Here is a 72,089-nt window from a genome sequence, read left to right as displayed (position 1 = left end):
AAGAGATGGATGATCCATATAATGTTAGTCTTTTCTTTTGTTTAATTATTTAATTGTTTTATGATTCAATTTATTTAATTTAATTTTTCTCTTATATTGTCATAGAAATATATCAATTATGTGAGCCAAAATGTTAATGTCAATGGCAAGTTTGAATTAGATCTCTATTTGGCTAAGACACCGCTTGAGTCAAAGTTTTTTCCTAAGTTGGATATTTTGAGTTATTGGAAGGACCGCCAAGAACATTATCCAAATCTTTGTAGATTGGCATGTGAGGTGTTAAGCATTCCTATAATAACTGTTGCTAGTGAATCGGCATCTAGCATTGGTGCTCGTGTGCTAAACAAGTATCACGCTAGTCTTCTTCCTTCCAATGTTCAAGCACTAATTTTAACCCAAAATTGGATAAATGGTTTTGAAGATATTGGTAATTTACATTTCTTTTTCCATAATTTTTAGTTTGTTATTGCTTTGTTGTTTTATTTATTTGACTTATTAATGATATTGTTTATTTATTTTTTTTGTCTTTGTAGATGAAATTAATGGTGATGTTGAGAAAGAAGAGGAAGTTGTTCTGGATTTCGCATTCCATGACTCTAATGTTTAATTTCAATAGTTTAGAAGTTTATTTTTATGACATTTAAATTTCAATTATCTTAATGTTGAATGCTTATTTTGAAGACTTCAATCACTTTAATATTGAATGTTTGGATTTGATTTAGTTTGGTTTTTATATTGGATTTTATTTTAAGTTGTTTGGAATATTTTTTTTTTTACAAAAAAAGGCAGAAAAGTGGGCCAGCCCGCATAACCCACCAACCCGTGGTGGGCCGGGCCAGGCTGGCATTTTGTTAGCCCAATCAAAAGTGGACCGAGCTGGGCTAGCCCACTTTTAGCTCAACCCATTGCGGGTCAGCCCACATGGGCCAGACTGGCCCGTTTTGACAGCTCTATTTGTAGGCATGACAATAATATATGAACCCATGGGTATCCATTTGACTCTCATCCGATTTTGATGGAAAAAATTCACATTAATCCGGTGGAGATAGTCATACCCACTTCGACTCTTTTTCGTTTTTGTTCTCTTTGTTTAATTTAATTATGTCATTCTTCTTAATATTAGAGGTATTAGTGGTGAATGTAGAAATTTCAAGTTATAGCATATGTTTTGTGGACTAGGTCTTGGTCCAACTAAGGTCTAAAAGCCTATAATATAATGTAGGTTGATCCAATGTCCAAACACACAGAGGACAACAATTGAAGTATCAAACATGTAATTAATAATTAATGTTCAACCATTAAAATTATGTAATAAGTGAATTATTAATAAGTGATTGATCTGAATGATGTTGTATGTAAGTCTTAAGTATGTGGTCAAGAATTTAAATCCCAATTATTGCGTATAAAGAAATTCTTGTTGGATAAAAGCAGCCCACCAATGAGTTGTAGCAAATCTTTTAGAGGAGATTAAAAATTCCTAGTGACTAAGCAAGGATACTCCTTTTTAATTATAAGTGTCACCAAAATAATGTATTTACAACCAAATAATTCGTTGATTGAGCTGTATAAACCTTGAATATAGTATTATAGGGTAGGTGTTCTTTACTATTACCCACCACTTGACTTTGCACTTTAACTATGTATTAACTTTCAAGAAATGTCGGCCATTGATAAATAAAAAGAGAAGCAGCAAAATGAAAACAGAGAAAAAGGTAGTAACACATCATAATTAAAACCAAGGTTTGCGGGATAGATAATAATGTATTTTGCAAGCAAGGCTCGATGACTAATGGAGGAAGGAAGACCGACGTGAACCTAGAGGAAACATCCTTTTAGGGTTATATTGTAGATGCTATTTTGCTGAAGAGTTAACCATAAGAAATTCTCCAAAGTAGCAAAGTTCTACTTGAGCTTTTCTCCATCCAAATGAGAAAACAACGTTTGATTGCAGATCCTCTCAAACTCTACCTATTTCAGTCCATTTTTTACATGTTAAGATTATAAGCTTAGGAAGCTTGTATTCCTTCTTCTTCTTTTCCCTTATGAAGATTTTGGGGAGCATATTCATGCTTTTTTTGCAAACCAAGCTTGAACGTCTTCCAACAGTTTTAGTAGACAACTGACTTCTTCACCTAACATCTTAGGAAAAAGGAAGCTTCTTTTGATCACAACAAACTTCCATGCATCTTCCCAAGAGTCCATCTTCTTCTTGTCTTTCTTCTCTATATAGATATGCAGGCATAACTCTATCTAGCTCAAAGTCGAAGCAGCCAGTCTTAACCTATTCTTAAAACTCTCAAGTTAGGTTTTCTTCTAGTTGGATGTTGAGGTCTACCAAATAAACCTTTCATCTGTAATGTGGTCCCCACCACATAAGATCTACATTATGCTTACAATAGAAGGTTATGTATTCAAGATTATTTCATTTCTAGTCAAAAGGATAGCAATGATTGAAATTAAATAATCTTTCAACGTCATCAAGGTTATCAGACTCGTAATTCTACGTAGAATCATGGAGGTTCCATAAATTCGACTCGTAGAATTGAATTGTAAACTCGTAAGAGTTTTCTTAAATAAAAAAATATTAATATTCCTTTATATAAAATCATAAGTAAATATTTCAACCCTAAAATAAATAAAAATAATAAACTTTAATAATAATTCAATAAACTAACAAAATCCACAATCCACACTCAATCTAACATAAATTCATACGATACAAAACATAAGCAAACGAAACTCAAGTTATCGATGTTCAATTAAAATCTCTCCGTTAAAATTAGAATCAAGTTATTGATTTGATGCACTTGATTTGATGTAGATTTGTTTCTCAACTAAGCAAACAAAACTCAATACTCTCACTCACCCTTGATGAGTTCTATAGCAAGAATGGAAAGAGCTTAGGATCCATGAACATGGATGAATTCCTTTCTAGCATTTGGAACTCTGATGATAACAACCAAGTTAACCCACCATAACCCACCCTGTGAATGTATGTATACATGATTTTGATGATGTCAAAAGAAGAATCAAACAAGGCTCATTTTGCTTCAAGATTAATACAAGATTGGTTCAACAAACAAAGCATTGATTCAAGATTTCTTCAAGATCAAGCCTTGCCTCACAATGAAAGGTTTCAAGTCACTCAAGGCACATGTAATCGATTACCAATACATGTAATCGATTACCAATGGTTTGAAAGTGTGTAATCGATTACACATCATATGTAATTGATTACCAGAGACTCTGAACGTTGGGAATTCAAATTTTAAATGAAGGGTCACAACTGTTCAAGAAAAACAATTGTGTAATCGATTACACTAATTCTGTAATCGATTACCAAAGAGGATTTTCAAGGAATATCGCCAACAGTCATATCTTTTCATTAGATTTGTGAATGGCCATCAAAGGCCTATAAATAGGTGACTTGGGCACGAATTTTATGCAAAGAGTTTTGCTTGGCAAAAATGTCTTATCCTTTCAAAAGACGATGAGAGAGATTCCAAAAGAACTTCATTGTCAAATGCTCTCTCAAAAGAAATCCTTGGCCAAACACTTGCAAAATCTATAAGGATTCCTACATGATCTTTATTGTAATATTCTTCTCTTGAAGAGAAAATTCTTCTTCCATTCTTCTTATTCAATGAGATTGGTTAAGGGATTGTGAGTCTCTTGTTGTAAAGGAATTCTAAACACAAAGGAAGGATTGTCCTTGTGTGTTTAGAACTTGTAAAAGGAATTTACAAGATAGTGGAAATCTCAAGTGGGTTGCTTGAGTACTGGACGTAGGCACGGGTTGTCGCCGAACCAGTATAAAACTGTATTTGCATTCTCTCTTCCCTTATCTTATTTAATTTTTTGCAATCAATTTTGCCTTGCATGTTTATAGAACATTGTTAAATTGATTGTTGTTGCTTCTTCTGCATTCTAAGCCTATCCCTCTTAAGATTATTGAGGCCACAAGGTCCAACAAGTGGTATCAGAGCGGGATTCTTGTATAAAGTTTAAAAACTTCAAGAATAGATATGGCCTCATCCAAATTTCCATTTTTTGAGGAAAATTTTATCAATAGGCTCTTATGTTCAATGGTGAGGGTTATCATTATTGGAAAACCCAAATGCAGATCATTATAGAAGCCATAGATCTAAAGATATGGGAAGCCATTGAATTTGATTCATTTATTCCTACAATGGTAGAGAGAAATGCAACTACATAAAAAAAAAACTAGAGAAGAAAGAAGATGATGATGAAAGAAGAAAGAAGAAGCCCAAAATGCTGAGTGCGATCAACTTGGGCACATGAGATTCAATTGTCCTGTGTTTAAAAGAAGAATGGAAAAATCCGACAAGATGAATTTCAAAAAGAAGAAAGAAAAGAAAGGATATATCACTTGGGAAGATAATTTCATAAATTATTCAAGTGATTCATAGAAGAAAATCATAAGTTTGGGTATCATGATGAAAGACTATGAAAATGGAGAAGAGCAAAGTCGATACATTGATAACAATTTCTCCAAACACATGGCATGCATCAAAGTTTATTCATATTTCTCTCCAAGATAAATGAATATGTGATTTATGGAGACAACAAACGAAGGCCACATTTCTCCCCAAGAAAAGTGAATATGCGATGTATGGAGACAACAAACAAAGGCCACTTGATCAACAACCCCAACAAGTAATATCAAATGATTCCAACATGTCACTTGTCTTTGATTGATTACTTTTGATGCTTGTTTTCTACTTGAGTTTAGATTGTCTTTGATGTTTGTTCCTGATTGAGTTTTTGATTGTTTTTAAAGAATCTATTAAACTTTTCAAATTAGTTTCATGTTTTAAGAAAACTATTTCAAATTTAGAAAAGGAAATTTTGAAATTGAAATTTGAAATTGAAAATTGAAAATTGAAAATTGAAAATTTAAATTTGAAAATTAAAATTTGAAATTTGAAATTAAAGTTACTGGAAGTTGGAAGTTGGAAATGAAAGTTATTGGAAGTTGAAAGTTGAAAATGGAGGTTGGAAGTTGGAATGGGAAGTTACTAAAAGTTGAATTTGGAAGTTGGAATTTGAAATTTAAAATTTAAAATTTTAAAATTTGAATTTTGAAATTTTGAATTTTGAATTTTTTTTAATAATCGAAATTATTGTGTATAGTTAGTTGATTGTTAATTTAATTAATTTGATTTGAAATATTTGATGATTGATTGTATTTGATTGTGTTTGATTGATGTGTTATTGTACTTGTTTTTGCTTGATTAATATTGAATGATTGTTTTAATGTCTTTTGGTATCACTTGATTCTCATACATTGCAACAAGTGGTAACATCTTTCTCCTCTATATTCATGATTTGTTTTTGATGTTGACAAAGGGGGAGAGAAAGATAAAAGATAAAATAGTAAGAAAAATTATCTATTATTTTATGAGACAACTTTTTATATATGAAAAATATGAAATCTTCAATTGTCTCATATAAGCAATCAATGTAAAACCAAGGGGGAGTAAACTATATGCAAATAGATATTTTCTTTGTTGTTGCTCCTAACCTACAGGTGGTTGTCATCATCAAAAAGGGGGAGAATGAAAATCATGAAGATTTTGATGATATCAAGAAGAATTTGCTTGAGAAAGGGGGAGATGTAAATCATGCAAGCTTTGATGGTGTCGAGAAGAAATCACATGTTTGTCATCATCAAAAAGGGGGAGAATGTGAATGTATGTATACATGATTTTGATGATGTCAAAAGAAGAATCAAACAAGGCTCATTTTGCTTCAAGATTAATACAAGATTGGTTCAACAAACAAAGCCTTGATTCAAGATTTCTTCAAGATCAAGTCTTGCCTCACAATGAAAGGTTTCAAGTCATTCAAGGCACATGTAATCGATTACCAATACATGTAATCGATTACCAATGGTTTGAAAGTGTGTAATCGATTACACATCATATGTAATCGATTACCAGAGACTCTGAACGTTGGGAATTCAAATTTTAAATGAAGGGTCACAACTGTTCAAGAAAAACAATTGCTTGAGTACTGGACGTAGGCACGGGTTGTCGCCGAACCAGTATAAAACTATGTTTGCATTCTCTCTTCCCTTATCTTATTTAATTTTTTGCAATCAATTTTGCCTTGCATGTTTATAGAACATTGTTAAATTGATTGTTGTTGCTTCTTCTGCATTCTAAGCCTATCCCTCTTAAGATTATTGAGGCCACAAGGTCCAACACACCCTTGATAAAGTTGCAAAGGGCAAAAGTGTAGTAGCAACAGAACCCACCACCATTTCCCAGCCATTATTTGTCCCTCCCCCAATTTGCAAGAAAATTATGGATGAAATTTGGTCTCAGATCCACAAAAGCCAACCACACTACAATGAAGCTAACAATAGTCTTGCCAGGAATGAGCCACTACTCAAAAGGCAGCAAACACTTGGGGAAATGACTTTGGAGGATTTCCTAGTAAAAGCTAGGGTGGTACAAGAATCATCATCACTATTCAAGTCTTCATTATTATATCAAAATCAGATTGGTAACATTGCAAGTAATGGACCATTGAGTGCAAGTTATAGGTTCAGGCATGTAATAGGGACAGGATCTAGTATGTCTTGTAATGGGCTTGAAACACAAACATGTTGGCACATAATAACAACTTAGTTATAAAGGATGTCACTACAAATGGCGCTGTGGAGAAATGTCCAAGCTTAGGAGAATCAAGTGGGAAAGGTAATAGGAAAGGATCATTGATGACCCTCGTGAAGTGGTAGTAGAGAGAAGGCAGCACTGAATGTTGAAGAATTGAGAATCGGCGGCATGTTATATAGTGTTTAAAGGTTCGTCAAAAAGACAATTATGACAGATAGGATTATGCTTCTCAACAGAGAAAAAAGTGTACATAAGAAACAATTCTGCTAAAGTTATGCAACAATGGAAGAATCATTCAAGAATCTGTAAAGGAATATTAATTGTTTTTCAAAAAAAAAATTAAGAAGACTCTAACATGCATAAAATTCACTTCATTCAGTAGGTTCTTCTGATATACAGGGTTGTTTGCCACATGCTATTCAATTACTCCCTTAATAAGCATTGTTTCAATTAACAGAGATAAATTAACAAAGAAGCTTTGAGAAAGAAAACACCTTAGCGTCGTGGAGTAAAGCTTGGAGCTAGGTCATGAAATGAGGGCTTTCGACGAGTGAGGACTTTCAAGTTTCAATCTTTTGCGATGACGAGGACTAGCAGTACAGCACGGCAGCACAACAGCGATGACAAAGACCACCACGACGCGAGTAGCTCAGCACCCAAACCAAACTTGAACAAGGCAGAGTGAGTGAGTAGACAGAGTCGTGAGAGTCATTTTCGGGGGGGTTTTGTACGACGCCGTTTCGGGTTTTCGTAAACCCGTCGACTCGGAGCAAACTCGCAAGTCTACCCAACACCTGAATTTGCGCTAAATTGAACGAGTCTACTCCGTTTTCGATTTTGCTTCCAATTTAACTCGTCGAACCTTAGTGAAATCATAAAATCATACGATTTTATGATTTAAATCGCGAGTTTAACAACCATGAACGTCATACTTCAACTCCTAGTGGAAACTCGCTTATGTTGGTAAGACAATAGATCCATTAGAGTTAGTAATGTATCCTGGTTCAGGTCCATAACAATTGCACTGTTTTCCTTAGGCTATTACTTCATGCACCTTCAGGTTGCTTCCTACACCCTATAATGTTTTTCTTACCTTCCTGATTGATTATTCCGAAAGCCAAAAAAAATAAAATACATTCCAAAATGTAATTTTACATTCTAAATTAATCATTCTATAAGCCTTAAAAAAGGTTCAGAAAGCAACTTGGGAGGTGTAGGAATCAACAACCTTTTCCTTACCTATCGACACCCCATGTATAATAGGCTAACATCAAACTTCATTAACTTAAATTATTTTGCTAATAATAATAAGAAAATGTAGTAGGATAATTACCGAGTTACTTTTTAAATAACTTAATATTTGTAAAATTATAAGTATAGGCAAGTCATAAAATTTTATAAATATAAAACAAAAATAATAATAATAATAATATTTTTAAAAGCAAAATATATGTATATAAAATTAAAAATTATTAGATAATATAAAAATATATATTAATTGGACTAAAAATGCATTATATTTATTAGTGATTTAGAATGATTGGATCATAGCATTTACTCTGGAGAACAGATACTCTGGAGAACAGAAACCAAGTGTTCGATCAATTTCTTGTTTTTTTTTTTTTTTTGTCTGCAAAAAGTGAATTATATTAATGTTAGGAGGCACCAAGAGTACCCATTAATTACAGATAGTAGTACAAACTGCACTTCCTATATCTCTATGTATTGTAAACCCGTAATTTTAGGATCGGTTAAAAGGCCATTTATGATATTAATGACTCATAAATGGAGTATAATTAACCAACCACGCCACAGATCAATATTCCACAGATCAATTTCTAGGTATTCTCAGCTTTTTCATTGAACAAATGATAAACATATGACCTTCATCTTTTTCTTCAAAGAGTTCGAATTTCCCTTGCCACCTATTTTTTCTTCATAGATTCATAATATAAATTAAAGTTCCTCTCCTTAAGATCATCCTTACCAGCAACACAAAGAATCATTAAATATATATAAAAATATATTAATTATAGTATAAATGTATTTATTATTGATTTAGGATAATTGGAGAAAAGAAACCAAGCGCTTAATAAATTTCTTGGTATTCTCACCTTCTACATTGAACAATTGATAAACATGACCTTCATCTTTTTCTTCAAAAAATTCCAATTTTCCTTGCCACCCACTTTTCTTCACAGATTCATAATACGAAACTCCTCTCTCCCTAAGACTATCCTTACCAGCAACACAAGCAATCATTCTAGAGCACCCAAGTCCAGTCAACCCTACCTGGGACATTTGGCCATACCAAGTCCCAAACATTATTTTTCCTCACATTTTGTTTAGGATCTTTATTATCAGGTTCTGACCCAACTGGGTTTGATCTACGAAAGGAAGGATGAATAAAATAGCTCCCAATATTTTAATATCACCGGGTAAAGCCTCAGTTCCAGCACGCATGAGTATGTTATGTGCAATATTACCCCCAGCACTATCACCCCCTATGAAAACTCTATTGAAATCACCATGGCTCAGCATTATTGGTGGGATGATTCTTTGTAGAATAATTATGGGAGGAGACCCACTTGAGTGCAGTCCAACAATCATTGTAACATGTTGGAAGAAGATGCTCTGGAGCAAGCCTTTACTCCACAGAAACAACTATAATGTTTACTTGAGGAACAAAGGTTTTGAAAAAGTTATGGTAACGCTGGGAGAAAGCGGATTCAATAACAAAACCACCACCATGAAAGTAGACCAAGATTGGAACTTTGTCAGCTTCATTGGTGAGTTTTGGAAGATAAACAAGAGCGGAAACCGGGAGATTATGTGAAATGACAACGTCTTTGGATGAAAGTCCAGTGTGTGGCTCATCAAGCTTTAGTGGCACAAATGGTGTTTGTAAAGGTCGTTCTATGGTGCCATCACTGAAGATTCGAATAAGTGTTCCCATTTCATTGATAAGAGCAATGAGAGAAGAATTGCAAGGCTTTTTTGTTCTTGATATATAGAAAATGGAAACACAATACTTTCGTTTGTGATTATACGAGACTGGTTTATGTGGAAAACTTTAAATATATAGTTTTGTTCCTCAAAATATGACATCCACAATGATGTCATTTAATTGGATATCATAATAATATATTCTAAAATCTTCATTACGTAACACCATGGCAATATAATTCATGATATCAATTGTATAATATTAATTAAATCATAGCGTATCATGATAAATTATTATTATTATTATTATTATTATTATTATTATTATTATTATTATTATATATATATATATATATATATATATATATATATATATTACTATAAAAACTATATGCGATAAGATTGCCTAGAATTGATATTCATTATTGAAAATTATATGCACTTAACGATTTTACTTATTTTCAATTCAACAGTGTATTTATATTCTACAATTTTCAAATTTGTCAATGTAACATGGAAATTTATGATTGAATGAAAATATAAATCTTTTCACTGCATTTTAATTAATTAAGTTTAATAAATAATTAAAGGCATGGATTTTTTTCTTTTATCGTTGATGCATTGTATATGTTTCATGGAAAACAAGTAATGTAAGGAACACTCTTTCAAACACTATCTTTTTCATTGGTTGAATTTGATTTTAAAATGATTAAATTTTAGGTTCTCCACATTATATTTAATAATTCTTTATTCTGATTTTATAATTTTTAATAAATTTTAACTAAATAAGATTAGAATGATTAAAGAAGAGTGTTCCTAGCACTCTCCTTCATTAAATTCAAATGATTAAATATTAGGTTCAAAATTCTTAAGAAAAGTCTTAAGTACAAATATTATGCATATTATTCCTTTTCATAATAATTTATTTTACACCTATAATATGTCAAATAAATGCAAATGAAATCTAAATTGTCTATTACACATTAAAATAATAATTTATTTTAAGAAATATTCAATTCAATACTTTGCATCTAATTTAATTAATCTTGATATTTTAAATTTTAACAATGTTGTTTATAAACTCTAACATTTTAAAAATAATTAATATTCTAATATCAATTATAGTTATAAAATACAAAATTTTAAATTTAACACAAGCTCACCCCGTATGTACTTAAAAAAAAAAAGTTTAATTGCAAAATTGATTTCCTTATTTTGCCTTAGGATTCAACTAAGGGGGGGCAAAAGTCAAATGTTAAACCTTATACAAACAATAAATTATAATAAATAAAAGACGTCGCACCTTTTATCTAAGTCGTGCACGACATTCTTTCATATTATAAAGTTCATCAATGATAAAATCTGTATTAAACTTTTCAGCAATTTTTCTCTCAATGTAGGTAACCAAACAATCAACTAGAAATTCATCCTCCATCTTGTTTCTGAGTTTGTTTTCACAATCTTCATAGCAGAAAATGATCTTAGTCGTGACAGTTGAAACATGAAGAGTCAACACCAAACAAATTAACTGATCGATCAAAGGATAAATCAAATATTTTCTTGTTTTCACCAATCATTTACATAGTTCAAAAATTGTTGATAGATTTCTGAATTCAGAATGAAAAGGAACATCAAGTTCATAATGTTAAGCTTGTATCATAAGATGCAACTTCTCTTGTTCAGCAAAATCATCAGGATAAAACTTTGTTGCCAAATCAAAAAAAATCTCCACATCAAGTGATTTGTAAAGATCTTTAGGATCTAAAGTTGAGCTCAAAGAAAGCAATTCCACCATATTGTCACAAAATCTATTATTAAGCTCATGTAACTGGGTGTCAAGGGTAGCAATGAACAAATTTATACTATAATAATGTTCAACTTTAATGTGATCAACATTGTGGTGAGCTCGACCTCTTCTAGGAATATACAAAGTAGTCATGTTAGGAACAATAATTTCATGCTTCTCACATAACGATGTGACTTCCTTGAAAAATCTATCCCAACCTGGTTCTCTCATTTCTTGGAACAAACTTTTAGTAGGGAAACCAAAGACATTGCATGGAAAATATCTTGATTCTTGCATTGCAAAGCATGACAAAGATCATTTGTAACTACCAATATATCTCTCATAAGATGTAACAAAAAAATAAACTCAAAAGATGTGAGAATATCATAAGCACTGTTAGCATCACCACGAAGGGAATAATTACCATCTTCAGTAGCATTTTGAAGAACTTCACAAGTAGCATCAAACATGAATAATAGGCTTCAAACAGAATTTAAGTGAGATCCCCATCAAGTATCTATGACTCTTTCTAATGTTCCAATTTGATTTAATCCACTACTTGTTTCAATATCATCACTAGCAATCAAATTTGTTATTATTGTCACATGTGCAACTTGCAATTGGTCATGCCGGTTAAGAGAAATAGTCACAACATTCACAATCAATGATAAATTAACTTCAAAAAAATTGATGAACATGACTAACTTCTCTAGCAGCTGCAACTAGAGCAAGTTGTAGGCGATGAGCAAGATAATGGGTATAATATGCATAAGGACAATCCTTCAAGATAAAGCATGTAACCCATTCCATTCACCATGCATGTTGCTAGCTCCATCATACCCTTGGCCACGAAGATTTTGAATATCAAGACAATGGCGAGAAAGAACACTTGAAATTTCTTTCTTCAATGTTAAATAAGTGTCAACAACATGAATAGGATCAAAAAATCTTTCTTGAACATGTCCATATTTATCCACAAATCTCAACATTATTGTCATTTGTTCTCTTTTTGATTCATCTCTAGCTTCATCAATAATAAGACAAAAACTAAAAATACCAATCTCTTCACGTATTGCAGCACGTACCTTTTTAGCAAAAATATACAATATCTCTTTTTGAATACTTGGTGAGATATATTGAGCATTTCTTGGAGCATTTTCAAGAACAACATTAGCAACATTAGAACTATAAGATGCCATAAGCTTTACTAGCTCAATAAAATTTCCTCTATTTAGTGATTAAAGACTTTCATCATAGCCTCTAAAAGCACATGCTTGAAATGTGAGCCATCGAATTGCATCAATAGAAGTCTTTAGTCGTAAGCGATTGTTTGCTATAATTTCAACACTTTGTTTGTCAAATACTTTCTCAATATGTTGAGATTGATCAGGTAAATCATCACAAAATTTTAGACATCTTTTATGCATTGAGTAAGGGCCAACTCCTTCATGACATAGAAATGCACAATTCTTTCCATCATTGACTTTCTTCCAATTTCTAAATCCTACTTCAGCAAAATTATGCCTTTCATCATTTTGATCACCATGATTGCTATTGAAAAAGTAGCAAGGTAAGCAAAAGACAACATCCTTGTGAGGTGAATACTCCAACCAACTTGGAAACTTATTATACCAAAAAGGTTGAAATTGTCGACAATGTTTCCCAATGGTAAAAGTTGGAAACACTATATTTTTAGGTTGATACAGTCCATCATTGATGTAAGCTCTAAGAATCTTGTCATGTTGGTCAACCGGATATTTCCAAATAGAAAGACATTTTCCTGGATCTTTCTCAAGTGAGGAGATATCTACTTCTATTCTAGGAACTTTAAATTGTTGTTCTTGTGAAGGTGATGGAAGAGTTGATGGATTACTTGTTACTTGGGGAGCTTCATTACGTTGTCATTTATAATATGCATCAAGAGTAATTGTTTTTTCCCATAGCAATCTCTACGAAAAATAATTGATCAAAAAATAAAAATTGGAAAACAAAGATATGTAAATTAATGATAACAATTCAAATTAAAGATATGTAAATTACTTGTCAGGCCCTGAAAGAAAAAAAGGTATATGCGCAAATGAAAAATGGGTATAAATATAAGTTTTTATTTTATTTCAGACAAGGGGTGTAAATGTAAGAGGGGAGTTGTGAATAGATTCTTCTTATTTTGTATGTTTTCTCTTTTTCGGCCAGGGTTGGAACCGGGTTAGGAAAACTCAGCTCAACCTGTAATTAAGCAACAAGGTTGGAAAAATCCTAATTGTCTAACCCCTAAACAACATGAGAAAGGAGGCCACTACCACTAAGGGTGGTACGCCTCCGCAGCACCACCAATGCAAGGCCTGGCGACGCGAGGTCAGTAAGACGGTGATGGCGGCTTCACGACAGGTGGTGGCACGACGGCGGAGCTAAAGAAAATGAAAATGCCAAGAGAAAGGTGATGAGGAATGTGTGAATAACCAAAATAAAACTCAATAACAAACTAAGTCCAATATACATCAACCTCGTCGGCGGCCAAGGTGCCCCCGGTGAAATAGAATGGAATGGCAGCAGATCACAAAAAAAAAGGAGAAAGGAAAAGAGGAAAGGAAAACGTTACAAAGTGAAGGAACGAGGGGGGTTAACTAGTGACCCCTCTCTTCTCTAACGACATTGCCAAATGACGCGACGTAATTGGCCTGATTTCTTGAGGATACTATATTTTGCACCCTCTTTGTGCATTAATGCTAGTGACTAATGTTGACTAACTATAAAGTTGACCAATATTTTCTTAAAAATAAGAACTTAAATTTATAAAAATGCATAAAGGAAGGACTAGAATCATGGTCCTTAAAGTAAAAAGTAAACTTTTTTACCACTACATCCAAGTGTTCATTTAAATATTTGATACAAAATATAGTATTAATATAAGTTTTATGCGAAAATAGTTCAAAATTTAAATTTTATTCTTTTTTAATTTATTATATTTTTGTAATATTATATATTATATTTTAAAGTATAATATATAAAATATAATATATAAGATTAAATTTTATTTTCACACAAATTAGAATATGTATATTTATATAAGTTTTATTTTAATTTTATATATTATATTTATCTTTTAAATAATGTTTGTGATTTAGCGACAATATTTTTTTATCTATAATAAGATATTCATTTTATTTATTATAATATAGATAAAAAAAATAATGTCAATAAATTACATACATAAATATTTAAAAAATAAAAAAAATATCATTTTATTTATTTATGTATCTTTACTATATAATTTAATTCTTTAAAAAAAATTTGTACCTGATTAAATAAAGTTAAATATAAATAAAAAAATATTATTATAATAAATAACAAGAATATCTTAATATAAATAATAAATATTGTCATTAAATTGCATATATAAATATTAAAAAGATAATAAAATATTATAATTATATGAAATTATAATTTATGTAAAAAAAATATACATTAAAGATAAAATAAAAGTAAAACTTATATAAGTAGACGTATTCTAATTTATGTAAAAATAGAATTTAATCTTATATATTATATTTTTAAAAATAATATATAAGATTATAAAAATATAATAAATTAAAAAAGAATAAAATTTGAATTTTAAACATTTTTGCATAAAACTTATATTAATACTATATTTTGCATAAAATAAGCACTTGGTGTACTAGTAAAAGAGTGTCCTTCTTTTTTAAGGACCATGGTTTTAGTCCTTTCTTAAATATTTTTTAAGTTCTTATGTTTTAAAGAAAATATTGATCAATTTTTTAATCTAATTAATATTTAAAATTGAATAATCAATTGTTAAAATTAGTTATGGAAACTAAAATAATGTATTTTAAAATATAGGAGAACTCAAATAATGAATTAAAAAATAAAAAGATCGACCTAATAGGCAAAATAAATGAGCAGATTTTACAATTAAGCCTAAAAAAATAACTATAAATACATAATTGCTTACCTTCATATTTATTTAAAAACATCATTATAAAAATTTTCAATTGAATAGGTATTTACTTTAAAAATTTCTTAAGGGGTTTCCTAGACTATCAATTATAGGAAACAACAGGATCTTGAAACCTATGATTCTCACAAACAATCAATAAACAATAGATAATGTTTTGTGTACCTTTCTCCGTAGGAACTTCTGTTGTACTTTGATTTCCTTGGAAAAGGAGAGAAATAAGATTTCACTTCCTTTGGCCTTTCTTTTCTGCCTCTCTCTGTTCGTGATGGCTATGGGTGAGAGAGAACACTTTTCTGGTCAGGAAGGGGACCTTATTTCACGTTAGTGGGTATTAACCCCCTTTTATAACCACTACTCCCATCAAGTAGCAGTTAGCTCTAGAAACTTCTCCTATTAAGCCCAATTACAATTTAGCCCTTAATCGTTAATTATTTACTTATTAGTCCCTACATGAGTCACATGCCTCTCACATGAGACAATAATTCTTACATTCTCCCACTTGGCTCATGTGACATTAATAAACATTATGGACTAAATAAATAAATAGATTAACTAACATAATGCGCATTAAAATTGACTAAATTGTTCTATACATTGGGTACATCATAATTTCATGATTAAGAATAGGAACCAATTCAAGTCATGGCGGTTGTACATCATCTAATCGACATAGTCCCTTCCATGTACTACAAATTAGTCTTCTCCTTAATATGACCATTAGTTAGGAGTACATAATTGGTCCAACATAATGTCTTCATTCAAGACAAAACCTGTTAACATTACTCTAACACAAACATGCATGCAAACATAGAGAACAGGTAATCAGAAACATATCATAATTGAGCTCAGAGTGTCACTAAAAATACATAAGATAAATTACACTTAATGATCATCAATAACAATAATGCCCATACTTTCAACATGTTCTATAATGTTTTGGGCGGTAATCCCTTATTCAAAGGGTCAACTATCATAAGGTTTGTGCTAGTATGTTCTATTGACACTCTTTGTTTCTGAACTTCTTCCTTCACGACAAAGTACCTCAATTTCATATGCTTAGCACCCTTAGAGTACTTGTCGTTTTTACAAAAAAAAAAATTGTTGCGGAGTTATCACAATACATTTTCAGCGGCCTAGCAATACTGTCGACAATTCCAAGCCCTGAAATAAAGTTCCGCAGCCAATTAGTCTGAATTGTAGCCTCAAAACATACTACAAATTCAGCTCTCAAATGCAACAACAACTGATGCATACAAAATAGCTTTCATTTGTTTTCGTTCCATATCATTTCTAGGACATTGTGCGAAACTAACTTTGTCTCATTTCTAAATTAGAATAGGTGATGTTAAACACCTTTCCATCTTGAATCTCTCTAGTACTTTATCGATATATACTTTATGAGATAAGCCAAACAATCCTTGTGATCTATTATGGAATATTTCTATCCCTATCACATAGCTTACCTCACCCATATCTTTCACTTTAAAGTTTCTAGAGAGAAATTTTTTAGTCTTATGAAGAAGACCAAGATCGTTAGCTGCAAGCAAGATATCATCAATATACAGAATTAGAAAATAACCTTACTCCCACTGACCTTCAGATACATATATCGATAAACAGTATTTTCCTTAAATCTAAAGGAAATAATGGTATCATTAAACCTCAAATACCATTGGTGGGAAACTTGCTTTAAGACTGTATATTGATTTCTTTAGTATGCACACCACATGTTCATTTCCTTCAACTGAGAACCTCATTGGTTGGTCCATACAAACATTCTCCTCTAAATCTCCTTTCAGAAAGGCGGTTTTCACATCTATTTGATGTAGCTCCAAGTCATAATGAGCTACTAATGTCATGATAATCCTGAAAGAATCCTTTCGAGACCAGTAAAATATCTCTTTATAATCAATGTCATCTTTCTGAGTAAATTCCTTAGCAACAAGTCTAGCCTTGTAACGTTCAAGGTTGTCATGAGAGTCATGTTTAGTTTTGAAGACCCACTTACAACCAACTCTCTTACAACCCTTTGGTAATTATACAAGATCCTAAACACCATTATGTTCCATGAAATCTATCTTTTCTTTCATGGCATTTAACCACTTCTCAGAACTATCACAACTTACAACTTGTGAAAACAAAATTGGATCATTATCATTAATGCTTAAGTTTGTTTTTGTTTCATGTAGGTATACCACACAATCATTCGAAATAGCTGGTCTTCTTTCTCTTTGAGACCTCCTTAATGCTACTTCTTGTGGTTCTTCCATAATAGGTTCATTATGCATCATGGGTTCATTATTGTGTTGCTCCTCTTCATTAATTTTGTAACAACAATTTAAAAAGAGCAATCACCTTATTGCTAGAGGCCCAAGTTAAAATGACTTGCACTCTAACTTCTTTAATTTCCACTTCTTGTAGAACTGTACTCCCACTGATTTCACCGTTTTCAATGAATCTTGCATTTCCAGTTTCGACAATTCTCATACTATGATTAGGACAATAAAACATATACCCCTTTGACTTTTCTGGATAACCAATGAAATATCCACTGATTGTTCTTGCATCCAATTTTCTTTCTTGCGGATTATAAATCCTTATTTCTGCCTGGCAACCCTAAACATGCAGGTGCCTTATACTAGGTATCCTATTTGTCCACAGTTCAAAAGGTGTCTTTGGAACTGCCTTACTAGGAACCTTGTTCAACAAATACATGACAGTTTTCAAGGCATACATTCACAAAGATACGGGTAAAGTCTAATTGATTAACATACTCCTAACCATATCCATTAAAGTTCTATTACGCCTTTCTGATACACCATTTTGTTGTGGTGTACCGGGAATTGTGTATTGCACACAAATGCACGTTTCTGAACAAGCTTAGCAAATGGATCTGGGTGTTGCCCTGTTTCATCATATCTTCTGTAATACTCATCACCTCTATCATATCTAATAATTTTCACATTTATGTCTAATTGCCCTTTTACTTCATTGTAGTAAATTTCTAAGGCATCCATTGCCTAAGAAATCTCGGGCAGTAAGTAGACATAACCGTAACGTGAATAATCATCAATAATAGTGATAAAGTATCATTCCTTTCAAAAATAACTAACATCAAAAGGTCCACAAATATCAGTATGCACAATTTCAAGAAGCTGAGTGCTTCTTGTAGCTCTTTTCTTTGTATGTCTTGCTTGTTTTCCCTTAATACAACCCACACAAATATTTAGATCCATAAAATCTAGATAAGGAAGAATTTCATTATTTATTAATCTTTTCATCCTTTCTCTAGAAATATGACCTAAACGTTTATGCCACAAGAAAGCAGATCGTTCATTCACTAAACTATATTTAGTGTCAACATTATGATGCAGAGTCAAAACAATTTCAGCATACAAACTGTCTAATTTCAATTTATATAAACCATCACAAGAATACCAGTACCAATGAGATGATTATGCTTAAATAAATTGAAACATCCATTACCAAAATTAAAAGAGTATGCAGTAACATCAAGTTTAGATAATGAAACTAAATTCCTAGATAAACTAGGTACATAAGGAGTTTCCAGTAAATCTAAACAATGCCCAGTGTTGCGTTTTAAACAATAAGTTTCAACTATTTCCACTGGAGCTTTCACTTCATTCCCTATGAAGATGAACTTCTCATTTGGGCTTATGGTTTGGATTGTAAGGAATCTCTGCATAATGTTAGAAACATGAGTCATACATCCAGAATTAATCCAGCATGTATTATGGGAAACTACAATTAAGTTTGATTCAAAACATACATGAGTATTAAGCTCACCATTCTTTTCGAACCAAGACTTACATTTTAGGCAATCCTTTTGGAAATGTCTTAATTTCACAAAATTGACAATTATTGCCCTTTGATACCTTTCTTCTGGATTTGCAAAGAGTCGTCATTATTCTTTAATGATCCTTTGCCTTTATCATGCTTCTTCATAAATTTCTTTTCAAGCTCCCTGATTCCCTTGGTGGCTAACATAATGGACTAAGTGACTTCCTTGATTCTTAAGCCTCGTTTCTTCCTGAACTAACATACTGTGCAATTCATGCACATTCCATTTATCTTTCATGGTATTATAGTTCATTTAGAACATGCCAAACTCAGACGATAATGAGTTTAGAATAAATTGAACAAGAAAGTTCTCATTCACAGCCATTATATTCCCAAGGTCTTAAGTCTTGTTGTAATGTTTGTCATCTCAATGACATGTTCATACATAGTACGTGAACCATCAAACTTCATGGTGGTCAATGTACTCATTAATGTCCCAGCAATAGACTTATCAGCTGTTTGAGAGCGCTCTCCCACTAATCACATAAACTTTTTAGCACTTTCGATTTTAGGGAGAGTTGTCTTAATACTGTCTGCAACAGTCATTCTCATCAACATTAGGCTGAGTCTGTTAGATCTTTCCCAAGTTTTATAATGAACTTTCTCTTCATTGCTACTAACATCAATAATAGTAACAAACTTCTCTTTCAACATAGCAAGATCATAATCCAAAACACTAAGGTGAAATTGGACTTGCTCATTTCTGTCAGAGAAGTTAAGCCCATTAAAATTGGTACAGATGATGCATAAGAATCTAATGAATTCAAAACATGTATTACATAATAAAATTCACATAAGTGTTTTGAGACATAAAATATATGTCATACATATGATTCATTCAGATAACGGTCAATGTATATTGATGTTCTCCTTTGGGTGATACATCAACACACAACATACAAACATAATGATGCTAATAAAATTTTAACATTATTTGGCAATTAAATATGCACCAATTAGTAGTATCTATTTCCTTTGGGCATATAAATAAAACTAATGATACACACAAATCGCCTACAATTATATTCATTAATTATAAGAACAACTAATCAACCTTTGGGCGATCCATAAATGCCTTATAACAATGAATTTCAATTACCCATAAACCAATAATCATATAATTTAGCATCCATTATTCTATGAGTAATCAAAATAATCATTAATTTTGGAATTAAATAACCTTACAAATTTGGCCACTTTGGTGACTAACAAATTCAACATACATTTAATTCCAATCAATTATATATGGCCTGCACATACTTATTATTATTAACAATTCATAGTCATTCTATTAATTTCATTCCAGGCCATAAAATAATATTTACATTTATTTGTGTTTTTTGCATTCAAACACGTTCAAGCAAATATGTAACATATATATATATATTTCCTGTTACCAATAATTACAAAACATTCACGTTAATTTAATTAAAGAATATAAACTTTCAATCCTTTAATTACGTTTAATAATCATTTTTTTAAAAAAATCACAAGTGGGATTGGAAATAACAAAAAGGGGTTTGCAAATAGCAATTTCCAAAATATTTCCTTTCTTCTTCCCCGTCAGGAACGTCGTGCAGGAGCCTTTTCCATGATATGGAATTTAAAGGAACCTACTTTACGGTCACGCAGCTTTCTCCAAAACATTTGAATTAGCCTTTTTCCATTAGAAATAAATTAATGGCTTTCTCTACTCTCATTCTAGTTAAATGCTTAACGTCCATTAATGGCACGACAGAAGCTTTCTCATGATATACATAATTTCATACTTTGCAGCAGAAAATATAATTAACGCGAAAGACACGTTATTAAAACATTAATTAAAAATACATGTAACAAAAATTAAAATCCTTAAATTTCATAATTAGGTTTGATGCATAATTTGAATAAATTAAATTATCCCTAAATTTCATAATTAGGGTTCATGCATAATTGGGAAAAATTAAATCATTCTTGGAGAATCATAAATTTCATCCTGGCTCTGATACCACATGTAAAAATTTCTTAAGGGGTTTCCTAGACTATTAATTATAGGAAACAACAGGATCTTGAAAACCTATGATTCTCACAAACAATCAATAAACAATAGATAATGTTTTGTGTACCTTTCTCCGTAGAAACTTCTGTTGTACTTTGATTTCTTTGAAAAATGAGAGAAATAAGATTTCACTTCCTTTGGCCTTTCTTTTCTATCTCTCTCTGTTCGTGATGGTTATGGGTGAGAGAGAACACTTTTCTGGTCAGGAAGGGGACCTTATTTGTTAGTGGGTATTAACCCCCTTTTATAACCACTACTCCCCATCAAATAGCAGTTAGCTCTAGAAATTTCTCCTATTAAGCCCAATTACAATTTAGCCCTTAATCGTTAATTATTTACTTATTAGTCCTTATGAGTCAGATGTCTCTCCCATGAGACATTAATTCTTACATTTACAACACATTATATGATTTATATTTATATCTGACTACATAATGGATATGATATTATGTAGCCAAAATATTAAAAATTCAAATTAATTCACAATTAAAAATTGCCCACTTTCAGTCTCAAATGAAATACCAGTCACCTCCAACTGTCAATTTCGTCCCATAACTAGATCATCAACTCACGCAAACAACAAAAGGGGTTGCGTTTGCATCGTGAAAGCATAAGTTACCATTCCCTTAATATAAATTAATCTCAACCATTCAATCTAACAACACCAGATCTAACGGTTGATGTAGGTTCAAAAGTTATGATGTAAACCAGAAATCGGTTGTGCTAATAACTAATGCGTGGTACGGTTGTAGGCAAATTTTACTTGTAAAATTGAAATGATTGGAATTTAGATAATTTTAGGTTGGTAAATTAAACAGGGATTCTAAATAATATTTTCTTGTCAACAAATGACATGTTAGGATTGATGGATTCCGAATTAAATAATTTCTACAAAGGATTTCCACCCTTATATCACTTTAACCTTTTCCAAAAACAAAATATATTATATACTTAATTTGCAAACTTTATAATTTGTGGATTTGAAATGCAAGTACAGGGGGGTACATTTCATTTCAAAAGACAGAGCATTAATCAAAGTATTTGCGATTTGATTCGGATTAATTTTAAAGGAAAAAAAATCTGTTTCATTTATAAAACAAATTATGATTCAATAAAATAATATCAAATTCAAACCAAGCTAATATGAACTTTTATGATTAGAATTAAGACCAGCTGATTCTGTTTTTTCTTGTTTTTTTAAATTACTTTTAATCAACAAAACAAATGAATTTTCATTAATTGAAATAAAATTCCAGTCCTGAACCAGTATATGAATAATGAACTTTTAGTGGCTAAATATTCATTTAAAGAACAATACTTTAGAAATACATGTGGATCATTTTGGTTGTCCAAATGAGAGAGATGCTGGTTTTGCCCAAAATTGATCCTTATCAATTATGGCTAATTATGCAGCAATGCAGAAATGACATGAGAATATAGAAGAAACAAATGTTCATGCCTCTATATTATTGCCTAATAACAATTATAACGCCAGAAGGAAAATCTTTCTATATAATTATAAAACCATGCAACTTTAACCAAGGTAGTAGCACAATTCAACCTTTGCTCACTACGGATTCCGGAATCTGAATTTCATCCATCAATATACTGTTCAGTTATGCTTGAAATCTAAGAAAACTGATGGCTAGAAAATCACACCTACATGACTTACAATACAGAACAAGATAAAGGAGTTATTGCACCCCACTCCACCTGGCCCAGTCAACAAATTGCATGCCACCATACACATTGTTTGCAAAACGCACACCAACTGTGAAAGCCAGAGCAACAGGGGGAACCTGCTTTGCCAATGGTGACGCTTCAACCAAACGTTCCAGTCCATTGACGATCTGGTATCGCGTGTTGGAAGAAATGGCTAGAAAGACACCTAAAATGGAGGTTCAGGGAGACAGGAAACAAACATGTTACAAACAGGAATAAAATACAAGTCTAAAAGATGAAGTAATGCTCAAAAGTCAAAATAACAATAATTCGGAATACATCAAATCAAGCATAAGAAATCTTGGCAATCCAAATTGCACATTTGGTACAAAGAGAGTAAGAGACTTCATACCATTTTTGGCTAAAAATAGTTAACATGGGACATTTTCACATTTAACACTTTTTTGGTTGATTGTAACAATTATACACAATTATGATGACAATTTCTTTTACCATTTTTCATTAATTGTAGGAAGGGCTTGAGTGCAGAGGGTGGGGGCGGGGGCAGGGGGGGAGAGAAGTTAAATTCAGATTGCAGAAAACAATACAACAAATTATATCTTTGGACAGAAACCACAAAAGTCACAAATTAATTTCTAAGCATTAGTTCCCTATCTCAGTTGTTCCTAACCTGCTCAAAAATTGCAAAGGAAGAGTGGAAACTGGAAAGAGATAATATCTAGTATTTTCTACCACTCTAATTGAACCAAGCAGTTTTAAATAGATAAGTAAAAGTTTCTAAACAATTATAATATGTTAGCTGTTCAAAGAATATAACTAGATATCAATAGAATGGTTTTAAGCATTCATAGTAAAGCATATATTTCTAAAATATAATATAAACATTTTAGTTGTCCTAAAACGATTACATTTTATCCTATACTAACAGTTATTGACTTGATAATAAACATAAATACTTTATTAATAATTAAATGAAAACAAAGGTATGTCTTCTTCTGATGTCTTCGTTTTATAGAAGAGACGAACTAGAAATCATGTAATATTTTTAAACAGAACAACATCATACCCCAAAGAGCGGCACTCTTCACAAGTGGTGGTACAGGTATGTCTTCCTCTGATGTCTTTATGCTCCTGGTATTCAGCAAGGACAGGTGAGAAATTAATCACTCAGAAAAATAAGGATCCATATGCTGTGAACAGCATAATATTAAATATTCTTTAGTATGAATGCTGCTTATTTATTAGATTTAATTTTCATACACTATATGGACAGTTTCTTTATCAGCAAACCATATGGTGGCACCAGTCTAAAAGTGCTCATAAAATGTTTTAGTCAAGTGAAAGACTTTAGTTTCTACAATATCATATTTAAATATGCATTTATAATTTTATATCGATCAAATCTTAGAAAGCAAATAATAGACTCCAAAAAATGCTCAAGCATATGTACGCTCATTTATAACCAAAAAATTCCCAATGCTTTAATTAATTTTCAGTCATTTTTTTTACTAACAGAATCATCATACTATTAGATGATCCACAAGGCCAATTGCAGATATATGATTAAGTCCAAAAGCTTTAACACGTATGGTATGAGGGAAGGGGGCAGGGTGTATGAACAGGGAACGATACTTGTGTCTATAATCAAGCAAAATATGTTTGATAGGCGTCCAGTAGTTAAGAGGGTTTATCTAAGGCAACTAGGCAAGATAATAAGTAGAAGGGGTAACTAAGTTAAATGTAACTGAGATGCTATAAATAGGTGGGCTCAACAATTAGTTAGGTGGTTAGGAAGAGAGTACAATTCTGTTAGGAGGGATTGGGGTGCTCTCGAATATCACCCTGTGTACTTGAAATTCTTGGCTATCATAGTCTTTGTTCTGAATAACAGTTCTTGGGTCAATTTTGTCCAATTTCTTCACTCTTTCTTCTCCTAAACTAGTTGAACCAATCAATGTAAAACAAACTCTAGACAAGAAACCATACCTCTTTGCAGTCATGATCAAATTTGCAATGCCTTGGCCTATAATACCACATCCAAATCCAACAGCTCCATACATTATACCCTGGAATTAGAATTACGCATTAAAATCAATACTCAACAGAAACTTCCCATAATTTGGTTGAAAAATGAAATGACCTTTCAGTCACTACCTTGTAGAAGTATGTTCCAAGTCTCTGCTGTACAGAAAACCTACATCCTGGCCTTTCTGCTTCAAATACACTGCATAAAGAGAGCAAAATAGAAACTTAGATGGAAGCTTCTTCACACTCCAAAGACACAAAGCAATTAAGACACGAGAAACCTTACTTCCACGTCGTTTTTAGATGGACAATTGTTATTTAAACGTACACATAAGAATATCAAAATATTGACATAAGAAAACAATGCAATGTCAATGGTATAATGAGTAACCTGCTCGGCAAGGCTGCATAAGCTTTCTGCATTCTACCAAGGAATCCACTAGATATTGACGGTTTCCCTATTCGAGCATAGGGTGCCAACATACCTACCAAAGCAACATTAACAACCAGCCCAACAAGAAGATCTGCAAGATACAACTCAAATTCGGCCCAAAAGTCTTTGCCTCTCTTTTGAATTTCAGCAAAAGTAGCACAACATGTATCGATGACAATCTGCATATCATGTGAGAGAAAAACTATATAAACATTTTTCAAATATCCAAAATTATCCTACTATGCCAACAACAGTACATGAATGATTTTCACAGATAGCAGAGACCAGTCAGTCTTAATTCTTAAATGCTACCAGTTATAGCTTATATGATATGAAGAATACAGCACAACTTCTTTTAGCATATAGATACCTTGTTACATAGGAAAGCTATTTTAGTACCACAATTTCTAGCGTTCAAGATAGGGAAAGCAAACCAAGGAGGTTCAACTATATCCTAGCCTCTCCAATAAACAGAGCACATTAATATATAATAGTTGTCAAATGGTGAACACTTACTGACATATGTTGTATAGAACAGTCACAAAAATTGGATAACTCAAGACACTGCAGTCCTGCCATTAAATAATATGAACAGTAAAAATTAGGAATACTATAAGACAAGCCCAACCAACCTCTGAGCCAATTTTGAAAAGAAATGCGGGATCAGCCAGCATTCGATTGCGAAGCATAGAGCATGATTTCATGAAAAATCCTAGAGGCCAAAAAGATCCCTGCAATTAAAACATCACAAACAACACTATTAAGAGTCCAAGGTAATGGTAATCTTGTTTTACACTTGCTGGCACTCGTAACCCATTAAATAATCACAACTTTGAAAGAATGGGGAAAAAATGTATGAACATTTACAAACAGTACCTGCAGATCCAAATATCTAAGAAGAAGCACCTTGCGGATTCCCACACTCTTAGCAGCCTCTATCATATCCAATGGAAGTGTAGCGCCTCGAGCCTCTGTCTCTCTCATTACCTCATCATATTTTAGTATTGGCCCAAATTCCTCCTCTTCATTGTCATTGCCATCATCATCGCCGCCACCCCCTCCACTCCCATCTCCAGCTCCACCACTTCCAAAGTTCCCATTACCACCACTACCATCCAATACAACTCCATTATCATCATTTCTTTCATTTTTGGAGTCTGGCTCGCTATCCCAAGTCCCGTCATCATTGCTCAGGACATTATCACCTCCCCCTTCTGATAATCCTATGGAAGTCACAGCAGATTGCGATTCGTTCTCAGCCGATGGCTGCGACATACTCATTATAAGAAACATTGCTTTCTCTTGCATAGGCACACATGATCTACCACACTTACTCCCACGTAGAACTTGAAATGCAGATTCATTCAACACACCCCTGAAACTCAACCTAATCAAATTTGTCTCTTCATTCCCCAAAACAACTTCTTTCCTCACATTGGCAAAACGAGCCACAGCAAAATTTGAAGAACAACCCGCCATTCTCCTAAAAAAACTGAACTTTCTTTCGCCACAACACTACCCAGAAAAGTCGACAATTTTTTTTTCTTTTTCTTTCTACTGATTAAACAATCAGAAAGAAACCAAACAAACACCCCAAACCTGCAGGGCACACAGAATCAAACAAAACAGTAACTGAGCCAAACAATGCGTGCATCTGGGAATGTAGTGAAAAACGAAAATCAACAACAAGGGCAGCTCTCAAGCAATGAAATTTTTTGAAATCAAATTAGGAAAGTTCACTCAAAACAGAAAGAAAAAACAGCTGAGAAAATTAAGGGAAAATGCAGCATAAAAAGAAAGAAGCAAAAAAGAAAAAGAGGGTAAGAAATCAACCTTGTTGAGAAGAGGAAGAATGGCAGGAAGCTAGGGATACAACAGGAAGTGGGTAGATGCGGCGAAGGCGAAGAGAGGGTTAGTAATTTGGCTTTAAGTGATGATTCCCTATTATTAGTATTTGTGTCGATGTTGAAGTTTGAGTTCTATTATAAATTAAAATACATGCATATACAAACGTACTATACTTAGAGATTCATCTCTGAGCATAAATAATTGATAGCATATTGCACGTGGGGTCGAACCTATCGTACGCGTGGGTCGCGATTCGCGAAAGATATTTATTAAGGCTTGTTTTGACTGTGAAATTCATTTGGTGCACACAACAATTGTAACAAAACATCAGACATTAGTCATATTCATAATTCCATACGTCTTTTGTAAAAAGAAAAAAAGTCGAATTGTTTTTGTTGGACCAATTACTGCATGCTTGAATCTCCGAAGATTTTTCTTCAAAGTAGAAGTAAGAAAAATTATACTTCTTGAGAACGAAGGTTGGGTGCAAACGAAAATGTGTTTGAACCATTGAGGACATATTAACGATCATGAAAATTAATAAGGTAAAATAATGATAAATTAACACACTAATAACTAGAAGGTAAGACTCATGCGCTTACTTGGTGTTTGGATGGGGTATTTAAATAAAATAATTTATTTTTTTTAGTGAATTTGAAATACTCTTATCATAATTTAGTTGTTTGGACATGGAATTTCAAAGAATTTAAAGTGATATCATTTTTTAAAAGAATTTTAATAAACTAAAATTGTAACAATTGAAATTTCACTTAAATGGTAAGAATTTTAAATTCTTTCCTTTCACGTCATAGGTTCCTTTGTTCTCTCTCTCACACATTGCATTCTTCACGTCCTCTCGCACCCTAACTCTCATTCTTTGTCTCATGCTTTTGTTCACACTTTCGTTCTCTTTCACATTTTTGTTCTACTTGTTCTTTCTCACGGTGGTTGTAAGTTTCTCAGTATTCATTCTCTCTCATGGTGATTCTAGGGTTTAAGCCTCAAAAGACCTGTTTCTCTTTTTCTTTATCTTTGTTCTCTTTCTCTAATGTTTTCACCATTCATCGTTATCATCATTAATAACAACGCTTCAATCATCGAAACCCCAGGTTGGTTCCTCTTCTTCTTATTCTTCGTATTATCTGCATTTTTGTTTTCATGTGATTTGGGAATTTTGGGTTTGTTTGGATTGGTGAAGTATGAATAATTGCTTTCATGTGGTTTTCATGTGATTTGGTGAAGTATGAATAATTGTTTCTGATAACTATGAAATTTGAGTTAATTTGATAGTTAAATATGGCTAAGAATGATTGCAATTTATTTACTTTACTGTTGTTTTTTAATGAAATAATAAAGAAATTAATACTTTTGCAGTTTTTTATTAGCAGAAGTTAAAATAAGAAGATTTTAAGTGTTTTGGTGGAAAAATGATGCAAAAATTGGAAGAAAAAGCCTTGAAGAAAAATTGGAAGAATTGAACAACTCGCAACCTTGCTAAGCGAGAAAACTTATACTTAACGCGAAGAAGGCTCACAAGAAAAGCATGTGCTAAGCGCGAGATCGCGTGGAAATTAAGCTACCTTAGGCCTATAGAAGGAGTAGGAAGCAAAGGAGAAATGCAGACTGGGATATCAATCCCTACACACTGAAACCTTGAAGGTTCAAAGCTCTTTAATGAATACATCCTAAGCCTGAGTATCTCTAACAGGGGAAATCCTCTTTCTATGTCCATTATTCCCTTCTCTTCCTTTACCCATCCCTTCTCTTATTCTATCCATATTAGGCCCTAAAATGTAAAGTCTCTCATGACAATGAGAGGCTAAACCCCTATATTGTTGGGAGCCTAGCAGCCAAATGCTCTTGTATTGTAATCTTTCCTTATTATCTATTTAATACAATGCCAATTTTTATTGTTTCTTTCCTGTGCTTTATTGTTGTTGTGTGGTTTGATTATCCATGCATTAGTTTTAAGGGTTATACATTGGGAGATGTAATTTCTAAAGAATTGGAAAATGACATCTAAACAATTCATTGTTAGGGATAGAGTGACTTTATTTTGCTCTGCATACATCTTCATTCTTCATGCGATTTTCTATTCTACCTTTGCAAATGGATTTGGGAAAAAGAATAGATAAATTAGATTCTTCATCGTGAGGAATAAGGGTTGAGTGTCTTAGTAGATGTGGGTGGTGGAAATTAGGAAAACATTACATAGAAAAAAACATTAATATTACATCAAGGGTAGTTAGGCATGTTAAACCTCAACATATTTTAAATTTTGAATTCATCTTTTTATCATTATCTTTATCTTTTACTTTTCTTATCTTATCTATTTTATCTTCTACATTTCTTATCTTTTACTTTAATCTCTTATCTCTTTAATTTTTATCTTATCAACTAATCTTCTATTTTTAATTTCTTATCCTTTCCCTCTCTTGCGTTCTTTAATTTTACATTTAAATTTCTTATCTCTTGCTTGTAAATTGGGTTTACATCAATCTAAGTACAAACAAAGTCTCTGTGGATTCAACACTCGGACTTCTGAGTACTTTACTACTTGAGACAATTTGGTGCACTTGCCAATGAGTTAACAATCGTTATCATCATCAACAACAACGCTTCAATCATCGAAACCCCAGGTTGGCTCCTCTTCTTCTTATTCTTCGTGTTATCTGCATTTTTGCTTTCATGTGATTTGGGAATTTTGGGTCTGTTTGGATTGGTAAAGTATGAGTAATTGCTTTTGTGTGGTTTTCATGTGATTTGGTGAAGTATGAATAATTGCTTCCCAATAGTATTCATGTCTTGAGATTTTTGCCGCATCAAAAATTCAAAATCTCACTTATGCCATCTAGCATATGTGGTAAGACTAGAACTACTACTGATTAAACATGCAACTCATGCTCCTTTGATAACATTTGGATTGATAGCATGTTTCAGCTGAGATACATGGTTGATGGGGGTAAATATACAAATAAGCTGGTAGAACCAACATGTAGGTCACAACTTCCACTCTAATAATCACCTCAAGAGGTCCATAGATATGTGGATTGAATTTCTAATTGACCTAGTTGTCCAACTTAAATTCAAGTTCCCTATGATGGTGTGTTCTTCATTTCCTTGTTGAGTTCAACATAATTTTTCAAATCATCTATATAGCATTTATGTTTTCCAAAAACCTTATATGGAAATTGGGCCCCTTTTGAAATGAATTATTCTAGAGGACATCTCCCTTAAAATGAATCAACCCAATGCTAACATTGATTTGTGGGAGGTGTTAAACCAAAATTCTGCCCATGGAATTACAGACAACAATGGGTATTGTCTTGAGTAAGGTACTATAGTACCCATTATCATTCCCATATTTTTTAAAATTACTCATACTAATCTTTATACCCATATGGGCATCTGCATACCCTTTAGGTACCTACATCCCTAAATTTGTCCCCATTATTAGTAGTAATGTGATTTGGGAGCTCCTGAGGTAACTTAAAATTTAGAGGAGCAAAAAATGGGGAGATAGATGAAAGGAACACTAAACTTTATTTATGAGTAGAGATGTTAAACAACTTACTAACTGTTAATTAACTATGAGATACAATAAGAAAACATTAGAATAGTACACAAAGTGATGACACTTCTCTTCCATCACAAGAAGAAAATAATCCTAGTGCTTGAAGTTACACAATTAAGATTGACATGTAAGATAGTTATATTATATGCTAATGCTAGATCTGTGAATTGTGTTAGTGTTGGTGTGTAAGTGCACTTGCTTGATTCAGTGATGTGAATATTGTTTGGGAAGACTAATGATTTTGTTTCCTTGAGTAGATAAAGATAATCATTGTTTGTGAATCATAAATGTCCTTTTTAACTCTAAAAAAAGTGGTTAACTTAATTTATAAATGCTACTAAGAATTTGAGACTTGATGATGCAAAGTGGTTAGTGAATCATTTTTGCAATTAACTTCTGTAGGGAATGTTGAGCTAGAAACTTCTATTGAATAACTGTCTCTAGTGCCTTAGGAGTTATGATAGGACATGGTTTTGAAATTTATTTAAAAAGGAGATTGTCTAGTAGTGAAAAAGCAACTTCAATCCCAAAACTACTTGCTAGAAAATTTTGACAGCGAATGTCTTGCATTGCATAAATTCATGTGTACAAGTCTGGAAGAACCAGAGATTACCCTTTTACAGTAATTTAGTCCTAGATGTCCTCTTTGCAACACATTTGATCCCATAATTTTAAGAATTTAATAGAATATTTAATGAACATTTTGGTGGGAAATGTCAAACCTGTTTAGGTGCAGGAAAAATTAGTGTACAACCACTGTTTGGGCCAAAGTGGAAAGAATAATGTGCAATCCACTGATTAAATTTGTATTCCCTATTTCTCCTATACCTTAGGGGTACCTAATGTCAGCCTTGCCCAAGTTCTTGACTACGTCTAAGCTTAGAAAAAGTTAGAAATCCTAATGTCAGCCTTGCCCAAGACCTTGTCAAGCAAATATGATAAAATCTTTTGTGCGAGATTCCTCTTGTGCAAATCGAAACTGGTATTGATCTATAAAGAATTAGTCTAAAACCTTTCCTAGTCCTCTAGATTTATGTCTTAACTTAATTCAATTGGCCGCACAACTCTTAGAGGTCTATAGAATATTTGATGAATATAATGCCAAAACATGGCAAAGGTGTGGTGAAGTTGCAGAATTTTTCTGTATAATGTTGAGGGTTGGGTGCTTGTTTGACCATTTAAAGCCCATACCCTTGGTTAGATATGATTCTCTTGTCTCTTGCACATGTGATGAGTGTAAAAGCCAACACGGTATTCAATTCTAATGTGAGTGAACTTGTGCCTTCATAGATATAACTTTGGAACATATAGTTCTCTGCATTAAATAAATTATAAAATTCTAATGACAACAAAAATAGCTTATAACCTATGTCTATAGTACAAGAATTTAGGAAACTCAATCGTTTGGAATGTACCATGACAAATACTATGCCTAAATGGTTCTATATTAGTTGATGTAAGTTAAGGTGTCTAAAATTAGCTTGGTTATGTGCATTAATTAATCTTGAAGTCCTGTGTGCATGTTTATTGATAGGATTGCTTCCTTGTGTGTGTGGAATTTAGTTAATTTGTGGTAAACTACCATTCACACTTTGATTATAACAAGTATGAAATTGAGAAAGGGTTGAGAATATAAGTGAGATGGTTGACTTGTTGCTGTTTATGGATTGAATCCTGCTGAGATACTCTGATAGCTTATGACAATCGGTACCACCCCAATTGTGTGAAAAGAACACTGTGTACAAATTACCCTTGATGATGACGACAGAGATTTCAAAATTTTGTCAGGGACTAAGTGTCCTTCCTACATTTTATTTATGATGGTTTTAGTTAATTTTTTTTATGATGGTTTTAGTTAATAGAAAACTGTGTACAAATTGTTTGGTGAGTAACCTTTTCTCTACATTTTATTTATGATGGTTTTAGTTGATTTTTTATTGAATGGAATCATATATCATACTAAGTTATCTGTCTTTCCTGTTGTGACTTACATTATTTTGTTTATTCTATGTCAAGTTATTGTGAACTAGGAATAAATGAGTTACATTCTTACAAAGCAAGACAAAAAAGTTGATTCTTCCAAAATTGTTTGTTTTGGATTCTCTAATTTGTAAAATAGCTCGTGAATGATTGAGTATTATCAATAAAGTAACATCAATGTGTATGATATATGATTTTATGTCTTGATATGTATTGAAGTATTTTCTTCTCTTACGAACAATGAAATTAATATCAATATTTGAATTTTGTATAAGATGATTATTTTTAAATTATGTAATTATTTATTTTCAATAAGTTTTTAAAAATTATTGCGAAACTACGTAATTGTATTTTTTTAACAAGAAATTAGATTAAATAAGGAATTACATATCATTCATCTTTAATTTTACAATATTGTTTAATCCAAGTTTTTTTTTGGGTTAATACAAGAATATTGTGTAAGATTCAAAATTGTTTAACATTAAAATTACTTTGATTATTTAATTATTAAATATTAAAAAAATTAATTATTAAATATTTTCTAGCATTAAAATTATTTTGAATATTTAAGTATTTAAAAAATGACTAATATTTATTTTTATTCAATATTGAAATTTTAATTTTTAAATAAATATTTTAAAAAAATTTGAATTTCATTAAAATTAAATTACTTTATCAAAACAAGGAAATAAAAATACAAGAAATTGAATTACTTCATCCAAACAAAATGTTTATAAAAATAGAAGAAATTTAAATCAAGACAATTAAAATATTATGTATTTAAATTTTCTAAAAATTTTCAAATCCTCCATCCAAATACAAGATTAGAATTCGTGATCGATATGACATAAATGATGAGATTCTCAAGGTAGTTCATTATTTATTCTTAATTATTATTTTCATTTATTATATTGAGTTTTATATAACTTGAGTTCTAGTGCATTTACAAATGCCAACTTTGACTATAGTTTTTATATTTTGAAATTGGTGAATTTATTTCTTCAAATTTACAAAATAGTATGTAAATTTGATATGTTAAGAGATTAAATTCATATATTTTTAAAGGTTAGGAGACTAATTTATGAATTTAAAATATAGAAATTAAAACCAAATTTAAATGAAGAATATAAAGATTAAAAATATATTTTAAAAAATAATTTATTTTTCAAAATTAAATTCAACCACACCCAAATATATGTTGCATCAATGTCACATCATTTTATTGAGGCATATTCTATACCACATGCTGAAAAAAACATTTGTCATTTATTTTAATTATAATTATTAAGAAAAATCATATAATTTTGAAAATTGGATGACCAAGTGTGTATAAAAAAAGTTGAGTGATGAATACTCGAAAATTCGAGTAACAGAATGTGAAATTTTTTTAATTTGATGGCAAATTTGTGGAAAAGCCGAAAAGCTAAAAGAAAAGTGCAATTAAGAATTAATTATATATTAAGTTAATGGATTTGAGAACAAAGTTGTCTGGGTGGTGTAGTTGGTTATCACGCTAGTCTCACACACTAGAGGTCCCCGGTTCGAACCCGGGCTCAGACATGTTTCATTTACTTTTTCATTTTTTTCTTCTCTTCTATTCTATTCTATTTTTTCCTTTGTTTTTTTTTTTTTTTTTACAAAACCAAACCCACGAAGGAAGACCAGTCAGAAAATAAAAACGAAAGCTTCATTTTCCTTTTCTCTTTCTTCACTCTTTTCCAGTTTCCAACTTTCCTTCTTCTTCTTCCTTCCTTCCTCGTTTCGTTAACCTTCTAATTCAATTCATTCCTCACTTCCTTTTCCAACCGAACCTTTTCTCCGATAATCAGAGAGAGATAATAATGGATTGGGGAAACGTAACCGCGGAGGATCTGATCGACGCGCTCCGTGAGGTGGATTGGTCGTCGCCGCCGCGCCCTCTGTCGGAATTCTTCTCGCGATTCACCGTTCCCAGGTCTTCCTCCAAATGGAACAGCCGCCTCAAATGCAATCTCTACTAGTAACCTTCCCTAACCCTCTCTCAATTTCATCGCTAACTCACAATCCATAAAATTCTCATTTTCTCTTTGTTTCTATCTTTTCGCCGAATTAGATGATCAGCCTAACGAAATTTCATTTCATTTCCTTTATCTTTTGTTTTTGCATGGATTTTTGTTTCCGTGATCTTTACCTTTTTTTTGGTCTTATTTGGAGGTTTTACTGTTGATGGCATTTTGAATTTATTTTATTTTGGTTTTTTAGGGTTCCGTGATGAATTTCGAGTTACGAGGATGTGATGATTAATTATAGGATAACATTATGTATGCTTAGGGATAATTTGCTATTGACGTATTGTGCTCCGGATTTTATCAAAGTAGATAAATTTTAGGGTAGGAAATGAAAGTGATGGTTGTGCTTTTGTTTGTTGCAGTTACCGAACCAACTACATACTGTTTTACTTTATATATATATATATATATATATATATATATATATATATATATATATATATATATATATTATCGTGTGTTTTTTGGGTTCCGTGATCAATTTCAAGCTACGAGGATGTGATGATTAGTTATAGGATAGCATTATTTATATTTGGGGATAACTTGTTATTGACTTATTGTGCTCTGGATTGTCAAAGTAGAGAAATTTTAGGGTTGTGAAATGATGCTGTTGAGTGATGATTGTGGTTTTGTTTGCTGCAGCTACCGGACCAACTACTTCATTTTGATTGTTTCTGTTCTCAGTAAGTGAGCGTGATCGATATTGTTTATTCAAATTTTGATGTTAGGTGATGTGTTGTCTAATTATCAACGTTTTGAATTGTAGTATTGGGTTTTCTTCGGAGGCCGCTTGCTATTGTAGCTGCACTTCTTACGGCACTCAACATTGCTTTTCTGAATGACAGGTAAGCAGTGTTACTGGCTATCTTTATATGTAGCAGTAGATAATTGGTTTTGAAGTTTATTTGATTATGGAAACATTTTGGTTTTGAAGTTTATTTGATTGTGCTATTTAGGGGGAAGGTTTTGTATCAGTCTAGAACTTATGCTTTTGATGCCATTTTTAGTGTTAATCTGACTTCTGTGCTTGTGCAACAAATGTGCTTCAATTTTATGCTTTTTTTTCTTCTTTTGTCACATTGTTAACCCGAGCCTCCAGTTGTGCAGAATAATTGTTTACTCTATCGAGTCATCCCATTTACTTCCAGGCTGATACAATATAGATGCCATGCTTTGTGGGGGTAGCGGTGTTAAGGAAATCCTGATCTGCCTTTGGCAGAATACTGAATAATACTCTTTGCAGTGTTCATGGAGTTTCCTTAGGTGGAAACATGCTTATTAGAAGCCTTGGGTAAACTGGTAAAGTTTATATATGGGTTGGTTTTTTAGATGATATAACTTGACTTTAATTGCAGTCTCAATTCCCATAATGTATCCTGTCATAAAGCTAAAATGGCGTACTTCTAGCTTTGGATATGGTTCCTTTGTTGCTTGATTTGTGTAGCAGGTTGATGATTTGTTCTATTCTGGCAATTAGTTTTACCATGTCTTTAGGAAGTACATCAGTTTTTTTGTGTGGAATGAACATAAAAATGAATATGTTTTAATCTGCAGGATGGGAAAGGTTGGCATGGTAGGAAAGCAAGAACTTTGGTCAAATTTAGTTGTTAGTATTTCAGATTGTGTATATTTTAGGTCTACTTGAGACCACTGTGTCAATATCTTTGTTCATGAATTTGATTTGATATAATGAAAATTTATGTTCTCTAGAGTCTTGTATTTAGAGAGGGAGAGTAGCAATGTAAAATCATTTATAGGAGGCTGTGATATTATCATGGTTACCAAAAGAGAAGAAAAATGAACTCAAAAGGGTTATTACTAGTTATAACACAACTGCTGAGTACAATGGGCTTTTCTAGAGAGTTTTGCGTATGACTTTAAATATTTGACTATACTCAGATGATGGGCTATTATACGATTATTTTTCCTAAGTAAGATTTGCTTCTGTATAATTTGTAAAATATTTAAAATTTTACACTCAATCCCGGGAATCTATAGAAGTCTTAGTTATACTGTTATGGAAGGGCTTATTTTATTTTATTTTTTTATATATTTTGCACATCAATTTAATTGGTAATATTTTGCAGCTTTGCAGGTACCTTTAGTGAGAAGGTAACAAGAACAGTTAGGCAATTTTCACCACATTTAGCTGCCAAAATGAGACCTCCTCTCACGTAAGTATATTTGGCTGTTATTGTCTCTTTTGACTTTTGGAAGTTTATGCATGCTTATCAACTATTTGAATTCCAGGCCTGTTATTCGTGGACGTCCATCATCCAAGAGAGCAATTTATATATGTGGTCGGCCACGTTGGGTGTTTGTCTTGATATTTTCTTCTGGTAAATGAAGTCTTTGAAACAGGGTTTCTTTCAATCATTAATAATGTGGGATATTCTGTCAATTGATTCTTTCCCCCTTTTTCTGCAGCAAGTTTCTTCCTTTGGTTTGTTTCTGCTGGTCTCCTGACTGTTTTATGGGCTCTTGCTATTGGTCTTCTTGGTATGTTGCCTACAGAAAAAATTTAATCTTTTAAAGATTTTTAGCAACTATGAATTTGCTTTTGAATTGATTTTTCTTGCTATTTTCAGCTACCATCCTGCATGCAAGCTTTAGAACACCGAACTTGAAAGCTCGTCTAAACACATTCCGTGAAGAATTTCGTGCAGTATGGCGTAATTATAGTGAGCTGTAGCTTACATAAAATTTGTTGGACTTGGATGTAAGTCCTTCTCTGCCTTAGCATTTGTACACATTAATATGCTTAATGATTTGGTGCTTATTTAAAAGCTTGTAAAATGCAACTGTACATTGAAGTGTTTGAGAAACTGATCTATATCTGATTGCCTTACCTTTTGTATTTTATTTCATCACTTTTTATTTCTGTTTAACTTTTGTACATTTACTACCGAGCTTTTTTCCCCCTCCTTATTGGTGGCTGAAAGAGGGGTCAGATGTCATGAATGACACTTGGCTTGCTAATCTTATAATGATTAACCCTGGGAAGTTTATGTTTCTTTTGGCTGGATTTTAGATTTCTTCAGGTTTAGGCTGCAGAAACTTGGAGGTTTATCCATGATTGATTTGGAATCATGTTCTCCTTTCTGTCAAATGTCTTACTCCTTTCATAGTGTCAGTTTTTGGAGTATAATTGTGATGTTTTCTCTTCTATATGCACTGGATTTCTAGAAAATATCAACGTTCTGACTTCTTGGTTTTTACATATTTGCATGTTATGTAGTGTTTTGAAATGCTGACACTGATTGCAGAACTGATGTGACATGTTTTAGGTGCTGCTGCTTTATTGTTGAAGTATTTTCCATTAATTGGAATGGAACATTCTATAGCAAGCTGCCGGCCATTGGAGACTACCAGCAGATTGTAAATTTTCAGGAATCTTGTTTTTGTAAAGTACACTGTTTTCGTTGTTTTATTATGTCTAGCGGAAGCATTGGAATATTGATACACGCTGTAACCTAGACATTGTCATAATTCTAGTTGTCAAAATTCTTAATTGCTTAGACATTGGTGACATAAGATACTTCAATTACTTTTATATTTCTTATTGGTAGGTTTCCTTTTATTTTTGATATTGTGGTTGTGTTCTGGTAAAGATGGTAACAATGGTTGCTTGCATTGTATGAAGCATGCATCTGAAGCAAGTTTATTTTAGTACGAAGTGGGTTAGTAGAACTTAAGTTCTTGCATAACACATGTATTAACTTTGTTTTGCCTGTTAATTTTGTTTTACATGCTGTTTGTTACTTTTTCTGTGTGCATTACACAATCTTTAGTAAAACTGAGGACCATGTGTTTCTAACCTCACTCATTTTGTAAATCTTGTCGGAGTATGCCTCCACCATAGTTGGTGTTAGAGACTGTCAGTTAAACTGACTTCATTTTTTAGTTTCTGATTTTATAAAATGTCATTCAGTTAAACCTTTTTCATTACAATCTTCATATAAAGAAGTTGATAATGTAATTCATCACATCCAGTGTTTGTTTTCCTAGCAATGATTGGGCAGATCTGCTTCCAGCTTTACATCTGACAATTCGGGCCTGTTTGATTATAAGTTTGATGCACTTTGTTGAGCTTTTTCTACTAGAAATATAAAGCTTTTCCAATAGAGAAACTCTCAAAAGTTCTTCTAATCCAAACAGGTTGTTAGCATTCAGGAGGATAATTTTCTTTGCAATGAAAAGAGAGAAATTAGGGGCACCAGGCGGATACCCTCGTCCTATTGGTTACCACGCTCTAAATGCCTTTGGTTAAGGCTGAGGGGAGCCAGGTTCCTTGAAACATTTTTTAAATTTCATTAAATTTCTCATAAAAAAGAATACACGTCTCCCTCAAATATTATCATTTTCAAATCAATATATGACCACTAAATTTTATGGTTAAGATCTGTTTAAAGAGTTAATATTGCCACCACGCAATCCCTGTATATGCTTTGGAATTATTCCTATGGCTAAAACTATCAACATCTGGTGCTACTCTTAAACTTAAAGTAATGATAGTCGCGGAAAATAGAGAAGTTCTTGGTCTAGCCTAAATTGATAGCCCTTTAATTATAATAAATTTTAGGAAAAAAACCAGGGAACTCTAAAGCAGGTTACCTAGATGTTATATGGTGTCCTGGTTGTGGAGGAAAGAAAAGAGAGTGAAACATTATTTTGGTCCTTAAGATTAGGAGCTGGTTATATTAGTCCTAAAGAAAATGACTCTTTTTTGTTTTGAAAGCTGAAAACGTCTATCAATTTAATTCTTTCAAACGTTGAAATGATGTGAGAAAAAAGTAATAATATTTGGATGAAATAACTCAGCAGGAGAATTTATTTTTTAATTTTTTTAGAAAATTTAAAAGATTCATAATAAAATAACTCATATCTTATTTGTTTAATCAATTAACACATAGTTCCTTCGACACAACACACTTTAATTAGTCTCTGTTAATAATAAGCGCCCACAGGACTTGTTCCAAAACATTTTACCTCACGATTCCTCGGGAGACAGAAGCAATTCGTAACAGAAGAAGAGCTATATGGTGCATTATTGGATACTCAACAATTCCGTAACATATCGCGGGTATAGTGCATGCTCTTTCTTCACATCTTTTTTTATTTTTCTTTTCACCATGTGGTTTTTACAATATTTAGAAAAGAAATTAATATTCATATCATAAATAAAATAATATCAGAGTTTTAAATTTTTTTTTCTCAAATGTTATATCATATATAAAGATGAGTATTTTTTAAAATATAAGTTAAGAGAACCTCAAGGAAATGTCAGCGGAATTTTTCCACGGTATAATAACCAAGAAGTAACCATTATTTTATTTTTGTTCCAACAAAAAGTAGGAAAAAAGCACTAGTACGTGATTGAATAAAGGCGAATAACAACTTCTTGTGATCATGGGCATCGTCACGCGGAGATGAGACTGGCTTATATAGTCTAAACTCTAAAGCCAGATTGTATGTTTGGTTAGTGGGAAGGAAAATAAAGAGAAAAAGAAATATAAATAACGATGCATTCTTTTAATTTTTCGTTTTAAAAAAATAAAAACAGAAAAGAAAAAATTAGAAATAAAATTTCAATTTTTTTCTTTCTTTTTTCTTTCTCTTCTATGCAAATTTAATCTATCTTTTTTTGTTATCTTGTTTTCCTTTCCATGAAAAATACCCTAAAGGAATTAAAAATGGAAAAAAATATCACTAAGTCCAAAAGTAACCACTGACCGTGAACGGCGTCTTCCTTTTGCTTACTATTTATTTTTCTTTTCGATTTTTTTCTTAAATGAGTTGGTAATAAAGATAAATTAGTCTAATACACCATTATGTGTATACTTAAAGCATAAGAAAGGTGCATGGGATTATAAAATAGAAAGGTAGGCAAAAAGGTTAAGTAAACCACACAAAGGCTACCAGTAAGATACTTTCTAGCCGCGGAATTACTATCATAAAAAAAATTCCACCTTAAGCAAGAAATCCAAATCTATAACATGAAAAATGATGAGTCTTATATAGAGGGAATCCATGTCAATTCAATTTATTTTTGTACTTTTAATTAAAATTTAGAAGCTAATACTTTGGTAAAAAAAGGTTAATAATTAAGAAAGAATGTTATGTTTATAATATATATATATATATATATATATATATATATATATATATATATATATATATATATATATATATATATATATATATATAGGGAGATGCCATTTTTCAATTGAAAACACAGGAAAAAAACCCGGCAAAGGAGACAAATAGATACAACTCCTCACGTGACTTCTTTCATCGTTTGACTCTTTCTGCATAAAATCTTATTGCTAATTTCCCCCGCGAGTTTCACAAAAAAAATAAATAAATTATTTCTATATTTTTTCTTGGAGAGAAAATCTTATTGCTAATTAAACAATGGTTTTTAAACCCAATAGTATTCACATTTCTTCATATAAATCTAATATAAAACCTTAAAACCTTTAACCTTGATCAAAAGGTTATTATTATAATCACAAAAAAGAAAAAAGAAAAAAGATTCACCGGAAGCATATTTATGCTAAATATGGCTTTTAATAAGGAAACACAAGAAATAAACTTGTGGCTTTAAGAGAGTATGAGAGGTGGAAGATCCTACAAACTTCACACAGGTTGGCCCATGTTATTTCGGACTCTTTCAAGCTCATACCATGTGCGACACCATGTCTCACTCAAACCTCTTATCATCATTATCACCTTCTCAGTTGATACCATTATTCTCTTCCCCCATAGGGTAGATACCATATCATATCATACCATGCACCCTATGCTAATTAATAACTCATGTCTCAACTAACATCATATTATTGATGACATTTATCATATTAGTTGAAGAAATTAAGGAGCTAGCTGAAGATCCAAGGCAGAGAGATAGCTAGGTTAATTAGGGTGATTTTTAAGAAGGAAAATTAAATTAATGGAGCATTACTTGAGCTGGGCACAGGCTTTGGCTTCAGCATGGGGATTCATGTTGGTGGTGGCTCTTATGTGTTGTTGCCTCAGCACCAAACCAAGACAAGATAGTGATATTATCTCTGGTAACGGTGGTTGCACTTGTGACGGTGGTGGCCATGCTTGTGTTTGATTTTTTTTTTCTTTCTTTTCTTCATTCAATTAATTATCTCTCTCCTTTTAGGCATAGAAGTCTCTTCTTTTTCTCCGGTGGTATAGTTCATTTGGTTAGAGTATGTATATTTGATGTATATAGCCGATTAATTTAGTGTTAATTTTTTTTTTTGCTTTTGTTATTTTGTTCAATTTTTAGTATAGATATAAAGACTTGGTAGTGGTATCAAATGTGCTTATAATTGCGTGGGGAACTCGCAGATGATTTTGTAATTTAGTACAAACATTCATCAGCTTATTGAAGGATATGTATCATGTAGAAGGCTTGCAGATATATGCATACAGTGTTCTAAATTTGGGCTTTCCAATGTGGGTTTTATTGTTAGTGTTTTATCTTTTTCCATACCACTTTTCTTTCTCCGTTAGTTCCATATAGTTCATAGTTTTCCTTTGCAATTTTTATTAATACAACAACGAAGAAACTATAAAAGCGGAAAATACCGAGGTGATGTTTAAATAAATTTCTCCATATATATTTATAGGAAAAGGAAATAAAAAAGTGAAATGAATTGAATTTCTGTCAGAAAATAAAATCAACTTATGTATGTAGTTGAGCTTATAGAAAGATTAAATAAGAATTTTCTTTTTAAATTAAGTGTACAAGTTAATTTTAACTTGCGAGAAATTTTTTTTTTATATATATAAATGTATGGACAAATCTATTGCATGCAATATCCCACTTTTGCGAATCTATCTTGCTTGACACTTTCCAGTGAGTACTTTCTTAATTTACTCTTTTCGTCAGCCTGCAATATTGTTCGGTAGAAAAATTAAATGCATTATTAGAGCTATACAAGTTCTTTTTTCCACGAAAAGAATGTCGACTAGGTGTTAAAGAATGAACTTTGCCATCACTCCTCCGTCTAATAATGAGAAATAATAAGAATTTCAATATTAAATTTAATGGTATGTTTGGATGGAAGGAAAAAAAAAATAAAAAAGGAGAAAAAGCATAAATAATAATGTATTTTTTTTGTTGGAGAGAAAGAAAAAAAAATTGATTATTAGAGATAAAAAATTAAAATTTTCTTTTTCTTATTTTTCTCTCAATTCAAATTTTTATTTTTTTACTCTCTTTTTTTCCCTTCAATCCAAATGGAGAATAAGACTCATTCAAGTTAGTTGAAACTTCAATTAACAACGAAATTGTTTAGATCGCTGCATACATACAATACGGTATGGGTATGACTACCACGCCTAGTACGTTACATGCATGCTCTACACCAAGAAAAAGTCTAGTGCATGCTTGTTATATAGCTAGCTAGCTAGTTACATATCTATACTTTTTTATATTGGAAAACAGAAAAAAAAATGGCTTTTCTTTTGTTTGGATAGTCATAGATGAGGTAGCGAGAGGCTGTCAACATATTTGGGATATCTTTGTCATTCTTATTTGAAGCTAGTCATACTAGAGCCTTTAAAAAAAACACATTGATTAAATCATAAAATTTCATCTGTATATAATAATTAAAAGAAAATAAAGTAAATTATCCAATACAAACCTTCATTATGATAAGAAATAAAATACAATGAAAAAGATTTAAAAGAACACAAATAATAGGTAAATTAAGTATTAAAAAATAAAATAAAATTAATGGATATATAGTTGGTTTGGTTCGAATTTAAAAAAGTGTGAAAAGTATATCCAAATCAATTAACATTGAATTTCAAGTTAATTTGACTTGGATAAAAAAAAATCAAAACTAATTTAATTGATTTGAATCATATTGATCTAAACTAATGAAAACTCCTATTTTATTCAGTTTAGCTGATGTCTTAATTTTCTATTTCCTCTCGTGATTACATATGATTATATTATGCTAAAACATATATAACCTATATCAAATGCAAATATATGCAATATGTACTTGATTTAATATAATGCAAAATTTTAACTAGAGACCAAAATATTTTGAAATAGTTATTTTTTTCCTCTATGTAGTTTGATCTAATTCACGATAGAAACATAAATCTAATTCACCACATAACAGAAAGGTAATATCAAGAGTTTAACCAAGTAGGCAGAAAAATTAATGTAAAAAGCATGAATAAGCACATAGTGCTTTCTATCAACATTATCCTAGCTTGAATACTCAAGCCACGCGTAACTTCTACTGTCACAAATACTATACCAGGTCCAATTTAACAATGGCTATAGGAACAACTGGTGTGCAGGTTGGATGGAAGGCTGCAAGCTGGTGCTGGGCAAATATTGGTCTACAAATCATGAGGCAACATACAAGAAAACCCACAAATTTTGAAGGTAAAGGAACATGCTTAATGGGGACAATTGTACTGATGCAAATAAATAAGTTATATTGTGTTATATTTGGCAACTTTTGATTATATGACAGGCTTGGCAGTATAAAATGGGTGTTGGGGGTGGGGCAGGTAGGGCTGTAATTGGGTTGCTGGTTTTTGCAGCAACAGATACGTTCTTTGTTATAGTGTGTACTAATTGATTTCTTAGTAGGGTACATATTGTGCTATACTTGCTTATTTCAATAAAATTTGGCTTATAAAAAAATGTTTGTAGGAAAAGTTATTCAATTACTAGTATTTCTAAAATTGAATAACAAATAAGTCTGCTCAAGTTACACAAATTAAAAGAATACACACACATATGTTATTCATGTATACCTCTATTACAAAGTTTACAAACATAAAAGAATACAAACGCGTATTCTTTTAATTTAGGATATATCTGGTGGGATCATCCACATCCTTTCTTTTCTTATGAGCTCCTTAGGTATAGATAGGGGCTCCCCTCCACTCTCCCCTATATTCATGACAACTTATTTACACCCCTATTAGTAAATGTGCAAGAAAAATATTGTATAATTGTATCGTATGGCATAAACATAGAAGGCATATAATAATTGCATAGAAATTTACAACCCATATTTGGTGTAAAGTTTGTGCTTTGACCTTATCTAAAGGTCCTTTATTAAAGAATAAGGAATATCACATGTATTATCGAAAATAAAACATGGGGTGTTTTTGCTTCCGAAAGCATAAAAGTGATAATAGCAAAAACAAGAGCAATGGAGGATTGCAAGGTCAGCATAAAAATCATAAAACTGATACAAGTAGTCATGTTCAACAACTTCATGCCTCCAAAGACAGCCCCAACAGAATCAAAGGTAGTGGTGGTGTCAAAGATGGTGATATGACTATTTTGACTGCTGCAACCACAACTTGGGTTGAAAGTCATGCTCCCACAGGTCATCATAGAAGTGATAGAGGCAGTGGTGATGGCGGTGATGGCGGAGGTGGAGGTTGTGGTGGTGATTAGCTACTGATGGAGGTTCCATAATCAAAGCAGTCAACATTGTTACAACATACGTTAAGTTTGTAGCTTTCAGTTTAGTATTTTTATTTTTTGATTTGTTTTATTTGTGCTGAATGTTTTTGTATCTAAATCAAACCCAGTTGTTATAGTCAAATTGTAAGACAATTACCATGCACACTAAGGATCCGATGGTCTGTTTGTTTTGGATTTGATTGCTAATTTGATATAATATATTTTTGTAATAAATAAATATATCATCACTAGTACAAAAATGTGTTTTTACAGAGTTAATTTTAACCTATCGCTTTTTGGACTTCCATGTCAGTGGGACAGTGAGTGGGCAAAACTTTTTCCACCACAATGCCAACATGAATGCTTGATAGTTAGTATATAGGCTAGAAATACTGGGACTAACTCTGCCTCAATTGGAACTTCAGCTACCATTGTATCATGAAATTTCACATAACTAGTGGAGTTTATGTACTGGAAGCTTCCATAGTTTGGATTCCTTATAGTAATTATCATGCCTAGAGTCACATTTAGTGGGTTGCACGAACTATTGTAAGGGAAACCAGAAACAAGTCAACTTAAAAATCTATCCGATTTTCCAATTTCCCCCACGGCAGGGGCAAGACAATCTTGGGCCCCATATACAAAATAACAGTTGCAAAGGCCGCAAACTACCGCAATGGCAGCTTTGAATCATGCCTCTCTACCCTCACAGTTCTCACAGTTTTGGGACAGCACAATAGCAGTGATATGTGCGCTGTTAACTACTCTGTTGATTGCAGAAGGATTTTGGGTTATATGATATCCATAGCTTTAGTTATGAATAAGAGTATATGTTTGTCTTTTGACTTGCATTTTTATTCGCGATTCCATTCCATGATGTTTGCATGTGACTCATTGATAACTCTAGCATGAGGTTTCTTTCCGGTAGTTTTCAGGAGTTTGTGGTATGTATAACTGTTACCCTTGTTCATATATTGTTCGTTTATTTTTTTTTTTTTCTGTGCTTGTTGAATGTATAATAACAATCTAATTCTACTTTAAAAAAAAAATACTTGTAAAATACCAATGAGAATGTTCATGCCGTTTATCAATCATGAATGGTGCCTATTAGGATTTCTTTTCCCTATAGTATTTTTTTATGCTTGATATTTATGGGAACTGCAATTTAATATAATTTCATTTTTACAACTGGAATTCTATTCTGTTAATCAAATGCAAAAGAACTAAAATCATTATGCTTGTTAAAATTCACTAACTACTTGGACTATTTGATTCACAACGCTGTCTTTATTCTCATACTTATACTAATACTGTGACTACCAAATGTCACTTATACCTATACTTTGTTTACCTATAGTAACTGCTCACTTAATGCCAAAATGCTTTCCATATCATTACACTATACTCTCAAAGTAGGATTTCAACATGTTAAGAAAAGTAACATCAATAAAGCTAGCAAATCAGGATTTCCATGTTTGTTGCATTTGCAGCCTGAATTATAATACCACGACATCGACGTGTAAAAAATAATTCAAATCATTAAATCACCCACAAATTCCAAAAACATTTAACTTTCCTTCACCAGTTTCTAGCACCGCTCACCATGGTAGATCGCTGTGCAGATCTTTTCTGGCCAATTTCCAGTATGTCCAGCCTCTGTTCTTGTCACTTTACAGGGATCCATCTCATCTCCAACCAATTTTGATACAACTGATATTGATGATAGCACAACAGACACAGGGGTGCAACTAGCAGATGCAAAACAAACAGAAACAAAGGTGCAGATAGCAAGCAGAATTAAGAGGACGATTGCAAGACCTGCTGGATTATGTTTGAGGAATCCTGATCTTGAAGGAATGATGCGGCGGGATTTGATGCTGAGGAATAAGGAGACAAGAATAACTAATTTTGATATTTTATAGCACAAAAGGACAAATTCTGTTTTGTAGAATTTCACTATATAAACACTACTATGTAATAATAACATGAATAGGAATGAAATTAGCAATTACCTCTCCTTCTCTTCTCTTTTCTTCCCTCTAGAGGCACTGGTTCCTCGAAAACCAGATTATATTGGCACTCTGCATCTAATAATTTGGTGCTTTCATTGAGAGCCCATGGCTGCCATACCAGCTTTAACTACCGCAACCCACACCACCTGCCAAACAGAGCTCCCATGGCTGCCTTCCATGGCTGCCATACCAGCTTCAACTACCACAACCCACACCACCCGTCAAACCACCTCTTCTCATTGCTTCCTCTCCACTCTACCCTCCATCAACAACCACATTCCCTTCCATTTCAGCACACACTTCGAATGGCGGATGTCGAACTTTCTACACTCGCGAGGACTGCCTCGAGGTCGCCATGGCCAAACTTGCTGCAGCTCAACTCTGCCTCGAATCCACACTGGATGCCTTTCTTCTAAAATTGCCTCTGAGAACCAGCCACCACCACCCATCTTCTTCCTCCGTGCAGTCACCACCGCCGCCTCCGTCTTCCAGGCTGACTGTGCCTCCATGCCCCATACTGATGCAACACAACTAATCACCCTTGCCGACTCCACTGCCCACGCCGACTCCGTCAACCATGCCGATTCTGCCGCCCATGCCACCTCCGCCGTCCATGTCGACTCCGCCTCCACCCCCCGCACTCATACAGCCGCATCCCACACACACCCTTTCTGGCTCCGCTTCCCATTGCGGTCGTTCCCCTCCTTGCTAACAGCAACCCCCACGTGTCCTTCGACCGCCGCTGGATCACCATTCCCCAAGGAATGATGAAATCCTATTTTTGGAAAAATCAGTTGACCAAATCCCCTTCGAGAATTTGCCAGGGGATTCCTCCTTCAATTTCGAGTATTTTGACATATTATGGGTCTCAAACGGACATTTCTACCAAAAATTACAATTGTTTCAAGCTTATAATTTCCGTACTGCCCGAAAGTATTTCGCCAACAAGAACGATGAAATACAGTCCACGTGTCTTGTTTTTGTCCTGTTTCGCCACTAGGAGTAGCGAAATCCCTGCCACGTGTCCTGTTTCGCCAACAACAATGGCGAAATCCACTGTCCGCTGTCACGTGTCCTGTTTTGCCAACAGCAATGACGAAATGCTTACCAAAACAGACCCCCTCCATAATATGTTTCAAAATAAACCCCTTTTGGGAATAAGTTTCTAAAAAAAAACCCCTGAGGTTAATTTGCTTGCTTTGTCTAAGTCTAACCTACCAACCCAATAAGTTCAATTGGCCCAGCTGGGATCGAGTATGTCTCCCAAGGTGGCCTGGGTGTTAAAAACTAGGAGCTTTTCAATCTAAGCCTTTTGTCCAAAATGTCGTTGGAGAATCCTTGTGGATTATTATGCAATTTGGTCCAGTTTTATTTCATTTAGATAATGTGTAAAACTGCAAATATAAATCTAGCTACTTGATTTTTATTAAAAGAAAACGAGGTAGAGGATTCAACAGATATGTGAGGGACCAAGCCTAGGAAGACAAAAGCAATATGCACAGTTTCTCTTAAAGTTACTTACAACTCCGCACAATGGAGTTGGTGGCATTAGACTTGGCATTACAGTTTTGCCACTAATAAGAATTTGATTTCTACTTTTTTTCAAGAGATTCCCCCACGTCAAAAAAAGAAAGGGTAAGCTGAATTTGTCTTGGTGAAAAACCAAAATTTTTTGTTACTTGTTACTTACTAGCTAATAATAACTTTTGGGACTGCAAAAACAAACAGCGCTTTATTGAAACATGTTGCAAACCCAACCTCGGAAGGTGCGTTAGGGGTTGCCCATTTGGCTTCAAATCTTGCAATTTCAGTTGGATTAAATTTTGAGGGATTTAAACATTTGTCTAGGACCCCATTCAATTCAAGCTTCAATTGGCATGTACTTATATATATGGTTACAAGTTACTTATATTAATAAGATCTTCACGTTAGATAATTGTTGCAATGCCATATTGTTTTCTTCTTTCATTTGTTAGGATTTTGTATTAATTTTTCATGAATGTGATCATGTTAAGCAAGCTATATATATAGATAGATAGATTTTGAATGTGGTCAAGCAATTTGTTACATTGCATGTTGATAAGTGTTATGCATGCGTTATTTGTATATTGAAATCACATAGTAATTATCTCATTTTATTTTCTTTTATTGCTAATTTTGTGTTGAAACAATAGGACTTAACTTCTTCTGAGTTTTTATCCAAAAGATACTAAAGTTAATGATTGTAGAGTAATTTTTTGTTGAATTTTGTGCAGAGTTGAGTTGTAGCAAAGACATGGAAGAAAATGAAGGAACAAAAGTGTCACACTTAGTCCAACTTCCTCGCTCAACGAGTCAGAACCACTCAGCCCAAGCAAGCTGCTTAGCGCAAGGAACATTGGAAGACAACTATCACGAGCAAGCGCGTGGCCACTTGATCCAATTGGACATGTGCGCTCAGTGTGAGTGTCGTACTAAACGCACAAGAGGATTCTGATTGACCAATTAGTTGGTGAAACATATAAAAAGGAAAGGCATTCTGTTTCTGAGAAGGCACGGAGAAACCAACAAGAAGCAGAGGAAAGAAATCAACCAATGCAAGGGAAATCCTTTTCCGGAGCTCTGGCCGATCCGTTTCAATCCATTTTTCTTCCTTTTCATCCCACCTTTATTTTTTGTAAGTCTCTCATGATAATGAGAGGCTAAAACCACCCGTTGTTGAGAGCTCTGTAAACCAAACTCTCTATGATGTGATGATTCTAAACTATCTATTAATATCATGTTGTTTTTATTATTCATCTTCGTGCTTATTTACATACTTATGGTTTGATCATCCATCTTTATATATTGTTTTAGGATATAAATATTGGGAAATTTTGTATGCTAAGAACTTGGAAAAAAATATCTAAAGTGAGTAATATCTAGGGATAGAATGGTTTTCTTTAGCCTAGTCATGCATCTTTGCTCTTAATGCAAATCATTTAGTAATTAATCACCAATGGATTAAGAGCGATATTAAGTGGTTTAGGTTCTTTCACTTGAGGGATCTTGGTTAGAATAGACTAGTAGATGCGGGTAATAATCATATTAATATTAAGGAGAGAAAAATTCATTAAGATTACATCAAAAGGAGTTCTGACAAGCAGAGCTCCCAACATGTTCCTTAAATCAGCACAACACCATCTCACAACTCCGAGTGTTTGTTTTCTCAACCTTCATGTTCCTTGTTTTGTAGTTATCTTTTTTTTAGTTTATGCTTGTAGTTAATCAATGAACAAGATTCGATTTGAGTCCCTAATTGCTTAATCATTACATTGAAACATGGCTGAAGGTATCACAAAGAGAGGTCTACCTAGGACATTACATTGAAACGTTTTTTAGCTAATGCATTTAAAGAATATTTGCATTATCAGTAGCTAATTGTTCTCGAATTCAGGGTTCATTGACAACTTGTGAGTTATGAATCATACAATCGGACGACTATAAGACCTTTTAAGGGTGATGAGTATTGTGATGGGAACCATTGTGGGGACCCGACGAGTTTAATCACAAGTGCGACGAGATAAAATTATTTTGAGAACAATTGAGGAGTTGTGTGTTTTGTACAGTTCAAAGATAGAGTTTGTGTGCTAAAATATTTTATAGGTTGGACCTGAATTAGGAGGGAGAGACCCTAACAGACTTTTCGAAGTGTAGGCCTTGGGGGTAAATACACCTGGTTTGAGTGCTCCTTTAAGTCTGTGCTGATCCCACATGGTTGGAGCATGCTCGCAAAACAGCGTGACCCTGACTGGTCTTCCTATGATTTTACCTAGTAAGAGTGACCTGACTTACTAGTGTGTGGTTTGTCTTATCATGTACTCCTAGATGCCCAACGAGGTTTTTCACTGACATGGTACCATATTACATATAGGATTGAGTCTTAGTGTATCTGTTGCATAACGCTTGTGTATTGATCGATATTGATTGATTTAGTGATATTGTGTTTTGATCCTTGAGTACATGAATGATGTGAAAATGAATGAGACGTGTTGTGTTGTGATGTGATGTTACACGACAAAGTGGTGGAATAACGTGAGCTATGTTTAAGTAAGTTATATTTCGTTTATATTATATTTATATTTACATGTTGTCTTGTTTCTCTCTATTAGTTATGAATGTAATAACTCACTCCCTCATGTTATTTTGTGTTTGGATCCTGTGATGATCTCGAACTTTGTATTCATGAGAGTAGATGACTAGGTGAATTGCTTTAAGGAACCTTGTGTTGTAGGACGTCGAGACATAATACTCTGATAGGATGTGACATTGGGACATGAGTTTTGTTTAATTACATGATGTTTTGAGCGAAAAATGTTTCTAACAAGTTTTATTTGGTAATAGTGAATGTGAGCCTTTTACCCTTTTGAAATGCTTTTATTTAAATATGTTTTAAAATTTTTTAATTAATTTTGATTTCTTATTCCTTTTATTATTAGTACATATATGTGTAGGGTAGAGGGTGACACTGGTAATTGTTATTCAAGAGCACAAAATGCATCAAAAAGTAGATGAAAAGTAGCAATATGTCTCCAATTTTATGGTTTCTTGTGTGAGATTTGTAAATAACTGATTTCTTGTGAGTTTTACACAGTGGAGGCTTCATCTTGATGATTAATAGTGTTTTCATTTGAATTATTCAGGTTTCAAGCAAGGAAGATTTGGAAGTGCATGCTGAAGATCTCACTCAGCGTGCAAGATTCGCTAAGAGAGGCGACCCGCTCAGCGCGGAAAAGAACTCGCCAAGCGCGAAGAAGAACCCTAGAGAATACAAAGTCAGAGAGCTGCGTGCTTAGCGCATCCACGTTCGCTCAGTGCCCAGTCACTAACTCTTGCTCAACGAGACATTGCTCACTGAACGCACATTCGTAAACTAAGAAGCCCAAAAGTCTTTAAAGCTAAAGGAGAGGGGGAAATGAAATGGCACATGCAGCGTGAGGAACGAAAAACAGAGCACCAAGGCTGAAGGAAGACAAGCAAGCTGCTTTCTCCCTATTTTTGCTTCACCATTCCATTTCTACCTTGTTTTTGCTATTGTATTTGAGCTCTCCATGCTAATGGAGGGTTAAACACTCCATTGTTGGGGAGTTTTCCACTAAGCCATTTCTACCTTGTTTTTGCTATTGTATTTGAGCTCTCCATGCTAATGGAGGGTTAAACACTCCATTGTTGGGGAGTTTTCCACTGAGCACTCTTGATGTAAAAACTCTAACTATCTATTTAGTATTATTGCTAGTGTTTTTTGCTTCTATATGTGGTTATTTTCATATATGTGGTTTGATAATCCATTTATATGTTTTGTTAGGATTTAAGTATTGGAAAATGTTATAAGTCCTTAGAACTTGATAGAGCAGCTAAAATTCTTCATTTCAAGGCTACGATGTGAAGTAATTTAGTACAGTTTGCATCTAATTCGTAATGCGGTCTGCTTAGACTGAATTCGTTGAGGAATCAAGAATGAAACTAGGAGGGTTAGACTCTTTCATGTGAGGAATCACAATTAAAGTAAATTTATAGGTGCAAGAAATATTAGGATAATATTAAATAGAGAAAAACTTTTATAATCACGTTAAAGGAGAGTTCAGTAGAATGCTCCTCGACAGATTCAACTTGGTATTTGTTTCGTTCACTACACTCAGCGTTTATTTCTAGTATTCATTCTTAAGTTAGAAAAATTGTTATAGTTTACTTTATGACATGAATGAATTGCTGAATTTCACTTTACTCCAATTATAAATTGTTTACAAACTGAATATGTGTCATTGAAGTATAAGAAATTCTTTGTGGATACGATACTCGATCTTACCGTTTTAATTACTACTTGAACGAATTGGTGCACTTGCCAATGAGTTGAACAATCACATAAACATTATAATCACTTAATAATTTATTGATAATTATTTGAGCATAAATATATATATTTGTTTATTACAATTTGTCTGGGTTTGGTTTTTTGAAATTGTAGGTTGGGTTGGGTTCGATTTTTTGAAATTGTAGGTTGGATTTATTGTAAAACAAGATAAAAAATAAATAAACAACATTAATTTCTAAAAATCATCATGAAAAATGAACTTTCTAATATGATTTTTAGAAAAATCGTATTTAAAATCTCATATTTTAAATATTTTTTAACAAAAAAATAACACATTCTAAGATAATTTCTAAAACAATCTATGTAGATATAGAAATCGATATTTTAAGATTGTTTAAAAACTGTAATAAAAAATATTCACTTTGCACAACGAAGAATTTAAAAACGATTAAAAATAATCATAAAAAGTGTTAAAAAATCGACTTAGTACATATCAATGTTTACTATTTTATGAAGGAAATATATAAATAATAAAATATTCATTTAGTTGTTTGAAATTTTTTAATTTAAAAAACAATAAAATTAAGATAAATCCAAAGCAAATTAGTACTTCACGCCTGAATTCAACAAAGCTTACGATGGTTTATTACTCGCACAACTTGCATGAATATATATATAATGTGAAAATGTTATAACTTATAAACTTCATTTCTTCAACTCTTCTCTTTTCTCTCTCGTCATTCTCACTTTCAGTTCCAGAAATTACGACAATAATTATATATTATATTTAAAATAGAAAACAAATTATACAATAACCGTGTAAATTTATCCAATGCATAAGGATTAGTCTCTTTAAAATAAATAATTTATTGAATGATGAAGCAAAAGTGGTCCTGTGACACCCTCTATCTCATACATATATGTACTAATAAAAGGAAAAGAAATCATAATTAATTAAAAGTTTTTAAAAACACATTTAAAAAAAATCCTTTCAACAGGATAAAAGACTCACATTCACTTTCTTTTACATCATATTCAAATTTGTCCAAATAAATAATAAAGTCATCTCGGCTCAAACAAGACTGTCTAAGACTTCATACAATTAATATAAAAATCTATACCCCAATGTCACATCCTATCAGAACATTGTGTCCCTATGTCCTTCAACACAAAGTTCCTTAAAGTAATTCACCTAGTCATCTGTTCCCCCGAACACAAAGTTCAATATCATCACAAGATCTAAACACAACACACAGAGAGTGAGTTATCGCATTCCTAACTAATGGAGAGAAACAAGATAACATGTAGGTATAAATATCTTATAAACAAAATAAAACTTACTTGAACATAGTTCACGTCATCTCACCATTTTGTCGCCCAACATCACATCACAACACAACACGTCTCATTCATTTTCACAACATTCACGTACTCAAGGATCAAAACACAATATCACCAAGTCAATCAATATCGATCAATACACAAGCATTATGCAACATATACACTAAGACTCAATACTATATACAATATGGTACCATGTCAATGAAAAACCTCGTTGGGTGCCTAGGAGTACATGACAAGACAAACCACACACTAGTAAGTCAGGTCACTCTCATTAGGTCAAATCATAGGGAGACCAGTTAGGGTCACGCTGTTTTGCGAGAATGCTCTAGCCATGTGGGATTGACATAGGCTTAAAGGAACACTCAAACTGGGTGTATTTACCCCCAAAGCCTACACTCCAAAGAGTCCGTTAGGGCCTCTCCCTCCTGATTCAAGTTCAACCCAGAAAACATTTTAGCACACAGACTCTATCTATGAACTGTACAAAACACACGACTCCTCAATTGTTCTCAAAATAGTTTTATCTTGTTGCGCTTGTGATTAAACTCGTCGGGTCCCCATAGTGGTTCCCATCACAATACTCATCGCGTATTAACTCATAGCCCTTAAAGGATCTTAGCATTAACTCGTTGCCCTTAAAAGGGTTTTAGCATTACTCGTCGCCCTTAAAGGGTCTTGGCATTAACTCGTAGCCCTTAAAGGGTCTTATAGTCGTGCGATTGTACAATTCAATGCACACAACATCTAAATCACATACATACTCAATTTATCACATACACTCGATCTCAATCACAATGGTATAATCTCAATTTAACACGTTATCACACCTCATGAATCATATACACTTTACTTATGAACTATGCAATACACACAACTACTCAATTGTTTTCAAAATCATTTTAACTCGTCAGGTTCCCATAGTGGATCCCATCACAATACTCGTCGCCCTTAAAAGGGTCTTACAATTGTGTGATTGCACAGTTCATAACTCATAACTCAATACACATGTATTTTACCTTTAATCATAGGTTCAATTTATCACCTACTCATGATTTGAATCACAATTTCATAATTTCGATATAACAATTCATACAAAAGCTTTATCACAACATGGGGAGTAAAACCCCTCAAATAATTTCACACAATTATATCAAAATCATAGGTCAAAACATAAAAACATCAAGAACACTCAAATTTATCAATCAATTCTCATAAGAACATCAATTGGTATGTAAAACATAACAATATTGCATTTATAATCTTAAAGGAAAAATTATAATTCAATAAACATCTCAAAATAAACCCCAATTTAATCCTCTAAGGATCCCTACACATGTTCATTCTAACCCCAATCGTGATAAACTCATCCCTTACCTCTAAGCGGGCTCATGTGTGTATTGTGACAGCAATAGCGACATATCTAATGGTTTCCTGAGATTCCTCAAGCTTTTTCTCTGATTGCTCTGATAGGGTTCCCAAACGTTAGAGAAAAGGAGAAGAGATTGAAGCCTCCATTCCACTGTGCGATGAGTATTTCTCCTTCCATAGACATTATTTTGCAAATTACAACGGCGAAGATGTGCAGAAATTAATCCCAAACCACATATAAAATTTTTACGACAATCCAACGGTTAACGAATCTGTGATTATAGTTTTACCGAGACAGTTTTGGGTTTCTGCGGGAAAAGAAAAGACTACAATGCGAAGTGTATTTCTCTCAGCTCTGACATGATTTCGAAATTTCCAACGGTGAGAATGCTCGAAAATGAATTGCAAACCTGTTTCTCAAATTTCACAATGATCCAACGGTAAATGAGTCTGAGATCGTCATTTTTCTGAAACAAGTTTGGTGGTATGCGGAAAAAAGAAAGAGTTTTAGAAGGAAAGAGGAAAATGAAATTGAGAGAGAAATGAGGTATCGTCAGTGTGAAAACTGACCTAATGCTATTTATAGTTAGGGTACTCACAATTTATTATTTATTCTATATTTTTTATTTTTTATTTTATAGAAATAAACTCTATTTTATTTTGTATCAAATGAATACCTTTTTTATTTTCTCTTAAACCATTATTTTAATAAAATTATTTTTTCTTATTTATTTAATTACAAAAACTTTATTATTTTTTCTAAAATTTTATTTATTTATAAATAATAATTTTTTAGAATTAGTTTACGAAATGAGATATTCCAAGTGGCCGGAGAGTTACAAGTCTCCAACAATCACGGTTTCCGTAATTTGGCACCAATAATAAACGAACTCGAGGCCACAATATTCTAAAGGGCAAACGCATGCACCAATATCTCACCCTCCAAAATTTGACACCAACCACAACCAGTATCATCTAACCCAATATATTCACTGCTTATATTTATAAAACAAATTCACTTTTTAATCGTTAAATATTTACTGAAAAGGACAACCAAAATTAATGTGATGATAATAGCAAAATGGAATTTCAATTAATTAAAAATGAATTCTTTTTCGAAAATGGGCTCATATATAGTCATCTTCATCCTCGAAATTAAAAACTTAGATTACGGCTTTGTCGACAAAATTTGAATAATCAAAATATAAACAATGGAAGTTTGAAAGCAAACATCACAATTCATGAAATGCACCATAAGAATTTTCGCCTGCGTACTCACAACTCACAAGTAAGTTCAGTAGAATACGTACATATAGAGACAAGTTCGTGACAAAACTTGACGAAAGACCGAAGCTTGGTCAATATTGATCATCATATTCGTCAAACGGATAATGTATAAACAGCGCGTAACGTGCTACGTTTCTCAAACAATAAACTAACGTAACAGCAAGCAGCTTCTCGTAAAGACAAAGTAAAAATAGAGACAAAGTCAACCCTATATGGTGTAGTCGAATGGGAGATCGAACTATAAAAATGACAGATCGATGCAGGATTTAATAAGCATTTTGACATTTCTATATGCGAGATCGATGGAACCATTCGTAATATTTATCATAGTAGCTGTTTGCATGTTCACCTTATTTGTAACATTAACAATATTGTGCCGGTTATTCGCAGGAAGACAAGCGTTTGGAAGTGGTGGTGGTGGCAGTTTTGGCCACCACAACCACCATGATCATTTTCACGGTGGAATGATGGGTGGGATTATTGGGGGCACCGCCGTTAGTGCGGGCGGTGATGGAATGATGGGTGGGATTATTGGGGACACAGCGGGTGGAGGAGGAGGAGGAGCTTGTGGTGGCCATGTGGGTGGTGGAGGGGGAGGATGTGGTGGTGGTGGAGGAGGAGCAAGTGCATGTTAAACTTGAGAGCATTAGGATATTCCAAGTTTTATGTATAACAAAGTTGGTTCAATGATTCTTATTAATTAGCTGATCATAAAAAATGATTCTTATTAGCTCAGGTGTGGAACCTTATGGGTGTATATGGAAGAATCATTAGTTTCCATCCTTTTCGTTTGTTTATGGTCTCCTGTGTATACCATTCTTTCATATTTTCAAATATATGCAACGATATATTTAAGGGACCTTTGCTCACCCATGAAATAATAATGTTGATTTTTATGAAAATTATTAATTATTAACAAATTGATTAAAGAGATATAAAGTTTTTAATTACTAGCGGGAACCAATATGTCATTGGTTTGATCGAAACTGAATTTGGATTTAAGAACTCGGTTTGAATATTATATATAATTAAAAAAGGAAACTTCAAGTTACTTGGTGTTAGAGATTAATAATCATGAATTTAATTTGGTGGATATTTAATTTACATTAATTTATGGTGACAAAAAGATCGAATTTGGATAAATACCTATTTTATTTTTTCAAAGATGTGAGATACTAACAAATTAATTTCTGAAAGATGACAAGTTCTCTCAAATGTTCAAAAAATGTGATAAATTATTAGTTTTATTGTTATTTCTCGTTTGTCATCTCTATTGTGTGCACCTATGTGACATCCTTTAGTAATGACATGACCGTTGATGGTTATCACATGATTATCACGTATTTAATAGTTGATTTTCTTAATTTAGTATTTAACTTAATCCATTAATATCATTTTAGTTCTAGAACTTTATCACATGTATCTAATATAAAGGGATATGAAATAGAAGTAAGAAAATATGGTGATGATTATGTTAATAATTAACATATATCTCACGAGTCTTAATTTAAAATTCACAAGTACTTTTAAGGATCAAAATTAAGTACATAATTAAGTTTAGGGTCAAAATTGTCAATTAATTATTAAATTTTAGTACTAAAATGACATCAACTTGTTCAATTAAGATATTAAATTAAAAATTCAACTTTTAGACACATAACAATTATGTTAATGATATGTGACAATCATTTGTTGTCACCTCATCACCCAAGGGCTACATAAGTGTACACATTAAATTTTTTGAATATATAGAGATTAAATTTAAATTTTTGTCTTTCAAAAAATAATTTTTCAGTATCTCACTTTTAGAGACAAAAATAAATATTTATTCAAAAAATAATTAAACCTTAAAATCCTTAACACATATTAATTACAAAAAATATTGACAAATATGGCAACCACAATCATGGTGTTCTCTATTACTTTTTTTTTTACATTTTTTATAATTAGTTAAAATTTATTAAAAATATCCATTTTGGTGGGACTTACTTTTTGAAATTTATGGGCTCCTTATGCTTTGGTAAGGACGTTTGCTTATCCTTGTTTGGTAGAAACAGAGAAAGTTTCGATGGTGCCGGAGATAAAATTATGTAAAGAAAGAAAATGAAAACATAAAAAATTTGTAATTATCTAAAGAGAAAGCTGCAATTTAATTAGTATATATCTTTTTTTATATAAAATTCCCATTTTTTTAATCAGGGTATATATATGTAATACACTAATATAAAAACATCAACGATAAATCGTAACTTAAGTGATATTTTGTGTAAATTTTTGTATTATTTATGTATAGAAAAATTTAAAAATACATAAATTTATGAAAATCTAATACTATTTTCACTTAATAAACACCGTGGTGCCACTGTCTGAGAGGGGGCTCACGCTTCTTATTAAGTATGAAGTAGAGTATGAGTTATACTAAAATAATTAGCAGTGGCGCTGACTGAAAACAATAGGTGCTAACTTCATAATAATTGTCTCAAAAAATTTGGCAGGTTTTCGTTAACTATCGTTGCATTTATAAATTAGTGGGAAATTTTTAGTATTTAACGGAGGAAGAACATCTGCTTGCAGTTTTGTTTTTTTTATTTTTTTTTTGACATGCAGCTGCTTGCGATTAATACTTTGTATATATCATTAGATATAATATTATATTATAAACATTTTTATATATCATTGATAGTGGCAAGATTTGATAACTATTAACTATTATTAGTTATTAGTTTTCAGCAACAGTATTTTAAAACAAATTAAGATATGCTTCGGTTTTTTTTTTTTGTTTGAAACAAAAAAAGTTAATGTATTTTTTGTAAAAGACATTATTTATTAAATAATTATTTAATAGAAATTAAATATTTAAATAATTACAAAATAAGAAAAATACTTAGTGTGCGTTTGATTTCACATTGTAAAATTGATTGAGTTAAAATTTGATTTTAGATATATTTTTATTTATTGGTTTCAAATTGCAGAAGAATTAAAATTAAAATTTATTATAGGTCCAGAATTGTGTTGAGACAACTTTAAATACCTTTTTGTGTTAGATCCAAAATTTTATAGAGAGTTTTATTCTTAACTTGATTTTATAATGAAAACATTCAAACATAACTTTAAAATCAATTTTCACCAAAATAAATTATATTCAAAATTAATTTTATTAGCATTCATTCAAACATACACACTAAACCCCCTCCCCATTTGTGAATTCTTAGATCCATTCTTACATGGTATACTGATCACGATCATGGTCAACCATAAGAAAGATTATGGTTAATCAAGAGAGTTTTCATCATTTCACAACACCTCAAGTTTCAATATCAAGATTCCGATAATGATCATGATAGATATTACCATCACGTAGTGAACTTAATTAAGAAAATTATCTTTAGACATCTAATTAAAGTAATTATCTTTAGGGATCTTATCAAAATATTTATTTATAATGCACCTAATTAAAATAATCATTTTTAGAGATCATCATATTAAAATATTTATTTATAGTGTATCTAATTAAAGTAATTATCTTTAAGAGTCTATAAATAAGAAGTTGAAGTCTATACTTGGGGGATTTGAAATTCATTATACATTTTATGAACAACAAGAGCTTTTAAGATGAGAACTACATTGAAAACAATTGGAACCCAAATTTATAAAGGTTTTCAATCTCTTTTATTTCTAATGTAATATTGTATGTTATTTAGTTATTCTATGATCATGATTGGTTAAACTCCTTAAACTCGAATTGTTATGTAGCTATACTCATGTATTATAGTTCTTTTTTTTTTAATAAAGTTCTTTGACATTATTCAATTAATTATATTTTTTTATCGTTTTCACTTTTATATTGGTATTGATCATTTTGATTATTTGTTAATTGTATGTTTGTAACCATCTTCTCTTAATTATTTAACCTATAAAATGATAGGATTCATAAAGTTTGCATAACCAAACTGATAACAAAATTCCCTTATTAAAAACTTATATGTTATCTATCCTTATTCTTAAATTAAATCTCAAATGACCAATGCATGATTAATTTAGGGAAAAAACTATTTTCAGACCTTGATCATAGACTAACAATTAAAATAAGAGATATTAAACAATTAATTAATAACTGAGAGTTCTTAATTAAAATAAAAATTAGGGAGAAAATGATAAATGCGAAATTATGATCTGAATCACTTTTATTCGTACATGTCTCTTATTTGAAATTATTGTTTGACTTTAATTTTTTTTTTTGAATACAAACATAAACAATGTTTAATTCAAGATAAAAATTCAAAATTATTTAATTTATATGATTTATTTTATTTGAAAATAGAACTAATCTATGGATACAATATCCAAATTAAGTAGGATACACTTACCCTTAACAAATATATATTTTACACATCAATCAACTATTCATAAGGTTCTAATGTCAAACTTATAATTATGGAGTTCGACTTATTTATATATACAATTCAACTTAGAGTTAAACTTCAACATATTTGTGCATTAAAATAAATGAACTTAATTGAGGATTGTTTAATAAGTCGGGTTCGAAATGAAGTTGGAACAAGTCAAGGCAACTTATTTCACACGTCCTGATAGTATGTGCAACTGCAAGGAAAATATTGTATCATTGCATGGCATAACATAGAAGACATATATTAATTGTATAGAAATTTACAGCACTTTTCGTGTAATGTTGGTGCTTGACTTTTACATTATATAAAGGAAACAGAATGTATCGAGACTCAAATTAAAGCCAATAACGTACATCGAAAAGAAAACTAACATGGGATGTTTTTGCTTCCGAGGTAGAAAGAAAAGCGATGATAACAAATACAAGAACAATGGGGGGTTGCAAGGTGCAAATACAAGATGCAAGGTTCAACAAAGTCATGCTTATAAAGGCAGTGCCAGCAGAGTCAGAAATGGTGGTGGTGACGGTGATATGGTAATTTTGACAGGTGTTGCTGCTGCAGCAACCACAACTTCCGTTGGAACTCATGGTTACACAGGCCATCATGGAAGTGGTGGTGGTGGTGGTTGTGGTGGTGGTGGTTGTGGTGGTGGAGGGTGTGGAGGCGGCGGTTGTGGTGGTGGCGGCTGCTGAGGTTCCATACATCGTGGACATTATTACATTTGTATTTTTTAAGTGTTTGATTAGTGTGTTTTATTTTGTTTTTTTATTTTTGATTGATATACTTTTGTAATAAATAATATATTATTATTCTTATTGTTATTATTATTATTTATGTTTATTAATAATTTTACGAAGGACATACAATAAATGTTCATTTCATTACTTCAATTCAAAAAAAAAAAAGCAATGAAGTTAAGGTAAATCATTACTTCAATTTTTTTTACCAATGGGTAAATCATTACTAAAAGCAAAAGCAAACCACTGAAACCAATATTTAATTAAATGCCACCTAAAGCTTATGGTGATTTATCAGTAGCACCATTTGTATGTATAAAACGTAAAAATATTATAATTAATTTCTTCTTATCTTATGTTTCCCTTGCCATTCATAGTTTCAAAAGTTAATCCAAAGAATTGTATCATAAGTAAAAATTATGGAATAATGAAGCAGAATTGGTGCAATATCCGTCTTTTCAAATCTAAATTACAATCAAAGGAATATATATATATATATATATATATATATATATATATATATATATATATATATATATATATATATATATATATATATATATATATATTGCTAAAATATACATGCAAAACACCCACTAATATAAGTAAAAACTAAAAACAATCAAAATTGATATAGTTAAAATGTATAAATTTACGTACACTTTTAAACGTTAAATATTTGCTGAAAAGGACAACCAAAATTTGTAGACCTTTGGGTAATAGGTTTTTCAACTTGATTAGTTTTAGTGAGATAAGTGGGTTTTTAAAAACAGTGAAACAGAACCAACATGTCGGTATTTCCTTTACACCAATATCTTTATGATCGAGAAATAAAGAAAGGAATTGTAAAGGGTGGGAGCACCAAAATATTTTTTGCTCTTGCTGAATATGTATAATGTTTTCGAATAAATTTACATGAATTCAATACAATAATATAATTCTTATCATGCGGTTTCTGCGTTCACCCATACTTTAATTTAAAAAAATGTTGTCTCAATGTCAAATATTAATTATTTCAACTATATATAAAGCAGTTAATTACAATTTAAGTACTTAATATCTCCTTAGTTACATATATGTCTAAAATATTTATTAAAATAAAATAAATTTTAGGTTATACTAATTTAGCTCTTCTCTGTTAGTTTAAGAGATAAAACATAAAGGTTAGATAAAAAGAAGAAAAAATAAATGGTCTAATCTAATACAGGAGTATACTTGTTCAAATTAAAGCACCCACGCGTAATACCAAATTACAATTTACAAGGATCGGTTTGCGGGACTTTATCGTAGTATTTGCTTATTTGAAAATAGGGACGAATACTGATAATTTTGAAAACAATTCCAACCTTCAAATACGAATTGAACACATTAATTTGATACTTATCTTCTTAAAAAGGGAACTCGTTTACGGAAATGGTGAGCCTATGTAGCATCTTCATCCTCGAAATAAATAGCTTATAGATTTTTTTGGATTAGCCAATAAAGTTTTATTAAAATAGCTTATAGAGTTTTATTTAAATCCTTTGGCCCACAAAATTTGAATAATCAAATATGGACGTACAAGCTTATAGCGAACATAAATTAGGGACCTACAGCTAAAATGACAAATTAGACGTAGTGGCACTGACTTGTTCGATTTATCATTTACGAATGACGTCAAATACTTATAAAATAATTGTCGTCGTTAGTAAGAACGCATGAATTATGACTTCTCGACAGTTAGTCACTTTTAGATATGACAATATCTTACTTCCACAAAAAATAAAAATCATGCACGGTGTAAGCTTTTACGTTACGGAGATAAAGTATTTAATGTGTGTTTGGACGAAGAAAAATTTTAAATTTTAAGAATTTTAAATACTTTAACTGTAATTTTTTTATTTTCAAAATTTTATGTTTGGATAAAAAAAATTAAAATTATGAGGATGAAAAAAATGAATGAAAAAAAAAAGATATGATTGGTGTGCTAATTATACGTGTTTCCTCCGTGCTCACACCAGATCGATATTTTAGGAGCTCAAATTCTTGAAGAATAATGTAAGAAAAAAATTTCAATTTCTCATCTTTTACAAAAAAAATTGAAATTTCAGATTTTTAATTGTTTAAAATTCTGTTTTAAAATTCTAAAATTTTAAATTCTTCGTAAAAATATACAAACAATGAATTCTAAATTGTAGAAATTCAAATTCTTTAATAAATTACTTTTTTCGATTAAAATTCTGTATCCAAACGCACTGAAATGTAATCACTCTAAAGTGGTATATAGATATGGGAGATACGTACGAGAGAGAAAAGTAACGCATCACAATTCATGAAATGCATAATACGAATTTTCGTTTGAGTACTCGTAAGTAGTTTCAATAAAAGTACATATAGAGACAAGTTTATATATAACGAAATTTGTCCGAAGACCTAGTCTTGGTCATGGTCATATCGCTCATCATATTCGGCAAAACCAATAGGGTATAAACAGCGCGTAACAAGTTACGTATCTTGCACAATAAACTAACGTAACATGCCAAGCAGCTTCTCGTAAGGTAAGACAAGTAAACATAACGACATAATCACCAGCATATATGGTGCAGTGGGAGATCTATAAAAATAACAAAGATGCATGGAGGATTTTAATTTAATAAGCACTTTAATATTCTATACGTGAGATGGAACCGTTAGTGATATTTATCATAGTAGTTGTCTGCATGTTCACCTTCGTTGTAGTATTTACATTGTGCCAAGTGGCTGCTGGAAGGCAAGCATTTGGAAGTGGTGGTGGTGGCGGCGGCGGTGGTTTTGGCCACCACAACCACCATCATCATTCTCATCACGGTGGAATGATGGGTGGGATTATTGGCAGTGGAGCTTGTGGTGGCGGAGGAGGAGGTGGGGGTGGTGGAGGTGGAGGTGGAGGAGGAGGATGTGGTGGTGGTGGTGGTGGTGGTGGTGGAGGAGGAGGAGGTGCGTGTTAAACTTGAGAGCAATTAATATATAGAATATTTCAAGTTTTATGTATTATGTATACCAAAGCTGATTCAATGATTCTTGTTAGCTAAGGTGTGGAACTTTATGGGTGTATATAAGAATTTATTATTTATAGGTCGTGTACACTTCTTTTAGTTCTTTTCATTTGTGTAGTATGGTCTTGTGTAAGGTGGGGAAGGATACAATTCTTTCATATTTCCAATTACTTGTATCAAATTCAAGGGACGTTTAATTTGCCCATCAATGAAACAATAATGCTGTTCATATTTTTTTTCTTCCATTTCACCAAAGTGAAAAGTTATTAAAAAAATTGACTCATGAAATATAAAGTTTTAAACTACTAGCGGAAACCTTTAGAATCCCTTAATGCATATTGTGAATGATTATTGAACCATTTTTTATAGGCTATGAAATATATTTAATAAGATTTGATGTGGAATTTTATATGGATTATTGTTGCTCTCTATGAAGGACAAGAGTTGAATATGGACGTGTTTAGATAATTTTTTTTAGAATTACTTTTAGAAGTAGAAAACAAAAAAAAAATCTCTATAAGTTAAAAATTTCTTATACATGAGCTAATTTATAGAAACTTATATATATATATATATATATATATATATATATATATATATATATATATATATATATATATATATATATATATATATATATATATATATATTCTAAACAATGATTATTAACTAGCAAAGTGATAGACTTGTTATATTTTTGCTAGGAGATAATATATATTTCACTTCTTTCATATTGTCTAATTACCAAAATTGAAGCTATTCTCCAGTAGAAATTGGAGTTTATTGCACTTTTACTTTAATACTGGTGGTTAAAACACAGCCTCATATTATTCATTTTTATTGTCTTGTGTGCTCAGATCTTATTTTAGTTTCATTTTGTTCCAATACGTACTTCTTTCAACTTGGTTAGTTGCAGTTGCGCCATGCTTCTCTATTTTTGTAGTGCCTGTGCTTTTCTAATACTCTTTTTCATAAAATTGTTTGTTTCTTTTCATAAGTCTTTTTCTAATAACTTTTAATGTATTAATTATTTTTTAAATAATTATATTTTATTTAAAATATTAATTGGACGAAAAAAGGTGAAAAGTGAAATTATCTATTTAAAAAATGAATATTTTGAAAGAATAATATTATTGAAAAATTTAATATAATTAAGCATTTTTTTTCTAAAGGTATGAATTAATTGAAAGGATGTTGTAAATAGAAATTAATGGAGGGAGTAAATTCTTCTTTTACCAAACATGCATGTTGTATGCATCAAATTAACATGGTATTGAACCAGAAAAAAAATATCAAGCAATGTTGTATTGTTATTAAATATGTTGTATTGTTGTTAAATAATAAATAGTACTCCAATGCGGGTAAAGAGTAGTTGTTAATTGTTATAGAGGCACTATAGCGTTGTTGTACTGGTTAATTCCTTGGATTCAGGATCTTGACTTCATTGCGGTGCACCTTCCATTTACATAGTTTTTTTTTTTATTGATTAACGTTAATTTATTAACTTTTGTTATAAATGTTAGTTGAAAAGAATTCAGATTCAGTATCTCTAAGACTCTAACTCTTTTTTTCATCTTTATTCTTCCATTACAGTAACCTCTCTCTCACGGCTTGAGCAAATATTATGCCAATTTCATGTTTTTTTTTATGTGATATCAACTAAAAACTGAGAACAACCATTGATAAGAGCAAAAGAGAAGGGAGAGAATTGAGATCATAACCCTCCCTCTCTCTCATAAAACTTTGTGCAAATAGGAACATGAAGGCCTTTTATTATAAAAGTTTTGTAATTAGCTTAGGTTACCTATTAATTAACATAATTAAATCACTTGGTTTGAATTATTTCTATTCTACTCTATTATTTCTCTTTTTCTCTCTATGTCACTTTCGTGAATGCAATAAGAAGTCAAATATTCCTTCCAGTCTTAGACTCTTGAATATAAACAACAACAAAGCCTAACGCTAGTTATTAAGAAAAAAAAATTTAAAATAAAAAGTAATTATATTTGAGATAACCTATATAAGACGACTTTTTTTTTTTTATATTTGTTGCACGATTTTCTCTTCATTTAAACCATACCAAAAAAATCTGATTTGTAGGACAATGCATCATGACCTTTGGTTGAAATTCTACTTTAGCTAGAGTTACTATAATTCATTTCCAAATTAAATAGACTGGTTCTTGTTTGGTTTGATTTGTTCCAAATCCATCCTATATGGTAATCGCATAACCAAGGTGCCCCTAACTCACTATTCTTTCCAAATTGAATTTTTTTAAAAAAAATAACAATTGAAAAGAATAATCTTTAATATAATGGTCCGTCATTAATGACCGAGTATTAATGCAGTTCACCTTCATACATTATTATATCAGTGCAACTTTTCCATGGTTTATAGATTTGCAGAAACCGTGTGTACATATAGGCTAAAGCTTTTAAGTGGAAGAATATTCTCCGTATTCCTACGTGATATTGGCTTCATCGTGAGATGTTTCAATAAACTCATAGTTTTGTCTGCTACTCTTCTCAATGAAATGAAATAGTTAAGTTTGTTCGCTTAAAAAAAACTCATACTTTTGTCTTATTATTAATTTTCGTATTAGAAGTTGATATAAAAGTATGTTGGAAAATAAAATAAAATATTTAAACATACAAGTTTTGCAATGATAGATAATTTTTAACAATCAAATTACAATTATGTTTAATTAACTATTTGGTCCTTATAATTTTATAATTTGTACATTTTAGTTTCCATAATGTGAAAATAGTCTTTTTTAATTCTTATAATTTATATTTTAATTCACCTTTAGTTTTTATAGTTTAAAATTGATTTTTTTCAGTTCTTGTAGTTTATATTTTAATTATCTTTTAATTCTTATGGTTTGAAAGTGATTTTTTAGTTTCTATAATTTATATTTTAATTAGTTCTTGTACTTGTTACAACATATATATATATATATATATATATATATATATATATATATATATATATATATATATATATATATATATATATATATATATATATATAAATTATCAACTATTTTTTTATTATAAATTATCTTGCGATAAATTAATAACAAATTATTTGTTAATATTTTTATAATTAATTATAATTGTAATATTATTCATATTTTGATGGTAAGAACTAAAAAAAAATTAAAATATAAAATATAGGACTAAAAAAATCACTTTCAAACTATAAGAATTAAAAAAATTAAAATATAAAGACTAAAAAATGACTTTTAAAATATAATGACTATAAAAAATTAAAATATAAATTATAAGGATTAAAAAAATTACTTTCAAATTATAGGGACCAAAAAAGTAATTAAACCTTATAATTAATAAAGAAGTTTAATTTAATTGATTTAACATCATATAAATATTGTAAATCCTAACATTCTCTTCAATTCATAAAAAAAATGATAAAATTAAAAATTAGTAATTAAGTATATCTCTTTTATTATATAATATAAAATTAATTATTTTATTATTGTGTAGCCATTTATAGGTTTTTAATGTCAAACTATAAGTTCTTTTTCCAACGAAGCAAAAAATAATCTAGAATTTGACTAGTTTATGTATTGGACTTATATATATATATATATATTTATATATATATATATATATATATATATATATATATATTTAATTATATATTAATAAATCAAGGATAAGTTGACCTAGCTAAAATTATTCGATCTTAATTAAAGGTCTGAAATTAAAATTTAAATATATAATTGTACTAAGTATTTGATTGAAAAAATTTATGTGTATTAATCGGTGATTCCCATTATGCTTTGGTGTAAATCCAGAAATCATAAACCCTAAAAATTATTCCTTTTTTTATGTCTAGTAATTTTGATTGAGTTGATTGAAATAATATATTGTCAAAGAAATCTCTATTATGTAAATTAATTTAATTAAAATTTCGTAGATAGTAGTATAAAATTATTTATGCGAATTATGCTCAGCAAAAAAAAAGACACAATTTGGCCAAATAATTTTATACTTGTGATGATAAATGTGTGATAATTATAAGGTATTTTCATATGAATTATAGTCGGTCCAAAGAAAGATTATGATTTGACAAAATTTATTGTCAATATTTGATCATTGCGTTGAGAGTACCAATTACAAATTCATTTTTCTGTCCAAAGACTATGAATTAATGTTGTGCTAGGTATCTTGTGATGGGTTTGTTATGTGAACTATTTTACACATGTCTTGTTATATATATATTTTATATAACTTATTGGCTCCTATGTGAGCATGTAATTATTTTTATTTTTATTATTTTTCAGTTTCTGTTGCTAGTGTTGCAAATATATCTGCTGAAGTGAACAATATCTCTATGCTGAATGTGACAAATTTTAAGGTCTAGAAGGAAGTCGTAGAAATTATTTTCGGTTGTATGGATTTGGATTTGGAACTAAGAACGGGACGGCCCACTTCCACTCCGGAAGTCTCCAATGAGGTAAAACTTGAGAAATTGGATCATTCCAATCGAATGTGCATTATGATCATGAAAACGAGACGACCCACTTCCACTCCAGAAGCCTCCAATGAGGTAAAAATTGAGAAATTGGATCGTTCCAATTGAATGTGCATTATGATCATGAAACGCTCTATTCTAGAAGCGTTTCGAGACTTTATTTCTAAGGGTAAAAATGCAAAGAAATTTATTGATGAAATTGAACAGTACTTTGCCAAAAATGAGAAGGCAGAGACGAGTAACCTTTTGGCTAAACTCATTTCCATGAAGTATAAGGGCAAAAGTAATATAAGGGAGTACATAATTGAAATGTCTAACTTGGCATCTAAATTGAAAGCACTTAAGTTAGAGCTTAGTCAAGACCTGCTCATGCATTTAGTTTTTATCTCACTTTCTCACTTCCTGCACAAATGATCCCTTAATGAGCTTATATCTCATTGTGTGCAAGAGGAAGAGAGACTGCAGAGAGACAAACCTGAAAGTGCTCATTTAAGCTCCACCTCTCAGAATAAGAAAAGAAAGAAAACTAAGGGTACTCCTGAAGGGTTTTCTCAGCAAAAGAAACCAAATAATGATGAGGAATTTACTTGCTACTTTTGCAAGAAGTTTGGACACATGAAGAAAAAGTGTCTCAAGTACGCCACATGGCGTGTAAAGAAAGGTAAATCTCTTGCTTTTGTTTGTTCTGAAGTTAATTTAGCTTTTGTACCTAAAGATACTTGGTGGGTAGATTCTGGTGCTACTACTCATATAAGTGTAACCATGCAAGGTTGCCTGTGGAGCCGACTGCCAAGTGATGATGAAAGTTCATAATTGTTGGCGATGACAAAAAGGTTGCGGTGGAGGCTATAGAAACTTTTAGATTGCAGTTAAAGACTCAATTTTATTTGGATTTGTTTGAGACTTTTATTGCACCGTCTTTTAGATAGAATTTAATTTCTTTTCTAGTTTGGACAAATTTGGTTTTTCTTATTCATTTGGAAATAATAAATTTAGTCTCTACCAGAATTCGAATTTGATTGGTTTCGGTTCCTTAATTGATAATCTATATATGGTGGATGTTAATTGTTCCTATAATGAAATACTGCAAACAAATTCACATGGTACAAAAAGGAAATTAAAAGAGAATTCAGCCACTTTATGACACAAACGCTTAGGTCATATCTCTAAACAGAGAATTCAGAGACTTGTGTCGGATGAAATTCTTGAACCTTTAGATTTATCAAACTTTGAAGTCTATGTTGAATGCATAAAGAGAAAACGAACAAACATAAGGAAATTAGGTGTCGAAAGAGCTAAAGACATCTTAGAACTGGTACATACGGACATTTGTGGTCCTTTTCCAACAACTTCTTGGAATGGGCAACAATACTTTATCTCGTTCATAGATGACTACTCTAAATACGGTTACCTTTATTTGATACAAGAGAAGTCCCAATCCTTAGAGGTTTTTAAAAGTTTCAAGGCTGAAGTTGAACTTCAACTTGGAAAGAAAATTAAGGCTGCCAAATCTCACCGTGGTGGCGAGTACTATGGTAGATATGATGGATCAGGAGAACAGCGTCTAGGACCTTTTGCACTTTTTCTCAAAGAGTGTGGAATTGTTCCATAATACACTATGCTAGGCAAACCTTGCATGAATGGTGTCGCAAAACGACGAAATCGAACTCTTAAGGATATGGTGAGTAGTATGATTAGTCATTCTTCTTTGCCAAAGTCACTTTGGGGAGAAGCCTTAAGGACCGCAGCTTATATCCTTAATAAGGTGTCAAGTAAAGCAGTTAATAAAACCCCTTATAAACTTTGGACTGGAAAAAAGTCAAGCATTAAGCATTTGCATATTTGGGGTTGTTCGACTGAGGCGCGGCCTTATAGGCCACATGAAAGAAATTTGGTTTCAAGAACAATTAGCTACTATTTTGTTGGCTATGCTGAACGCTCTTGGGGCTATAAGTTTTATGATCCCACTTTAAGATCAATATTTGAAACGGGAAATGCAAGATTCTTGAGGAAGTTGAGTTTGGGAAGAAATAGAACATAAGGAAAGTTGTCTTTGAGGAAGAACCTGTTATTGACAATGCTCAAGTCCTCATACCTATTGTTGTTCAAGAAAAAACTCCAGTAATAGAAAATATTGTTCAAACTATTGTTGATGACATTGTTCAAGAACAAGACAACGATGAGGTTCTTTCTCAAATACCTATACAACAACCTTAAGAAGTGTCATTAAGGAGATCTGATAGATAGAGGAGAAGTGCAATCCCTAATGATTATATTATCTTTC

General features: G+C 31.8%; 5 protein-coding genes, 1 non-coding gene and 1 pseudogene across 6 annotated transcripts in view; 5 read left to right on the top strand and 2 right to left on the bottom strand.

Moving 5' to 3' along the window:
• LOC114420423 (zinc finger BED domain-containing protein DAYSLEEPER-like) overlaps positions 1-2,978 on the top strand; it is a 4,674-nt gene extending 1,696 nt beyond the window's left edge. The window contains exons 3-5 of the mRNA XM_028386322.1: positions 1-23; positions 106-347; positions 2,822-2,978. The exon at positions 1-23 is cut by the window's left edge and continues 378 nt beyond it. Of these exons, the coding sequence (XP_028242123.1) occupies positions 1-23; positions 106-347; positions 2,822-2,978 (422 nt within the window). The remainder of the gene's footprint in view (positions 24-105; positions 348-2,821) is intronic.
• Positions 2,979-8,702: 5,724 nt separating this feature from the next.
• Positions 8,703-9,600, bottom strand: LOC114420422 (annotated as a pseudogene).
• A 13,093-nt stretch (positions 9,601-22,693) lies between these two features.
• Positions 22,694-27,383, bottom strand: LOC114418974 (protein RETICULATA, chloroplastic-like). The gene is made up of 8 exons (XM_028384546.1): positions 27,226-27,383; positions 26,269-26,991; positions 26,025-26,123; positions 25,351-25,571; positions 25,089-25,158; positions 24,921-25,000; positions 24,001-24,065; positions 22,694-23,139 (listed from the first exon to the last, which is right to left on the bottom strand). The coding sequence occupies exons 2-8, from the start codon at positions 26,869-26,871 to the stop codon at positions 22,946-22,948; spliced, it is 1,332 nt and encodes a 443-aa protein (XP_028240347.1). The 5' UTR covers positions 26,872-26,991; positions 27,226-27,383; the 3' UTR covers positions 22,694-22,945.
• A 6,897-nt stretch (positions 27,384-34,280) lies between these two features.
• On the top strand, positions 34,281-34,354 carry TRNAV-CAC. The gene has a single exon. It is a non-coding gene; the product is annotated as a tRNA-Val (tRNA).
• A 135-nt stretch (positions 34,355-34,489) lies between these two features.
• Positions 34,490-38,431, top strand: LOC114418973 (PRA1 family protein A1-like). The gene is made up of 8 exons (XM_028384545.1): positions 34,490-34,793; positions 35,485-35,525; positions 35,609-35,687; positions 36,930-37,016; positions 37,093-37,181; positions 37,270-37,341; positions 37,431-37,561; positions 38,130-38,431. Exons 1-7 carry the CDS (start codon positions 34,636-34,638, stop codon positions 37,532-37,534), a joined length of 630 nt encoding a protein of 209 aa, XP_028240346.1. The 5' UTR covers positions 34,490-34,635; the 3' UTR covers positions 37,535-37,561; positions 38,130-38,431.
• A 9,841-nt stretch (positions 38,432-48,272) lies between these two features.
• Positions 48,273-57,783, top strand: LOC114420421 (glycine-rich cell wall structural protein-like). Its single transcript, XM_028386321.1, has 3 exons — positions 48,273-48,377; positions 51,981-52,125; positions 57,539-57,783. The coding sequence occupies exons 1-3, from the start codon at positions 48,273-48,275 to the stop codon at positions 57,781-57,783; spliced, it is 495 nt and encodes a 164-aa protein (XP_028242122.1).
• Positions 57,784-64,954: 7,171 nt separating this feature from the next.
• Positions 64,955-69,694, top strand: LOC114420420 (putative glycine-rich cell wall structural protein 1). Its single transcript, XM_028386320.1, has 2 exons — positions 64,955-65,249; positions 69,615-69,694. Exons 1-2 carry the CDS (start codon positions 64,955-64,957, stop codon positions 69,692-69,694), a joined length of 375 nt encoding a protein of 124 aa, XP_028242121.1.
• The last annotated feature ends 2,395 nt before the right edge of the window (positions 69,695-72,089 follow it).

Source organism: Glycine soja, chromosome 7, assembly GCF_004193775.1.
Source record: "Glycine soja cultivar W05 chromosome 7, ASM419377v2, whole genome shotgun sequence".
Classification (NCBI taxonomy): domain Eukaryota; kingdom Viridiplantae; phylum Streptophyta; class Magnoliopsida; order Fabales; family Fabaceae; genus Glycine; species Glycine soja.
This window is presented reverse-complemented; position numbering and strand designations above follow the sequence as displayed.

Bases quoted from the DNA above. Each gene is read 5' to 3' on its own strand.
- LOC114418974 (XM_028384546.1), bottom strand. From the start codon at position 26,871: ATGGCGGGTTGTTCTTCAAATTTTGCTGTGGCTCGTTTTGCCAATGTG. The intron at 26,124-26,268 runs GTACTGTTTGTA...TTTTAATTGCAG, and splicing joins TTAGATATTTGGATCTGCAG to GGATCTTTTTGGCCTCTAGG. The intron at 25,001-25,088 runs GTAGTGACTGAA...TTCTAATTCCAG, and splicing joins TTGGAACATACTTCTACAAG to GGTATAATGTATGGAGCTGT.
- LOC114418973 (XM_028384545.1), top strand. From the start codon at position 34,636: ATGGATTGGGGAAACGTAACCGCGGAGGATCTGATCGACGCGCTCCGT. The intron at 35,688-36,929 runs GTAAGCAGTGTT...AATATTTTGCAG, and splicing joins ATTGCTTTTCTGAATGACAG to CTTTGCAGGTACCTTTAGTG. The intron at 37,182-37,269 runs GTAAATGAAGTC...CTTTTTCTGCAG, and splicing joins TGTCTTGATATTTTCTTCTG to CAAGTTTCTTCCTTTGGTTT.
- LOC114420421 (XM_028386321.1), top strand. From the start codon at position 48,273: ATGAAATACAGTCCACGTGTCTTGTTTTTGTCCTGTTTCGCCACTAGG. The intron at 48,378-51,980 runs GTCCGCTGTCAC...TGAATTATTCAG, and splicing joins CAACAATGGCGAAATCCACT to GTTTCAAGCAAGGAAGATTT. The intron at 52,126-57,538 runs GTGCTTAGCGCA...GGTTATTCGCAG, and splicing joins ATACAAAGTCAGAGAGCTGC to GAAGACAAGCGTTTGGAAGT.
- LOC114420420 (XM_028386320.1), top strand. From the start codon at position 64,955: ATGGAACCGTTAGTGATATTTATCATAGTAGTTGTCTGCATGTTCACC. The intron at 65,250-69,614 runs GTGCGTGTTAAA...ATTATTTTTCAG, and splicing joins TGGTGGTGGAGGAGGAGGAG to TTTCTGTTGCTAGTGTTGCA.